This window comes from Spinacia oleracea, chromosome 2 (assembly GCF_020520425.1).
Source record: "Spinacia oleracea cultivar Varoflay chromosome 2, BTI_SOV_V1, whole genome shotgun sequence".
Classification (NCBI taxonomy): domain Eukaryota; kingdom Viridiplantae; phylum Streptophyta; class Magnoliopsida; order Caryophyllales; family Amaranthaceae; genus Spinacia; species Spinacia oleracea.
The window spans coordinates 54,512,680-54,584,768 of NC_079488.1; the positions used below are offsets into that span (position 1 = coordinate 54,512,680).

Genomic DNA, 72,089 nt, shown 5'->3' on the forward strand with positions numbered 1-72,089 from the left:
AATCACGCCTAATAAGATAATCTCTGGACAAATCTAATTATTTCTAAGTACCTTAAATCAATCTAAATCACTATTTTGACATTGTTTAGTTAATTATCTGTGCATTAAAACCAACTCAGATTAGTAATGTAGCATAACGCAAGTCCCTAACGTCGTCACATTGAACTAGTAAGGATCGTCGCGTGGGTTAATATTGGGCACTCCCCGTATTAGTAAACGTCCCCCAAACTCTCAATCTCTACTCCGCTGGATGTACGTTGAGTGATCTCCACAACAGGGATCACAAGGGAACCTATGGTCAAATATGTTTGCACTCCAGGCATATCACGATAACCGGATTTTGTCAGTTTTCTTCAATGTTGTTGTAAAACTGAATGGCGACTCTTAAAGACTAGTAAAAAGAGGATAATGCACGCAGTTAGTCCCTGTTTTACTTAATATGATTTCCACGTCCTGAGGGGAAAGTCGTTCGAGCCACTTTCTTCGGAACGGTACGTTCGTCCTATTTTTCGACCCTCTTACACTGTCGAGTTGTTTTGCAAAGATAGTGTTTACCAGACGCTGAAATATGGCCGACGCATTTTTGAATCCAAATGGCATGACCTTGTAACAGTACAACCCTTGCTCTGTGAAAAAGGAAGTTCTTTCTTGGTCTTTGGCCAAAGCGAGATTTGATGGAAACTAGAGTAGGCGTCCATAACTCATCATGGCGTGGCTGGCAGTAGAATCCACCAGCCGATCTATCTTGGGAAGGAGAAAGCTATCTTTGGGGCAGGCTTTGTTCAGATCGGTATAGTCAACACACATTCTCTAGTTCCCATTTGGCTTGGGGATGAGAACCACGTTTGCCACCCAATCAGGGTATTGGATCGGCCGAATGAAGTCGGTGTCCATAAGCTTTTGTACTTTGGCCGCTGCGTCTTGGTTTCTGGCTTCACCATGATTTCTTTTCTTCTGACAAACTGGTCTCATCTTCTCGTCCACTTTTAGTTTGTGTACTGCCACGGTTTTAGCAGACGGACTAATTTTGTGGCCATGGGATCGTCTGGAAGGATTCCTATCGGGACAGTTTGAGCCAGCTTGGTAATATCGAGGACCATGTCGTAATGTGCACCCACAGGCTCAAGACGCCTATCTGTGTTGTGCGCCGTAGGCATCTCCAAGGGTATCTTCTCTCTTTTGCTTTTTTGTTGTGGTTTACGGTCGTGCTAGTTGTCATTCGTCCCCGGGGCCGCGGGGTCGAGAGTAGTGAGATAAAAGTCTCTGGCCAATTGTTGATTTCCATAAATAGTACCAATGCCTCCATTGTTTCTCACAAACTTCATGATTAACAGGCGAGGGGCGATTATTGCTTTAATAAAATTCAAGGTCTGTCGGCCCAATATAATGTTGAATGCTGTAAGGTCTTGTATAATTACAAAGCAAACTGGAATCTGCCTCACTAATGGAGGTTCTACAATCTGAACAAGGAGGGTAATGGCCCCTACAGGACGAATGATACTCCCTCCGAAACTCACCAATGTCCCATGGACATTCGCTAAGGAATTTGGATCGTGTTGCAACTTCTTTAGGCATTAAAGACATATTATGTCAGACGATCTCATCGTATCAATGAGAACTCTTTTAACCTTCAGGTTAGCTACACTAATCTCCACTACTAGTGGGTCATCATCATATGGGGTTGCTGTTTCTCAGTGACCGTCCTTTGGAAATTCTATGTGAGGGAGGCTTTCCAAATGATTTTTACTTTTCTGCCTAAGGCTCTGCTCATAGTCTTAACGCCTTGGATTCATGGGGGCTCCGGACGCTAATCCACCCGAAATAAAGGCTACAGATTCCTCGTCGGAAGGAATATCCTCGTCCTCGGATAAAAGTAATGATGATTCTTTGCGACTTCTTGCACTGTTGTAGACTGACTTGCAAAGATATTGTTTTAGAAACCCTTTAGCTGCCAAGCCGTTCAAAGTTTTCTTTAGGCTTCGACAGTCCTTGGTGTCATGACCTATGTCTTCATGAAATTTGTAAAATACATGGGGATCTCGATTTTCTATTGGCGACTTCATCGGGAAGGGTCGTTCTATCTCTAACTTTAGACCTACATCCATTAGAATTGTGCATAGATCTGTGTTATATTCGTATGTCTTGTCAGCTATCAGACGTTCTCTTTTCAACCTGAGCGCTCCTATAGCTTGTCATTTACAGTCCAGATACTATTAGACCGAGCAGTTGGGTTGTCTCTTTTGACTATAGAGGAACTGCCGGGCTCAGCAGGTTTCAACTCTCTTGGGATGCTACATATTTCGGTGGCATGTATGAAAGCTTGTGCTTCATTCAATACATTTGCCATTGTCTTCACACTCTTTTTTACCATGTCAAATTTAAAAGACCCCTTCTTTAATCCGCGCACAAAGTTATCAAGAGCTATCCCATATGGAAAGTCCAGGATTTGGCCATCTTACACGTTGAAACACTTAACATAACTTCTCAATGACTCGTCCTGCCCCTGGTATATACGTCCCAAATGCATGCTCGTCTTCTTCTCTTCCCTGTGAGCCATAAATCGAGAGGAGAAGAGAGCCACTAACTCTCTGAAGGACGTTATAGATCCGACTGGCAATCTTTCAAACCACTTGGACGCCACTCCTTTTAAGGTAGCTGGGAAGTATTTGCACCAGGTGGCTTCATTGGTCCCCTGTACGTACATGTGGTGTCGGCATGCCACCAAATGCATGTCAGGGTCTGAGGTACCATCGTAGGCGTCCATGGTTGGAGATTTTACTTTGGGATCTTTAGGTGCAGACATAATGTTGAGGCAGGGGGACGGGTACGTACCCTAGCATCGTGGGTACGACCTCTTGTTGGATATGGTGTACTTAGCTCATCTTCCGCCTCGGGCATTCTTCTCTCACATGGTAACTGACAGTTACAGGTGGGTGAACCACTGTAATACCTCGTACTTTTCTGTAATTATAAATATATTTTATTATATTTATAAAGCATTTCGTTGTATTTATAAAGTATTTTTATAAATTAATTTCATTTAATTAGAATTAAATGCGCTTTTATTTTTAATTAATTTAATTATTAATTAATTACGAAAACCGAATTTTTATTAAATAAATTCAACGAATTTATTTAATCGGGATTTATTGGGTCGTATTTCGAAAACGAATTTGATTTAACTAAAGCCCAGTCGTTTTGTCTTGATCAAACCCTACAAATCTTGCAAGGAGTAAACTTAAATGAGCCCGGTAATAATCCCAACTTAAAATTTCCCTAACCTATCCCACATGGGAGAGAAAACCTATAAATAGACCTCATATCAAACCCTCACAAGGAAAAATTCAGAACTCTCTCTCTCTCCTCTTTTTCCTCTCCTTGCGGCACGCCCCACGCCCCTTCTTCGTTCGTCTTTGCTTGTGGCGCAGGGCAGCCGTGCGCGCCAGTCCTCTCGCCCGTCCCGCAGCCGCAGTGTAGCACTCTGTGCCTGCGTGTTGTGTGGTCGTGCTCGCCCAGGGCTGCCCTCTCCTTGCATTGCCCTCGTCGCTCGCACCACAGCAGCAGTGTTGTGCGCGTGTGTCCCTCGCCTGTGCCCAGTGCCCAGCCTCGTCGCCTTGCCCCTTCGTGCGCGCGCGCGCCCTTGGTTGCGGTGCGTTGTGCTGCTGCTGCTGTTGTTGTTGCTTGTCGTGTGCGTTGGTCGGCACACACACACACACGATCAATTAATCGTTGTGTGTGTGTGTGTTGATCAATTGCTTCAATCAAAATTTATTTCCAAAATATTAATTTTCAGTTTTAAATTGATTTAATTGTTGTGATTATTTTAAATATTTGGGTTGTTTAAATTGATTAGAACAGTTATGAACACCGTATTGGGTTAGTGTTGTATTTTAATTGAAGAGATTGGTTTTGATGATTGAAATTATTATTTTCAGATTTAATTAGTTTATAAAGTGTTGATTTTTGAAGTCAAAACATGTTTTTTGGATAAACTATTGTTAGGGTTTTGATTTCAATTAATTAAGCGATTGATTCACATAATTTAACGACAATTTAAATTATGGGAATCAACTTAAATTTTCAGATTGTTTATAAGCTTTAAAAAGTTGGTTTTTAATGATTTTAAAGCTAAAAAGTCAATGTTTTTATGTTAGGACTTGAGTTGACTATTTGAGACTATTAAATTAATGATTAATGATTGATTTCTAATTAAAACAAAGGTTTTAGAATCTTAAATAGTTGCTGGAAATTTAGTAAACATGGATAATAATTAAGTTTCTCCATTTTGTTTATAGGAGTTGATTTCTAGTGAGTCGTGATTCGCACAGTGGCCCCCGTACTTAGGTATTCCAGGTACGTACAAGACTAGGGTGACCACCCATCCCTTGAGGACTTTGTGAAGTGTATTGAATGCGAATCATGTGAACTTATATGTTGTTATAAATTCATGTTTAATGATTGGGACTGAATATGTTATTATGAATTCATGTTTGATATTGAGAACGAGCATGTTATTATTATTATTAAATCTATGTGAACGGGCATGTTATGAATTGAATTATGCTTTATAGATTCTATTGAACTATCATGTTATGACTTTTATAATCGTTGAATTATGTCAAGCATGTTGTTCAAGTTGGTTTGCATGTATGAGTAGTGCGCATGCAAGTTGTTATTATTATTATGCTATAGTACAGGATATCTAGCATAATTATTGAGCCAGTCGAATATTGCCAGTGAGCAATATATATTCTACCAAAGGGGTAGAATATGTTAGAGAGTCTATGTGAATTGAATTAAGGACAATTCGTGCTAAGGGCACACCCCGCTTGTTAATAGGCAATGTCGGGTTATCTCAAACAGTGTTTTTGAGAAGGAACAATTTGAGTAATTTCACTTGAGTCTATGTTTGATCACAAGTCCTAAAGAAGTAAAATATTGAAGAGTCGTTGTTGAATTGATTAATTGTTCGATTGTTTGTATGTTGTGTCTTGAGTAGAGTCTTGAGTCGCCTTGAACATAATATACTAATTAACGTGAAGTGTAACCCAAAGAGCTTCAAAACTCTTGGAACGTATATACCTTGAGTATGAACAATGGGGGGAGTCTTGGCGGAAAACTTGTACTCCTAGAATGATACAAGATTTTGTTTCATTCTTCTTTTATGCCGTTGTGCATTGGAATTCCTATCGGTATGGCCCGACTATCGGTAGTAGCCCGACTTATTTTGGTGTATGGTTGGCTCCCATCACCCTTTTCTTTCCTTTTGAGGATACTTTACTTTACCCGTTCGAAGCTACTTTTTATTAATCTGTGAGTCAAGAGTCGTTTTAAGTGTCGAGTCTTGTCTCCATGTTTATTTGTTTATCATATGGCTTTTGCATGTGGATTATTTAATCTGTCGAGTGAAGCATGTTAGGATAGAATGTTATTCTAGCTTGTTCGTACTCAGCTTTTGCTGACTTCATGCTTTATGTCTTCTAGTCATGGCCTTTGCCTTAATGACCCTATGATGATCCATCAATTGCATTTGCGTTGTTGGGGAGTAGAATTTTAATAAAGCATGTTTGTAGAGATAACTTGCGGGAGAAGTTATCATGGGATTCGAGTTGAGAGTTTAATTCTTCCGTATTTATAAACTCTATTTTTATTTATAGTCATTACTAATACTATCTACAGTTAATGGATTTTCAAATGGTTTAATACTTTGGATTTGGGCCTCAACGGTTCCAACTTGTTTTAATGACCATTAACTATTTATTTAATATGTTTTGAAAGTTAGTTAATCCCGCTGCGTAATTCTGGTAAATAGCCTTAGTCGTTATCACGGTGGCGGTAATATCTTGGTAATTCCTTTGTTTTAAGTTGGAAAATGTTTTATAAAAAGCAAGGAATTATTAGGGTGTTACAACCACCCTAGGTGCAGAGCAGGTATCTGATACTTTTCCGTGCACCGAATTTCTCCTGTTAGGACTGAGGGGTAGCTCGTCTTCATCGTCCCCGGCGTTTAGTGAGTTCGACTTGGCTTGTCCCGGCTTTGGGTCGGCTTCATCAAAAGACTTTACGACCTCTTCTCGGAGAGCTTATTGCAACTGCCTCTGCCATTTTGCAGTGATGTCTTGACGAAGGTCGTGTTGCAAGGATCTTGCTGAAGAGGGTCGTCTTACCAATGCCTCGATTGGCGCCTCAGTTACCCGATCCTTGGTCTGCGCTGTGCATTCTATTATGCACCGAAAATTATTGTGAGGACTATTCTGCGAGGGGCTCCTTTCAAGTGGTCGCATTTCTTGGCAGTCACCCCTACTCTCGTAAGAGTCAGGTTGCAAGTCTTCCATGATATTGTACCTCCCCAAAGACGGCGCCAAATGTTATAGGAACTGTTGTTGGTGCTGACGTGTCACCCTTTCCACGGAGGTATCAGGTATGCGCTAGCACTATCTTCTTACAACCTGCAAAACAAGAATATTCCAGTAGAAATATTCCCTCCGATGCCTAAGTAAGTATTTGGTAGAGAGAGAAAGCAGTTTAGAGAGAAGTTGGAGCAGAAATGTTTATGGTAGGTGGGAATGAATTTATTGCCCTTTACCTTAGGATTTGGACTATTTATAGGGTTGGGGTTTAGGGATTTGTTCCTAAACCCTACATATCTGGTTGATTGATGTCTTTAGATGTGGACATGTGTCTTCAATAGGAGTTGGATGGAGGGCTTAGTATGTGCCTCTTATAGGACTTTGCCTTGTTGGGCCTATCAAAGCTATGTAGAAGCTCAACTGCCAGGTTGGTTTGCATGGCCTGGTCTGGAGGAGGTCTTGACACCTAAGCAGTGTTACTACCACGTGCCCTTCTGTGATACGTTAGGATTAGATGAGTATTTTATGCCACATCAACAGTATAGAAAAAAAATTAAGAAAACAGATTCAGACTGTTGTAAAAAGGGTTTACAAGGCAAAATACTAGAACAAGAATAAGAACGAGTTTAGGAAAATCATTGCGTCGTGGTAATCAAACCACTGCCTTGAAAACGAGATTCAGCGCAACCGGGGTGCACAATTGTATTTGCGGATTCGTTACCTAAGCTATACACAAAATGACACTCTTGGGTGTGAGATAGAGTCACTAGAACTTATGCTCAAAAAGAGAGTGAATGAAAAGGGAGAGAAAAATATAATCAAGAAGTACATATATCTAATATTGGTTTTCCAAATGGAGGAATATATATATATATATATATATATATATATATATATATATATATATATATATATATATATATATATATATATATATATATATATATATATATATATATATATACTTGTACTCAAATGAGAAGTAGAGTTAAAATAGGAAGAATGAGAAGGAATCTGAACACCGAATCAATGGTCCAGATTAAATTCGATTTTCTTTTTTCCTTTTAGTTTGTTATTCATCTTCGATCTCCTTCCTCTGTACTTAGCTTCCATAGCTAAACTTCAATTTTCTCTCTCCTTCGTTTTCAAGCATTTAACCATGAAGACCAACACCCTCAACCTCCTTGTTTTTCTCTCTCCTCTCCTCCGCCCAACCAGCCACCACTTCACCACCGTGAACAAAAAATTCAAAAAATCGAATACAAAATTGCAAAAATACAGCTAATTAATCAGAAATACTATTAATTGAATCAAGTTATACAATCATGTCCCATTATGACCAAACCATGTCTGACAACTCAAACCTCCCAAATTCTCACCATCTTCCTCTTATAAAATAAGAATCTGAAATCAAACCCCAAAATCAAAGAAATTATCTTGACAGAAAACAAATTTAATTACACATCAAGTAATCAAAACGAAATATTAAAAAAAGACAATTTAACTGATGGATCTTGCACCATCATAAATCAACGAGAAGCAAAATAATCACATAAAATTTTGAAATAAAATAGCACGTCATTAATGGAGAAGGCGGAAGAATTTGGGCGAATTTGCTCATTTAGTACAAATGAACAAAAAATAATTTGCTCATTGAAATAAAAAGTACTCATTTGTGCAAATGAGCAAAAAAAATTACTCATTTGTGCAAATGAGCAAAAAAAAATTACTCATTTGTGCAAATGAGCAAAAAAATTACTCATTTGTACAAATGAGCAAAAAAAAATTACTCATTTGAGCAAATGAGCAAAATCAAATTTACTTATTTCCACAAAACTTCCGTATCATCCCTTTCAATACCATGTTATTCTGTTGAAATGGTTGGGCTTTGTCACCGCGAATTCGATCTCAATAATTTTGATCTAATTGAGAAACCAAAATCCATAATTAAGCTCATGTATTTCAATTGTGTTTTACGAAAATCTAAAAGTTGAACCTTGAGAGTAGTGAAGAAAGCAAGAATTCACTTGATCAATCACCATGAACCAATCAGGTAGATGAAACAATAATTCCAAAGAGGGTACGGCAATGAGAAGCTCGATCTCATTTTGTTAATTGGCAGACAGACAAATATCAGACTGATACACATTTAAAGAAGATGATTCTCAGATTTAAAAGAGATACATCCATTAAATAGGAGAGATAATTATAAAAATAAATAAATCATAGTAGTAGTTGGAGATTTTATGTTGTTGCTTAATTGATTGATTAGAAATGGAGGGTAAAAATGGAGGAGAGAGAAAGAAAAGGCAATAGTTATTTTAATGGAGTAAAGAGAAATAAGGGGTTTGATAAATGAAAGATGGAGAAGACTGAAATATGGAGGAGAGAGAAAATTGGTGGTGGGGTTTTATTTTACTGGGGATTTAAAGGTTCAATATTTTGGGGAATTCGATCTTTTGGAGCATGCCTGCGTCATTGAATGAAACAATCTTGGTTGATTTTGTTTGTTGTTACACACGCGAAAGAATGGCCGTCGGATTGGTTTAATTGTGTGGCCAAGATCACTTCTCATCCTTCTCATTATAAGGATCTTCTCATTGGTGGGTGACCCTATATATATATATATATATATATATATATATATATATATATATATATATATATATATATATATATATATATATATATATATATATATATATATATATATATATATATATATATATATATATATTATTTCAATCAAGAAAGGAAGGAAGCTATAAGGGTTTTGGGGAATACCAACCAACAAATGAAGTCCAAAGATCAATGACTAATCAAGAGATTTAGTTCATGAAATGAAGAGTTATGTTATATCCTTAAACAAGGATAGTAACCATCCATCTATACAAATGTATTAAAAGGCGTTGCGAATAAAGTTTATGTGTCACATAGAACTCTCCTGGTTACGCCACGTCATCCATTCAACAAGGTTATGTGATGTTATTGACAACCAAAAGCCAATACAATAAGATTCGAACACAAGACCTCAAGTTTGGAAAATAACTCTCATAACCATCTTAACCAACCACTAATTCTTATTTATCCATCCACATTTATTATAAATACATGTTAACATGAAATTTAAAATAACTGAATCTTTATGTTACCTTTTATTTCTTATTGACTATATTAGAATAAAAATAACAATTAAAGCATTAGGAAAACCATGAACTAAACATGATATCATAAGTCGCATAAACATAATTTATTAATTTGCATCATTTAGTTCCATTAGAAGAAAAAAAAATCAAACGAATGTAAGATGATCTAATTTAAAAAATTACTGGCATGATAAATGTCGTAGTGTACATGTGTAGTTGATGAACTTAATTAATCTTTTAACTTTTATGGATGTATTTTGGTCAAACATATATTGAGCTGAGGATGAATATCGGATTTTAATTATTCAAAGTAGCAATTAACCGGGGCATAGCCTGAGCCACACACTAGTTAACTCATCAAAATTAGAAAAGAAGAAGAAGGGAAATCGTCAAATTGTAACAACCAAAGATGACCAAATGCCATAAGAAAACAATGTCATCAAAAGAGTGTAATGAGATATTTAACTCAAGACAATGAAAAGCATGTAACCCCTAACCATAGAAAAGGGAAATCACCTTTGATTACATGCATGAATTAATAAACATAAATTAATCTCATTAATAAGCCAATAAATTTTTTTGTTACATGAAACATCTCAATGGAAGAAAGAATCACAAGGATACTTCACGTAGCACTCGCCCGATCAAATCGGCCAAGCCTGCCCGGTCGAGTGTGCATGCAACACCAGAACAATTAACAAGAATATGGCACTTTTTGGGAGAAATATTTTATTTTATTTTTAATTTTTATTTTTGTTATATTTTTTTAACACTGGAAAATTACAACATATATTAATCAGGAAATAAATTACACATTAAAACACGACGGTGGGGCCATATAAAGACTTATGAGTAGGGGTACCAAGTATCTCCCGCAAGGCAAGACGAGCTTCTTTTGGAGCAAACACTCATGCTGCAAAACCAAGAGTCAGTAAAATTCGAAGGACTTCTACTTTTAAGAGTCCATCATTCCTTCTAAACATGGAGTGACGAGAAGAGACGATCTTCCTCATTTCTTTGGAGGAATAAGCGACAGAACGAACAATAGCAACGGGGATAGGAATGAAGCACTTGGAAGGATTTTCGGCATCGCTTCATATGATGGTGCTAGAGTTGCCATAATTGTGGCTTTGTTTTCTTGCACCATATGTAGAGTTGTTTCACACATATCTTGCCCTTCAACAGGGGGGTGACTAATTTCTATCAGTGTATTAACTTCACGAGTTTTACTACAATCCATCATCCTTGAAGGATCCTGAACTCATATTCTAATCATACTCTTTTGGGAAGAACCATAGTAATGTAAAGTTCTTCCACTGGAAATCACATCATACATTGATGAAGTGAGATCCAAAAAGGTCTCATGCCATTTTCGATTTGAAAATCGAAAACGAGACCCTTTAAGATTTTGCTTTTTTGTTTCTAAAGTTGACTTCAGAACATAATTGTTTTGAGTAACGTTGGGTCCTTTGTCCACAATGTTCTTTTCCGTTTTGGTGCTATCTTCCACACCAAGACACCTACGAACACGCCGATCTCCCTCCTTTCCTTCTCCGTCCTTTCCTTTCTTTCTTTGTTCTAATTCCTTCTTCCCATCGTGGACATAATTTTTGAATATGTCATCCTTTCACACTACTTCAAGTGCTTCTTCAACAAAATTAGGAGACCGTCCTAACAAAGATATCACCTCCTTAAGTTTTTGTAGAAATTTTCCATTTTTTGGATCAATATTCAGTGCTTATGCAAGATGCAAAACGTTTTCTAAGCTCTACAACTGCCACTGCCCTTCTATAGTAAGCTTTCACATTAGAAGTATCATAACACAACACCATCAAACATAATTGACCCACTCTTTCAAAGCCTTTCTCCTTGATGAAACATGCACCCAATTTCAGATTAAGAGACACCAAAAGGCCCAAAAAAAACTGACTTATCCTCATCATTATAAACCGAAAAAAATGATAAGATCTTGAGTGCAAATGAGTACTTTGTGATAGCCAACTTAGTACTCTGTTGGTAGAGCTTATTTCCCTCATCTTTCAACCTTCTAACCAGATTTAGAACATCAATAGGATTTTCTAACTAACTAACTGTTTGAGTCAGATTGCCAGAAGAAACATTATCCTCTTTAAAATGAGATAAATACAAATCCCCCTAATTTCTATGAAACTATTCATGATAACTTGTAGATACTCAAAAACAAACTGACAATACCACCCCAAATTAGAAACTACTACTCCCTCTGTATTTATTTAAGGGATACACTTATCTTTTCCGGCCGTATTTATTTAAGAGATACACTTGCCATTTTTAGTAACTTATCAACCCCACCATCTAATTAAATAATATATCTACACCCCACCCCCACCCCTCACTCCCTAAAATGACATGGTCCCCACTTGTTTTTCTTATTAAAATATCTACTCAACCCCACTTGTTTTATTACTTTATTTCATTCAATTCTTTTTCTTAATACCCGTGCCCGGCCAAGTGTATCTCTTAAATAAATACGGAGGGAGTATGAAACAAGTAAATACCCTAACTACAACTAACAAACTTAAACTGTACAAAAAACTAACCTTCACCCCTTTTATTGATCATCCAAACAAATCCAATATAAACATTCCCTAAAATAACAGAGTATTAATTGAATAAAATCAAGAGAAACAATAACCTTGAAACCCAAGATCCTCTATCGGAAATGGAAGGGACGTAGGACAAGCTAAACCCGAACCCGAAAACTACGATCGTCAGTGAAGAGTCATATGGAATTGATCTGTGGGATTGGGAAGGTTGATGCCGAAGGGTACGATCTTGGCGAAAGCGGATTCGCCGACAACCGAAGGGCAAAGATCGGTTGTTGGCAAATTTTGATTGTTGATTCTTGAGTGATGGCAAAGGGGAAGGTGAAAGAGAGAAATTTCTCTCTCTAGGATTTTTGACCTGAGGGAGAAACATTTTAGGGGTCCACAAATGTATAACTTTTTTCTTGAATTATTGTATTTTACTTATTGTTACTGCTATTAGTTACATCTATCATAGTCAACTTATTGTGTTGTATAAGAAAATCCAATAAAATCTTATACACAAATTGTAAATCTTAGAGTGGTAAGAAAATCCAAGAAAAACTTTGTCATAACATTCAAAAAACTTATCAACAAATCAAAAAATCTTAAAAAATATATGAAAAATACAATAAAATCTTATAACAAAACTCTGGTTATCTTATCAATAAATTGAAAATATTTGAAAATGTAAGAAAATCCAAGACAAGCTTATCACAAAATCAAAATAATCTTATTAACAAATATATAATCATAGAAAATCTTAACACAAAATCTAGATAATCTTATGTACAAATAAAAAACAGAAACTTTCCTGTCAGACGGTCTGACCTCACGCGCGCGTCAGACCGGGTGTCTTACCCACGCGCGAGTGGTTTCACGCGCCTATAAAACTCCTTTCCTTCCTCGTTTCCTCCGCGTAGCCCATTCTCTCTTATTCTTCTTTCTCTCTCTTCTCTCTCCTAATTTTTCCATCTCTCTCTTTCATCTCTCCTCCATCCTTCTTCAATTATTCTTAGGATTTTCAGCTTTTTGTTAAACTTTTTTTTGAGTTTTCAAAATCTGTTTCACTTGTTGTTCTGATTGGTTTGATCTACTTTTAGTTTCAATTTAAAGTTCCATCTAAACCCTAATTGATTCACCGGTATCTAATTAAGAAGTTCACCGGGGAGGACCAGCGGCGGGATGAATGAAGGCGGCGCAGCATAGGGGAAGGGATAACAGATCGAAGGTGCAGGGAAGTTATCGGCGTTGTCGCTGCTTTCTTTGATAAACAGATCGAAGCCGATTATTCTGTCGATGATGGAGGAAGCTGCGGTGGAGGTTGTCCATTGAGAAGGCGGCAACGAGGCTGGTGGTTGTAGAGATGGCGGCCGAGTGGTTGTCTCATTTAAAGGGTGGAATTATAATGCAGATTAACGCATTCGGATCTGGATGTATGCGTGCTTGCGTGATATGCTTGAGGATGTTTGTGGGTGGTGTATTGGAGCAACTGTTTACCAATGGGCAATTCGCCAATTCAAGTGAAAAAATAAAAGCATTGTTTATAATTAAGAGCGATTTCCTTCAATATTGTTTAAAAAACGTCAAATTCCCAAAATGCGCCACTTTTTAACTTAATTCCCACCATACCGTCCACGTCAGCATTAAAACCGGTCTTTTTTTTTTAACGAAGCGACACAAAACCGCTATCTCAGGTAGCGGTTGACTTAAGTAAACCGCTATCTGAGATAGCGGTTTATAATCACGTAGGTAGTACTATTTATAAATGGTTAAAAAAAAAACTGCATCAGCTAGGGGTCGAACCCACAACCTTTTGGTTAGGAAATAAACACTCTATCCGCTGAGCTACAGACACTAATGTTGATAAGTTAAATTTAGAAATGTTTATAATTAATATTAATAAATGGTTAAAAAGAAATAAACACATCAGGTAGGATTCGAACCCACGACCTCCTGCGTAGAAACAACACACTCTATCCACTGAGCTACAGACACAATTGATGTCATAAGAGGTTACTTCTAAATTATATTTCTATTTAAACTGTAATTCATGTTAAAAATAATTTACAATTAAGTAAACCGCCATCTGAGATAGCGGTTTTGTTTTAATACAAACCGCTATCTCAGATAGCGGTTTATAACATTGAACCGCCATCTGAGATGGCGGTTTGCTTTAAAACGAAACCGCTATCTCATATAGCGGTTCAATGCTGAACCGGAAAAAAAAATTTACTTCTCTTTCTCCCTTGCTTACGTGGACGGTATGGTGGGAAATAACTTAAAAAGTAACGTATTTAGGGAATTGTTGGATCTTTATGCAATATTGAAGGAAATCGCTCTATAATTAAGAGAAAAAATAATTTATTTATTTAACTAAATGTTTTTTTTATGTAACTAAATGGTTTATTTATGTAACTAAACGATTCGAACATAAGTTACAGAGTATAGTTTTAAGTCGGATAGTTAAGGTTTTATATGAATCAGTTAAAGTACAAATAGCTTCATTTATGAGCCGATCGAATAGTTAAGTTTTTATGTAAATTAGTTAAAGTGTTATACAAGCGGTTGCACTTATTATCTAAATAGTTAGGTAATTATATAAATTAGTTACAGAGTATAATACAAAATTTACACTTATGAGCATAATGAAGTAGTTAAGTTTTTATACAAATTAGTTAAAGTATCATACAAGTAGTTGTCTTTATGAGCTGAATAGTTACTCCGCATGATTTTAATTTGAAAGTAAGTACTCCGTATATAAGTAATTCGATATAGAAGTATAACTAATTCAACATTATTCTTGACCGGAAGAAAATGAATCATAACTAAAATGAAAATAGTTATTTTGTTTTTGGAGTTGAGAAGGACCATTGCACACTCAAGATTGTCCAAAGTAAAGTACCGTTCAAGATTGTCCGAAGTAAAAGATTACATGAACTAGTTAGTTACAATTACAAGGGAAAAGTTGATGCACGATCAAAATTATAACTTTAGTAGCTATTTTCTCCCTTTCTACTACAAGTAGTTTGCTTAGCTTTTATTTAGATTAAGGGTCTTATCTCATAAAATTGATAAAACGTATTAACCAAAACTCATAAAATTGAAACTAATTAGTTTCGATGCTTAACTAATTAGTTCCAATGTTTAACTAATTAGTTCCAATGCTTATTTAATTGGTTATATTGCTCAACTAATTAATTAGTCCCAATGCTTAACTAATTGGTTTAATTGCTTAACTAATTGGTTTAATTGCTTAACTAATTGGTTCGATTGCTTAACTAATTAGTTTAAGTGCTTAACTAATTGGTTCAATTGCTTAACTAAATGAATTTCTTGCTTAACTAATTGGTTCGACGGCTTAACTAATTGGTTCGACGGCTTAACACTTTAACAAATACGAACATGAGTCAAAACCCTTTTTAAAAGAAATAATTGGTCAAAGCCCAAAAAATTATACCTAGCCCAATATAATGTCACTTTAGGTTCACTAATAAAGATTTTTCCTTAATCGATTTAATCTTAACTAAAACACGATTATTCTTAACTAAACCTTATAAAATCTTAACTAAACTTAGAAACACTTAACTAAAACTTCTAAAATCATAACTAATTGGTTTCATTGCTTAACTAATTGATTTCATTTCTTAACTAAATGGTTTCATTGCTTAAGTAATTGGTTTTGTTGCATAACTAATTGGTTTCGTTGCTTAACTAATTGAATTTCAGACTTAACTAATTGGTTATAGTGCTTAACTAATTAATTCCAGTGCTTCACTAATTGGATCTGTTGCTTGACTAATTGGGTTCAATGCTTATCTTATTAGTTTCATTTCTTAACTAATTGGTTCAAATTCTTAACTAATTGTTCTATTGGATAACTAATTGGTTATATATATTAACTAATTGTTTCCACTTCTTAACTAATGGTTTCATTGCTTAATTAATTTGTTCTATTGCTTAACTAATTGGTTCCATTGGTTAACTAATTGGTTCCATTGGTTAACTAATTAATTGGTTCCATTGCTTAACTATTCAATTTCTGTCGTAACAAATACTTTCTTTATATCTGTAAACTTATTAGTTTCATTGCTTAACTAATTGGTTCAAATTCTTAACTAATTGGTGTCATTTCTTAACTAATTGGTTCCATTACTCAACTAATTAGTTATAGTCTTAACTAATTGAATTTCAGGCTTTCCATTGCTTAACTAATTTGTTCTATTTCTTAACTAATTGGTTTCATTGCTTAACTAATTGGTTTTATTGCTTAACTAATTGGTTCCATTGCTTAACTAATTGGTTCCATTGCTTAACTAATTCAATTTCAGGCGTAACAAATACTTTCTTTATATCCGTAAACTTATTAGTTTCATTGCTTAACTAATTGGTGTCACTGCTTAACTAATTGGTTCCATTACTTAACTAATTAGTTATAGTCTTAACTTAAAGTCATGAAATTTGTTGTCTAAAACTTAGAAATATGTAACTAAAACACAAAAACTCTTAACTAAAACAAAGAGAATCGTAACTAAACTACAAAATCTTAACTAAAACTCAGACAACCTAGAAAACAGTTCTTAACTAATTGGTTTCGTTGCTTCATCAATTGGTTCCATTGCTTTAACTAATTTGTTTCATTTCTTAACTAATTGGTTCAATTACAACTAATTCATTCATTTGCTTAACTAATTGGTTTTGTTTCTTAACTAATTGAATTTATGGTTTAACTAATTGGTTATATTACTTTAACTAATCCATTCATTTGCTTAACTAATTGGTTTCGTTGCTTAACTAATTGAATTTCTGGTTTAACTAATTGGTTCTATTACTTTAACTAATTGGTTTCGTTGCTTCATCAATTGGTTCCATTGCTTTTAACTAATTCGGTTCATTTCTTAACTGATTGGTTTAATTGCGTAACTAATTGGTTTCATTGCTTAACTAATTGGTTCAAATGCTTAACTAATTGGTTCAAACGCTTAACTAATTAGTTTGATTGATTAACTAATTAGTTCGATTTCTTAACTAATTAATTCAAGTGCTTAACTAATTGGTTTAATTGCTTAACTAATTGGTTCAAATGCTTAACTAATTAGTTCGATTGATTAACTAATTGGTTTCATTGCTTAACTAATTGGTTCAAATGCTTAACTAATTAGTTCGATTGATTAACTAATTAATTCCAGTGCTTAACTAATTGGTTTCATTGCTTAACTAATTGGTTCAAATGCTTAACTAATTAGTTCGATTGCTTAACTAATTGGTTCAAATGCTTAACTAATTGAATTTCAACGTTTCACTAATTAGTTACAGTTCTTAACTAATTGATTTCATTGCTTAACTAATTGGTTCCAAAACTTAACTAATTGAATTTTAGGCTTAACTAATTGAATTTTAGGCTTAAATAATTGAATATTAGGCTTACTAATTAGTTACATTGCTTTAACTAATTCATTCCATTGCTTAATTAATTGATTCCACTGCTTAACTAATTAGTTCAAATGCGTAACTAATTAGTTTGATTGATTAACTAATTAATTCCATTGCTTAACTAATTGGTTTCATTGCTTAACTAATTGGTTCAAATGCTTAACTAATTAGTTCGATTGATTAACTAATTAATTCCATTGCTTAACTAATTGGTTCAAATGCTTAACTAATTAGTTCGATCTCTTAACTAATTGGTTCAAATGCTTAACTAATTGAATTTCAACGTTTCACTAATTAGTTACAATGCTTAACTAATTGATTTCATTGCTTAACTAATTGGTTCCAAAACTTAACTAATTGAATTTTGAACTTAACTAATTGAATTTTAGGCTTAACTAATTGAATTTTAGGCTTAAATAATTGAATATTAGGCTTAACTAATTAGTTACATTGCCTTAACTAATTCATTCCATTGCTTAATTAATTGATTCCACTGCTTAACTAATTAGTTCAAATGCTTAAATAATTAGTTTCAATGCTTAACTAATTAATTTCAATGTTTAACCATTTGGATCCAGTGCTTAACTAATATGTTCTAATGTTTAACTAATTATTTCCATTGCTTAACTAATTAGTTGCATACTTAACTAATTGATTCTATTGCTTAACTAATTGGCATCATTGCTTAACTAATTGGATTTAATTGCTTAACTAATTGGATTTCATTGATCAACTAATTAGTTTAAATGCTACTAATTAGTTTCAATTCTTAACTAATTGGTTTCATTACTTAACTATTTGGATTCAGTGCTTACCTAATTGATTCCATTGATTAACTAAACGGTTTCATTGATTAACTAATTGGTTCTATTGCTTAACTAATTGGTTCTATTGAGTAACTAATTAATTAGTGCAGTATTGGTACTATTTAGTTGGGCAACGAAACCAATTAGATAATCAACGAAATTAATTAGTTAAATATTGAAACCAATTAGTTTAGCACCAGAACCAATTAGTTAAGCAATGAAAATTATAAGTTAACCGATATAAAGAGAGTATTTTTTGTTATAAATGGAATTCAATTAGTTAAGCCAGCTAAAACATCATTATTCTCAACTAAAACAAAATAACCTTAACTAAAACAAAAATAGTCGTAACTAAAACAGAATAATTTTTAACTAAAACGTCATTATTCTCAACTAAAACAACTTTACCTTAAATAAAAGGTATTTCTTCTTAACTAAAAGTAAATTATTCTTAACTAAAATAGAGTTATTCTTAACTAAAATGGAATTATTCTTAACTAAACAAAATATTTACTTCAATGCAAAAAAAATGCAACAAAAACACAAAATTTATAACTAAAACAAGATTATTCTGAACTAAAATGAAGTAATTTTTAACTAAAATGAAATTATCAAAACTAAAACAAACATATCCTCAACTGTAAAAAAATCAATAACGTAACTAAAACAAAATAGTTCTGAACTAAAACTAATTAAAATAACAACAACAACAATGTTTGTCCGCGGCCACCAGCGGGGACTAGCGCAGCCACCGCGAGACTGTTCATTCGCGATTGAAGTCACCCTATCATTCCGTTGAAACTTCGCCTTCCCTAGCCGCACCTCCACAATCGCCCTATCATTTCACCACTGCGAGATTGAGCCTCATTGACGGTAATTTGACTACCGTGGAAATCACCTAGACCACATCAAAAATAAATCAAATCAAAATCACAAAAAATGAAAAAACAAGAACCTAATCTTATTCATTCTAATCGTATAAAAAACTAAATAAAACCAAAAACAAAAATTAAAATTAAAATTAAAATTAAATTAAAAAACTCAAAATAGAAAACCTAAAACTATTCACCATCAAGAATAACAACATCAACAAAATCAGTCAAACGCTTTAGGAGTACGATTTACATCAACTGGATACTACTAATTGCACCAAACCCTAACCCTAGGTTTTGCGATTCATCTTTGAAATCATGATAACAAAACCAAAGATGAATGGAGGATAGATTATGCAGCAGTAGAGTAGAGGAACAACAACAACGACCAAACAACCAATAAATCTCAAGAAGAATTGAAGAATAGAATATTTACCTCATTTATTGACACAACACGAGGAAGTGGACAACGGGAAAGAAGAGGAACTGGACAGCGGCGGCGACGAGGAAGAGGACATTGGCGGCGACGAGGAAGAGGACATCGGCGGCGATGAGGTCTGGACGGGCGGCGACGATGAGAGGAGGGGAGAGACAGAGAGTTTGAGGAGAGAGAGGGGCAGAGGGTTGCGAATAGAGAGGAAATGAATTAGCAAATTGAAAATGGAAAAAATGACTTGCAAAAACAGAATTTATACGCGACCCGGTAAAACTACCCACGACCCGCGAATTGACCCGCGACACACCCATGGGTGGGTGGTCTGACCGGTCAGACGGTCGTTTTAAAAAATGTGTAAATAAAAAATCTTAGAAAATTTTAGAGAATCCGACAAAATCATATTACAAAATTCAAGAAAGTGATAGGAAGAGAATGGTGAACCTTTTTATTAGTTCATTGTTGAGAATGCTCTAAAATACCCTAATGAAACAAATAGGTGGGACAAAAGATTTAAACTCAATACATTTTGAAACAAAAATGATTTAATATACTTCAAGTATGTTTAACCTCTTTTCTTCAGTTTTTCCTGCACGAGTTTCAAGCTAGAATTTGTGCATTTAAAAGAAAGGCTTCTTTTTTTCTTTCTTTACACTGAAAATACATATTGCATAAAAGCATAACTTGTTCTCATGAGTAAAATTCAGATGAAAGCAGATCCTGGCTTTTCCCACCAAGAGCAACAACAAGATGATGACAGTACAGAAAAAAAAAAATTAAGAAAATGGATATAGACAATATGTAATGTGCAAATACAACCTCAGCAGTAGCCCGGATATTGTAGGAGTAAAATCAGATCATTTCAAGGATACATAAAAGTAAGCAGATGACGTTGATGTCAAATTTTCAACTGTAGTCATATGCGCAAGATTGAAACTAAATTAGCTCATTTTCAACTGTAGTCATATGCGCAAGATTGAAACAAAATTAGCTCTGCGGCCAAAAAAGGGGGCACACAAAGAAATCTTGGCAATAGATGTTCTAAACTATCAAGTTTGGTAAAACTTCTTGATTGTCAATGCTGCTAACTCTATACCATGAGGCAGCAAGCCAATAGCACCAGGATCTGGAACACAAGGTAGAATATCACAGGACGTATGCGCTGTAGGACCAAATAAAGGGAGACACGGAAAAACCTTCACAACAGATGAAGTATACTATGAAGTCTGGTGAAACTTTTTGACAGCTAAAGCTGATGCTCTATACCACGAAGCAGCAGCCATAGCACCAGGATCTGGAACAGAGGCTAGAATATCACTGGAAATATATGTTGAGCGCCCAGCCTGCAGTAAGTTTACAGAATTGTTGGACATATTTTAAACAAAAACAAGAAAATAATACGAATATTTACTTTATAAATAAATCTATTGCCTTTTCATGGCCGCACACAATTTGTTAGGTCTAGTATAATGCCCCGCCATATAAATTAAAGTAAAAATCTTCCCCATAGTGATATTAAACTGTACTAGATTCAAGATTTTGGCGCACAAAAAAGCCGTGTTAGCAGGACTAGTGAAACCAGCATGTTCAACCTCCACCAGAAGACAGTCATACAGTCATCTACTAACATAGTTCATTCACAAAAAACATACTTCTAGATTAGTGAGACCATTTTCCTTCTTCTTGTATTGGGACAGCATTTTCCTTCAGCTAATTTGCTGTCTTCCTTGCTACCTCAACAAATTCCTCCATGACATAGTTGCACAATATTATTTTTTTGTGTGTGGCTCTTGTGGTGGCTTATGCCATTAAGATACCTTGTAAAGCCTCGCTTTCTTCTCATATACTTGTATTAGTTACGTAGCTGCACCTTCACCCCAATCTCAGTCCAGTAAATGATGATATTTCAGTACCAAGCAGAATAGTTTCTGGTAGTATGATAGCTTATCTCACCTGAGATACCGTTGTCACTTTGTAAAAAATCATCAGTTCATCTCAGGCTCATCAAATTTGAAGGGCTTATATTGCATAATGAGATAGTACCAAACTAGAAAATGGATCTCTCTAGTGCCAAAACTAGTTCCATGTCATATGGAGCATCTATAACGAACTAAAAAACATATTCATGAACCAGCAGCTAAAAATTGATGAACCCTATCCTTAGCCTAACGTTTTTTAGACCACTTTTCATGTGAAAAGAGAAAAAAGGAACCAAAAAAACAAGGGGAAAAAGTTAAACGGGTTGGTTTTTCTTTTTCTGTAACAAGGAAATTGCTACAGATAAGCTTTTATCCATCAAACTTTTACTTTTAGTGGTCCTTGTGTTTTAGAAAAGGCAAGCTTCACTAGTCCCAACTCTCGCAAAGGATACAATACCTAGAATACCAATAACCCAAGCTCAAACCTGCCTCTGTATTATATCTTCCTTTTTCCTTTTCTCTTCTCTCTTTTCCCCATCTATGTCAAGCAAGATCCTCGCCGCCGCTATCCTATTGGCAAAGTGATGATGACAAGAACTCATATTCTCCTATTAAAGAGATTTATGACTTAACATCTCATCTCTTCCCGAAGTATGCACTTCAGTCTCCCCTTTTATTACAGCTTCTTAGAACTGGCCATCAGTGAGCAACAACAAAGCCCCTTCAAGTATTAAAAGGCACCAACAATTTCCTCCTCATCTAAATATTTCAATTGGTGGTTTTATCCTTTTCATACAAGTATAAACCCAAGATATGATTCGTATGTAGGCAATTGGTGATGGTTTATGGACAGAGGAGGATGACCATATAACATATGGCTCTCAAAAGTGTCTGAATTGTACTTGGCTATTATCCCAAGTCGGGTCAGATCAACAAACGATATACCCAGTTTTAATGTGTATGCGTAGTAGAATTTATAGTCACTAACCTTTAAAATCTCCAGAACGTAAACATGTGCCCCTCAATCATCCAAGCAAAAAGGCAAAGAGTACTGCAACTATGCCCAGGAAGCCGTCTCAAAAAAGTTCCACTAAGCATCATGTGCAGTATATTCAGGTACATGAAAAAACTATGGGAACAAAAACATTCTCTTCGTTGTATGAAGTTCAAAGGAGTTCTACTGAATCATATACCACTTTGCACATTCAAAAATATTGTTTGCAGGTACGCAGGTTGAATGGACTAGGTAGTAATAGTTCAACACATGGATATTTTAGACAAATCATGCCTACAGACGTAGTGCTTTATTTTTCGTAAAAGGAAGAATTTTGGTCACCGAGGGTGCTGAATCTCATGCTACATGCTGAAGGTTAGAGCAACAAATCACCATCGCCAGCCATTCTGGGAAGCAGTCTTAAGAGTTGCCGTCCAACTTAGCGCAACGTTGAAAAGGGCCAAAACAACTAGCATTCCTTGTTTGGCCAATTCTGTCTTTTATGGGTCAATCACTCAACTGGCTGACGCGAAAAGGAAGCTAACAAATTCTATTCCAAGTTTCCAACTGGTTGAATCACTGTTACTTGGTTCGCTAGTATGAGATTGGGTACGGGTTCGCAATTCGCTACCTAATTTGCTAAATTAGACCAAAATTATACATTTTGATGTTATAATTCGCTTTTTTGGTTCGCGGTCCGTGGGCTGATTGGAGGATTAGGTAACGCTGGGTTGAATCACCCAAAAATGCCCATTTTCTACAACACTGGGAAAAATAAGAGAACTTGTGGATTCTGACACAAGAAACCAAACAAGGTCTGATGATGGGTGGCTCTTAGCATGTGTGGTCTATGTGATTGCAGAAGGCTCTGGAATTTTGGGCCTCATTATGTTACAGGGTAAATTTTTATAAAAACTAAATCTTTTCAAAATATTATACTATATGAGTAATTATAAACAATGTTACAGTGGACACTTTGGTTTGCAAAAGAGAGTATTTTCAAATTTAACCTCCTAATAAGTCTATGACAAGGGTAAATTGGTACCAAGTCTCAGATACCATTCATCATGAGTAATTTGAAGCCGGTATCTTGAAACACACCAGCCCCACCATAAAAAAAAAACTTTTGGAGACTATAATTTCTATGAAATTGTTAAGGTCTTTTACATTCTAAAAAAGTCGAGACCAAAGCCGTCCTTTATTTATTTTCCAATAAGTTCGCAATTTAAAATTTTGATAATTGTCTATTTCCTTATTATGTATGTGCCCATGCATGAGAGATCAAACCATAAGAGAAAACCACCTGAGCATGCATGTGCTTAGTAGATTCAGCACCGCTAAGAGCTGCTTCAGATGAGATAACAAAAGCATCCACAGGATCATCCCCAGTGTTTAGTCTCTGCATGTAACTATAGATCATTAGTTCAGGAAGGAATGATCTAACTTTTGAGGTTCAAAGAGGCCACGTTAGATAGACAATCAACCTCTTGTAGAACTTCTAAAGCTGGAATAAGTGCATCTAATAGTGTCCGGTAGCCAGCAATCGCCCCTCCATACTTACTCACGGCAGCAATGGCGGCCTGAAGTGCCGATGCCCCTATTACAATTGTTGACAGTTAATAAACTCATATCTAAGGTTGACATACTTAAATTAGATTTTTATCTTACATTCTTTAGATGTAACTGTGCTCTGGTTGGTAGACTTTAATTCAGCATATGATGCCTTGAAGAGGATGTCATATCTGTTTCAAGAATAAAGCTCAAATCTCAGTGCTCGGAGGGACACCATGAAAACAAGAAACACACATGAGCTTGTCACATGTAATTATGGGGAAGCTAAAGTGGTAGAAGGAAAACTTGTCATACATTATACCACTCGTCCCTCCCATAACCCTTCTGATAGACGATCCAATCTCTTTTATAGTCTCTGTTACGTCATTCAAAGGATAACTAGGGAAAACAATAATTAAATCATAATAATAAGTTAGATTTTGCCAAAAGTTCTAGCACAATTTGTAGAAGAAAATTCATTAACAAAAGTTTACGTTTAAAAGAAGGAAGATCAAAGGTCCACCAAACTTAGTACACGACTGTGCCGAAAGTGCTAATGAAGAGTCGATACAAGGCCAATATCAACCGTTACAGAACTCATACCACATCAATAACGACCCTTTACGCAACAATACAATAGAGCAAGGTTACATGATTGTACAATCATTACCCTACTGCTAGCACACCCTACTCCGACCATATATATTATTTGGACTAAGAAACGAATGTTTGACTCAGGAATGGAGCAAGAGTATGTAATTATAATAGTGAGGATAAGGAGGACAACTTTAGGATCCAGACACAAGGACATTATCAGAGTATATCATTTTGATAATTTTTAGGTTCAAATATAAAAGTTAATCTACTATTCTAGATGAGGGATCCAGGGTACTCCTCCTATGATGTACATCCTTTTATTGTTGAGTGTAGTGTTAAAACTTAAAACACTAACGTCAAAGTGGTTCCGAGCTTTGGTCACCAATCATAACAATAAAATTTACGCAAAGGTATCTAAACGACTGGACATATAAACCTATCAACATCAATACCGTCTGAGTATCTGCAACAAAGCAACTAAGCCACCGTAACGGATAATCAATGTAAATCCTTTCAACCACTTGGCACCAATTTTTTGAGGTAGCATGGAACGCTGTAAGAACTAATTCATTCTTGTTGCTTCAAAATCTTACATCTGATATTAAAATCTCTCACAGGGAAAGGCGTCCAGAGAAGAACTTATTTTATAAAGGCCAACAAGCTAGAACACAATACAAAAAGCGGCAGCAGAAAAAACAAATATGGAATGCTAATAGTTTCTTAAAGACACAAGTAAATCTATGTCATGGAAAACAATAGGAACTTACTATTTCTTCATGTCTTCTAAGATTGCAGAAGCGCCGCGAAACATCTAAAACACTCTAGCAATTAGAATTATGTGGTGTATGCCATATAGCTGTAAGCATTCGAGATATAAAGGAATTAAGAGAGAAGTACATACTGTAGATCCACAATCACCATCACCAACTTTACTATCCCAATCATTAAGAGCATCCCTCATATTAATCAATTCACTAGCTGCTGCTTCAATAGCCACCTCAAGTATATGACCTTGTTCACTTAATTCTTGTGGCCGAGTTGAAAGCTGGTGAATCAAAACCAAAGTTAAGTCCATAAATAAATGAATAAACTAAAACGGTATCATGATAGACAGGTCCTAAAATACTAAAATGAATAAACTAATGGACTTAATGGTAACTGCAGTTTGTTTATAACATATATCAATGGTGGTCAAGAATAGAACCACCTGAGGAATGAGGATCGAAAGAAATTGCTTTTGCGAAGTTAAGCGCCAATATAAAAACAAGATACGGCTTGTATTCAGAGAAAAGAACACTATCCATTTTCAAAGTTGCACAATTCACTATCGGTAAGTTTTCAACTTTAATTACAGTAGATTAACCAAGATCAGAGAACTTTTCTCTTCCAGGTCAGTCAGTTGTGAATCATGATCAACGGAATAGCCAATGGATAAAGCTGCATATATATGAACCCAGGCCACCAAGGGCAGCAGCCTATTTCATATATATGAACCTGGGCCACCAAGGGCAGCAGCCTATTTCTAAGGATTTTGGGAAAATGATATAACATGAAAGGATGCCAGACAGGAAAATGTAGACGCTGACTTGCTGAGCATAATATAATTCTGATGAAAGCTAAACTTGAAAATAATCATTCAAAAGTGACTGTTCAAACATCTCTCGCCAGAAATTGAATAAAGCATGAAGGAATTCAAGATCTGGTTTCGAAAAATCAGATGTACTTTAAGCTGTTGCAAAAAATTCTTTCTTGAACATGTCAATTGTCACTGTTTCATTTACCAGGGAATTAAATACATTAAATATCCAACAATGAAAAATGGTCAAGGAGGGACCACTATTCCCAGGCCTTACTCCACTCATCAGTTTCCTTAAGAAACATGCAATGACATACCTCATTGCACTGTAAATTTGGAGATTGCGGGACAGGCACAGGAATCTTTGCAGGAGGGCGTTTACCTGAAAAATTACCACATGTAATAAGCGTCACCAAAGGGAGGTGAGTTATCCTAATGCAGTGTACCTACAAGGGAGTTTTTGCAATGATTTTATATAACGAACACTATCTCTGTTTCACAATGTTTTAACATTGTGATTTTTGGCATCAGTCATGTGGGGTCTAGTTAGATTCGTCTCAATATGTATTTTTGAAATATCAACGTTATATAATCATTACAAAATACAAATACACAATTACAGATATATGTGCTCAAATTTTTACGTTGCATTTGGCAAGCGTGAAATACTGAAATGTTAAGAACATTATGGAACGGTGGTAGTATATGTTTCCGCCTCTTTCTTGAAGGGCAGAATGAGACTAAGATAAGACAATCCAAAACATCACTACATACCATCAACACCAACAGGCCAGGCTGGAGCCTTTGTTGGAGCATCTAATCGTTGCAGAATTCCTTCATCAACTTTCATGACAGTAATTGACAATCCTGACATGGAGATAATTGAAAAAATCACCCCAAAAAAAAAAGAACTATCCAAATAAAAAAAAACCTTTTTTGTTAAATTTGATACTACCTGCCATGTCGAGGGAAGTCATAAAATTGCCTGTATACACCCGATCAACAGCAAGCCCATGCTCCAACTGCAATCTAGGAATGGCTTTTCCTGCAGCAATCATTAGTTCCATCACAGGAGTGGCACCCAACCTGTGACATAAATAACAGATTTACACAATGTACTCCCAACATATATTAACAAGAAAGGTCATCAAAGTTTTCACACCATTGAATAGTTCCAGTCTCCATGAAGTAGACAAAATCTTGAGAGGAATATGCAAGGGATTAACATGGATGGGACACTTGGACATTTCATTTTGGGACAAAATCACGGAAGCTTTTCACAAAATAGCAGTCGAATACTAAGACATGTAGCTGTATCGGACACGAGTACCCAAGTTCGAGTAACATAGAATCAAAGAAGATATTTGTCCTTAACAATGAGATGTAAAGGCTACATTACGTTGTTATTTAATTGTTGCTATCATAAAATCACAGTTTAATTATTGCTATCATAAAATCAAAATTTCTCTTGATTATTGGAAACGATTTTGATGATAGAGTAATTGAGATTGAGACCATAAAATCGCTTGTAAATTGTTAAATGTTATATAAACAGGAGACAGTTAGAAACAGGATTCCACTGCCGCAATTGTACAAGCTGCCACTAACCAGAAGGTTAAAGAAGAACAGTCTGAAATTCATCCAGAGGCCAGACTCCATCACTTAAAACTCAACAGGTTCAGGTTCTTCAAAATATGATCTTAAAGAGAGGGAGGAAGGATAGCATTCAATGGAGGATCAAGATACCCCTAAAAAGAAAGCAAGTTGTTATTTTTTGATGATTTCTTGATTCGTGCAAAAGAGGCTATCGCCTGGGGTAAAGATTCCTTCTTCCAAAATTAACCTTATTCAGAACAGTGGCCTTTCTTTTAAAATGCTCCTCCAGAAACTCAATAGGAAGCATTACGGTTCCTTGCAAACAATATGTTTGAGGAAGACATCAGATACGTATAACTCAAAGTGAAGTCTGGGAGGTATGCATATGACATTGAACTTTTCTGGTATATTTGTAGCTCATGTGCATGAAAACTTTACTGCTTTATCAGTTCACAGAAAAAGTTTATGCTCCTCAACCTGGGGCAGTGTATCACAGGAGAAGAAAATTCACACTGAGTTAGAAGTGTAAGAGCACAAGAAAATTGTGAAATACACTAAGCTCAGCTCCATAAGGCCTTATACTCACTGATGAAGCTTGCCTAAACAAAATCTATAAGATTGTGAGGCAATAGGTAGAAAAAATATTGCACGAAACTAAGGATAAGGCTCAGGGAAGGTTGGAGTACTTTCTGGAAAAGATGCACGAGGCTTATAAAGTCAGTCAGACCGATGTAATATATTAGTTGACGCTAAACTTCATTGACATTTTTCATCTCCTGAAGTGCCAAAGAATGAAGATGTAATTCTTTTTAGAGCCATTATCAATATTTCAAATGCTGCTCTCCATTTGGCTCATCCAAACTTAATCCTGCACAAAATATCTTGGTCAATATCTCCACCCATCTGGATGATAGATCCAAGCACCCAATCATCCGGCATACACAATTTACCACGCCAAGCAAACATTCCTCCCATTTTACTTGGACTCAACCTCAAGCCTCTAGCTCCCAAGTCTTGTCTTCGTAATTTAATCTTCTTATCTCCTGCTCTAGATTCATCCACTAAACTAATTTCATGTGCACAACATAAACCATGTCACCTCTTCTAGTATGGACTTTGTCAGCTCATACATATCCTTCTCAAAAGAGAAAAAGACTTAGTGAAGATACACATTGTAACTCAATTGGAAAGAAAATATGAATACTCCATTTGTTGTAAACCATCATTATTGATTCTTTGTAATGTCAGTATATTTTTGGTACATATCCTTCTTTGTCGAGCCTTGCCGCAGTGGTCAAGTGTTTACTTGCTACCCAACAGGTCACGGATTTATCCTAAACAACCTCTTTTCTTGAAATAAGGATAAGGTTGCGTACATTTGGACCTTCCCAAGGTAGATATTTATAATGTTTAAACATAAGTTGCTTCTGTTACTTTCCGAACAAATATATAGATGATTTGGAAAAGGTGTCTAAATAAGAACCCCTCACAAAAGGTGTCTAAGTAGGAGATGTGTTGTATTTGAGTTGACTATGATACAAGCTCCTCTAATTTGTGATTTATAAAGATATTCATAATGAAGGAATGTGGTCATGCTGGTAGTACCCTGCGCTTTAGCGCAAGTCTTCTGCAATGGGTACAACCGTACAACCTTTTGTTTTATCCTTCTTTGTGAATGGCACCGAAGCACATTGTTGTAAACCATCGTCATTGATTCTTTGTAATGTCAGTATATTTTTGGTACATGTCCTTCCTTGTCGTGCCTTGGCACGATGGTCAAGTGTTTACTTGCTATATCCGCTAGGTCACGAATTAGATCCTGCTATGAACTTATATATGGGTGGGGGCACTTCGAGAAATAGCTAATAAGTTAGTACAAGTAGCTTGGGGAATAAGTTATGGGGTTAGTTGGGGAGTAGTATTTTAGATGTAGAGCTTATTTGAGAAGGAATGAGGGATGTTGAATATTACTTAGTGAATTGGTTAAGCTTTTAAGAGTTCATTGGGAGACAATCAAGCCTCTCAAATGCTTGAATATCTTTCAGTTTATTAATCAAATCTTCATTAATCTAATGTTTTTTACTTGTTATCTATGCTACTCCCTCCGTATTTTTCTAGGGGTTACATGTAATGCTTGCGTCCGTATTTATTTAGGGGTTACATTTCTATTTTTGGTAAGTTTTCTACCCGCTCCTAAATCTATTACTTTATACTAAAACTGACACCTGGAATGACATGTCACTTCCTGGTTCAAAATATTCCCTCCAAAAAAAAATTCCTAAAAAATATCTTTACTTTATTTATATTTTAAATTTTCTATCATTTTTATTAACTATTTATGTATAGAAGAAGGAATAAATGTTTATGGAAATAATAGATGTCACATAAATATTGGTTTTTTTTTTTGGCAATATTTTAGTCAAATCATTATGTTGATGATGGAAAATATATTTACTTAATATTTTGGTCAAATTAGCATATTAATATATCGAATATTTGTGTCTAATTAGCATATTAAGCATATAAAATATGCAATATGTAATCGGAAAATTGCAAGATGGTTAAATGAGTAATGTTCAAGATTTATGAATTATGCGGTAACTTATGGGAGAGAAATATTTCAGTCAAATATATTATAAAGAAATGGCTAAATAATTTTAGAAAATCCGTGCGTACACGGGACCTAATCTAGTTATTTAATGGCTAAATAATTTTAGAAAATCCGTGCGTACACGGGACCTAATCTAGTTATTTAATATATCTTACTTTCCTATGGGACCACTACTACAATAAACTCCTTCTCTACTTTGATTAAAAAACTTTTCGCACCATCTTTTTTCTATTTGTTTATTACTCCCACTTGCTTTATTATATATAATACATTCAGCTCTTCTTTCTTAATACTTGAGCAAGTCAACATGAAATACGGAGGGAGTAATTCATAGAAAATGATATCACATCCATACGATTCTGGGAGATTAAGGGGTCGTTAAGGAACGTTGTTGTTTTGGTTTTTCCGTATTTTTACTTAAAAAGCAAAACGAACTTGTTGAACTTGTTCGGGTAAAATGATTTTATAAACAAATTATTCTCAGTTTTTGTGTAAAAAAAGGAAAAGTCACAACTAGTAAAACTAGTTTCATAGTTTGGTTTTGTTTTGGGAAAAGCACTAAGTCACTCTTTCCTGTCTCCTTTCTTTTTACATTCCTCCATAAAAAATAATTTCTCTATCCTCTTGGTTTCTCATCAGTAGACATCAAACATTTTCCATTAATTTCTACCTTTCCCCTTAATATTTACATCCCAGATTTTCTTTCATTTTATTTTTCACACAAAGAAGATTGAAAATTCTCGAGGTTATTGTTGGTTTTACTTAGTGTTTGTTTAGTGACTAATGATATAGTTTTAAATCGAAGAAAATTTTGAGAGAAACCGTTGGTGTTCATGTTTTGAATGTTGAGAAATAAATTGTGAGATTGCGGCGTTGTAGACGAAGAACCAATTCGGGTAGAGCACTTCTAGGTATTATTTTTAATAAAGAGGTTGTGCAAATACAATCAAGCTCCAATATATTGTGGAAAATGAAAGATATTGGGGTAAAGTACAGTAATATTGAAGAATTTGGTTGTAAAACATAAAACATTGATGCTAAATTGAGACAATGAAAATGGTATATTTGGCTTTCTCGGAGGTATGGAAGCACGAAGGATTAAAAGATGAGAAAAGGTTAAAGAAATATGAAGGGAAAATTATTCGGGCATAAACATTGAAGGTAGATGAAGAAACCAGAGAAACGTTTGTGAGAAGAGAATGGAAGTTCAAAAAGGTGAAAAAAGGAAGATTCCCATATAGTGGAACCAATGTCACGTGGATTTGATATTTTGCCAAGAAAAGTTACAAGTTTCAATAAAAAAAATTAAAAAATAAAAGCTAGAAATATTTTGGTTTTCTATTAGTTTTAAAATTTCCTCAAAACAAAACTAAAATTTGTTTCATGTTTTTAAAACAGCATGTTTCTGACAGTATCCACATCTTCAAAGATTGTCAATGACAGAATGCAGGCACAAGCGGTTAAACATATCAGGACATAAAAGACCCACAAACCTACCCATTAACCATGAGGACTACGTTATTCCCGCGTTCAATAGGCACATAATTAATTTCCTGCAATGAAAAGTCAATGTTAAGGAGACATGTAATTTGCAGGAGAAACTTCCACAATTCGGTTCATCACATGTTTGAACACAAATACCATATGATGATAATCCTTCCATCAAACCTTCAACAGGGTTTTCCCAAAATCATAGGTAAAATGAAATCATGTGATTAATACTGAATTCAAAACCTAATGAACATGTTCTACACAAATTCATCAAACAATATCTTTAGATTAATAACAAAAATGAAAGCATTATATTTGCCAGAAAGACACAACTTCAGAAGACGTCGTGTTACCAGGAAAAGGGATCAAAAAATACTGTAATAGACTACATGTTGACCATTCTTTGAAGCAGCATAAAGGAGAACCACTTAAAGCCCGACTTGAAAACATAAGGATTTCAAGGAAACGGCTCTAGGTCAAACATCAGCAGGCAGACACTAATATAATAGAACGCTGACACTCCTATCATCAAACGGGTCGCCAAGACAGTCAAACATCACACCCTAAAAGATACCGCCCACTCTTCAAATTTCCCGCAGCCCACATGATGAACTTGCACATAATCAGCACTATACTTGTATTCCATTAATGAAGATTAAGATTATAAAATATCAAAAGTATGTTGTACCCAGTAAAGAAAATAAAAGTAACAAAGACCCAGTTTTCTGATCTTTTATTTCAAGTAACTCATAAAACCAATAGGTATACCAGAAAAATCTTATTCCAACGAGAAATACCATACTTGGCGATTTATTTCTCTTCCCTCTAATTAATCAAAACCAAACTCGGATATCAACAAACTAAGGGGACACACCCGGTTATTCCAAATTTCCCAGATTAGTAATTGTTTAAAGTCCTCAACAACCTTAGCCCAGAAAGACACGAAATAAGTAATTCAGTCTCCCTCTACCACCTTTTTCCTATAAACCACCAAGGTGCACGTTTCAATACTAAACTCGTTGGCCCTCCCAAAGCTTACAAGATGAGCCTGCAGCAGCTCCAGAACCATCAACCCAAACAAGGCTCACTCCAACACCTAGTATAACATCCAGGAATTTATAAGTAATCAGTATTTCACAAATCTTACATATTTCTATTAATTCGTATGCTACTAGTTTATCTTATCCATATGTTTCATTGTGCATCATTTATCAGATATATATCTTTGCATCCTTTTATTTTGGGCCATCTATTAACAATCTCTTCGGCCCTAAGCATCCTCTTTGGTTTTGCTAACGCATGTTTAAGAGTATTTTGTTGTTGGGGGGGAGGGGGGGTAGGTTTTATTGGTAGAAGAATAAAAGAATGGGGAAGGGAGTTAATAAGGCCCCCCTACAAATATGGGATATGACTATGTAAAGAAAAAGTGTCACATGAATTGAGTAGATTGGGTGGCGTAAACTTTCGATTTAGGATAACAGCCACATGGCAGTTGTTTATAGAAGAAGAGATTCCCAGATAATTATGTATGCTTTGGAGCCAATCGATGAGTTGGGGTAGCATACACTAGAAAGACACCAACAATGTATTGTCCGTCTACGAAAGGAAGGGTTAAGCTAAATACCGTAATGTATAATTATATCCAATAAATCACAAAATGGAGAGTCCAACTCAAATTGCAGCCACGAGAAAGTATAGGTTACAGATCAAGCAAAATAGCCTTAGAAAAGTTAAAAGACAGGAAATATATTTTGTTCATGCTGAAAATGGAATTAAAGCTTAAACCATTGCATCCACTGAAAGTCTGAAACATACCGCTGATAATATTTGCATAAGAACATGAGCAACAACAACATCGACAGGTTGCAAATCAGCCACAGCAGCACCAGGTTCTCCATGCTGAAAAATATATATATAGCGGAGTGAGTAGTTGCAATAAATAACTTCTCGTATTATCTTGATTCTAACTAATTTGTATATTTGTATGAGAAAGAAAGAAAGATAAACTAGCATATTGAGAATGTCAGCAGAAAACTTTATCAACCAAATAGGCCCACCAACACATAATAACAATAAATATTGACACCTAAGCTTAGTACTGTATAGTTCTTTTAGCCTGGTTAGCATTCTCCAAACAAGAAAATTACAGGAGAAGGATGCACAATGAGAAAAACAAATAAGAGAAACATACTACAGACACATAGGCCCCATACTTAACAATAGCAGGATACAATTCCTAGTATTTGCTTACGATTCCAAGACCAAGTTCCATCTTTCCAGGGCCCAAACGATCTGATGTGACTTGACCAGGAAGGGTGCACACAGATAATGCAACACCCATAGTTCCAACCATTTCAGATGCTCTTCTAGCTTCATCTGTAACTTCAACGAGTGAACAACCAGCAGCAGCTGCCGCTCCAGCAATCTACCCCAGTCAGGTATCAAAAAGAAAAAAAGTTAATGAAAACTAAATTACAACATTCCTTTTTCACAAGGAGGAAAAAAGGAAAGAGCTCCAACCATGCATTACATTAAAACAAGCAATACCAGGGAAGAGCCTATGAGTATGAGCCCAAAGAGAAGTTAAATAAACCACCTAATCACAAAAGGACATCAAACACATCCTATCTCAAAACATCTTAACATTCCTCTCAAATACTGGCAACTATATGATAGCAAACATGCAGTTCGCCACATAGTTTGAGTACCTCAGTGCTCACCTCTCCCAACCCCCAATACTTCTCCTGAAGCTGACGAAAAACAGAAAAAGGGTCAATCCAGCTAATTCCACCATACTAAAAAGCCTCAGCCAAAGCCACCACATCAATGACAGAACAAGTTATTTCATGATTCTCAATCAGCTAAACACAACTTACAAACATGAAAAGATAACGCAATATTTGGCCAACAAACTGCAAATCCTTAAAAGGACTGAATTTCTCCATGCTATTAACCTAACAAACACTCTAACCACCTCCTTCTAAATCCTAGCCTTCTAAATAAAGGTGGAGAGAGGTCGCTACAGAAAATTAGAACTTGAGGTGGTTACAGAAAGAACAGCAAGAAAAGTATCCGAGCCGACCTCTCATGGTCCTGTGACGTTCGAGCCTTGCCATTTTCATGTGTCCCGACTAAAACATTTCCTATCCTATTACTTCCAAATCTTTGCGGCATCATAACTGTATGCTCAAAGATATTCTACAAATCTAAGCACATATTTCCCATTCCCTTGCCACACTTGGTATTGCATTCATGTTTTACAAAGGTTAATCTTGATGGAAATTTTTTATTATCTGAAGAAATAATTAATTAAAGTTTCAAAAAAGGTAATACACGAGGACAAGGTGTCCTCAGAAAGAAATTTCAAATGAATTACAGGTTATCCCAATTCCTCTGTACCATCCCTATAGAATAATTTATGAATGAACCAGCCGGCTTAGCCCACAAAGAAGTTGAAAAAATCATTTTATCCCAATAGCAAATCATGCAGGACAGCGACATCAATAGAATTCGGTCATTCCTTTCCAGCCAAAGTGCCAACCCCACAAATCCAATCCGTAATCACTCCTGAATATCCGAAGAGCACACTCAAATTTCCTCTTTGTACACCAGAAAAGGTCTTCTCCAAAGATAGCTAGCGAGTTCACATTTCACAATGAATGAAAATGGCAAGACTCATTATTTGCTCGACAAGGCAAGAAAAAATATCTGGTGAGACTTCCAACTTAGACCTAAACTTCTGGAGAATTTCATTCTTCTTGATATTTGACAATGCTAGCATTAACATAAAAGCTCACCCTTAAGAGGACCTTTGCTTTCCAAAAGAAATTTTCCAATGGAAACAGCATAGATGGACTTAGAAGAAAAGACCCCAGATAAATCTCTCAACCACACTTTAGAATCCTCCACGTCCATTAAATGAATAGAAATCTACCATAGGCAAGAGGTCCCCAGATGATTGTGCGTCCACTAACTCATCTTGATGGTAATCTGCATGCTGTTTGTTAATTCAAAATTTGTCCCAAAGAAATAGAGGTACAGGACAATTTCACATAGCATTAACCAGAAGGGATAATATCATGACCAGTTATCTTATGTCAACCTATTACCAAGTGACAGTCTATCAACTTTTCCTTAGGAATGGAATAGCTGTTGCGAGCCTTATGAAAGGGGCAAACACAATTTTTTGACCAACACAGAGATGACTTCTGGAAATTGCAAAAGAAACCTTATGAGTGTGACTCCCAGCAAGTACACAATCAGGAGAGAGGAACTAAGAAGCAACCTTGTGAACAAGAATGGTTCCTGCCAAGCCTCGACGCCCAGCTATCCCTCTAGGTCGTAAAGCACAATCATCTCCAACTATGACCATCTACATAGCAAAAGCATAACCCATCAGATAATTCTTGTTAGAAAGGAACAAGCACAATGAAAAGCAGTCATATACCTCGACTTTGTATCCTTCAGATTTCGCTTGTTCAGCTGCCAAACCAAAATTGAGCCGATCCCCAGTGTAATTCTGTTAAAAGTAGTGTTAGGCATCGCTTTGTCAGACACTGAGACTCACATCATTCTGATAATGAAGTGTCCATACTACAGACCATAATACAAACGAGTAAATGCGGAAACATTTAACATGTTGTTCACATTACTCAGCAGCTAACAAAAGGCACTATGCTAATAGTGCAACCCACATTATGTCCATTTTACAGCCAAAAAAAAAACACAATCCCACTCACTATTCAGGTCTTTAGTCAATTCTGGCAGACCTGGAAAACTTCTCAACAACTACCAAGTAGAGAAAAAATAATGTAGACATCTTTCGTAGTTAATTATAATACAAAGCTAAAAATTGATGCAAGCAACTCTTTCAACTTCTAGAGAAAACCCGTAGTACTTGGAAGATACAAAGAAAGAGGATCACCGATTCAGCGGTCCAGTAGTCCTACCAAAATAGATAACAATTAAGAACAGCATTCAATCAAATCTCTATGTGCACTATCAAAAGTATTTCAGGAAGATCCCCATCACTATTTTGAAGTTACCAGATACAAAAAGTCTTCCACAGTGAACTATTTGATGGAAACCTTATTGCAGAAGATTCTATGACATCAAAGAGAAATGATCCCATAATACTCTTAGCCCTTTAGAACCCACAAAGGTTAAACTAACGTTGTAGGAGATTCAAGGAGGACACGGAATATGTCAAACATACCAAACACACTTTTTAGCTGGTCATACAAAAAAGAAGCCAGCTTAAGACACAAAAACAAGAGGGAAGCAGTGCTAGCAAAAGACAAACAGGAGGTGACTACTAGAGCTGGCAAAAATGGACAGCACACAACAGCCTAACAAAAATTGGGTAGATCTGGGTCAGGGGAATCCAACCCGTTTGACTACTTTTATTTACACAACTGAGCCGTTCAATTAGGTTCAGATTGAGATATTTCAACCTAAATCGCCACGCACAGCCTGTTTCATCAAATTGATAAGACTTATCAATCCACTCTCTTGCTAACCCAGTCTAACCCTAGAGTGAAATACTCTAATGTCATTGAAGTAAATAAAATTACAGGCTAACAAATTTCCATTACCGTAAACCAAAAATGGCGGAAGTATAAGAAAGATTGGCAGATAACTTACCAAGTAAACTACATGAGCATTGTACTAGCAGCAGTAAGGCTCTTTTCACTTCACCTTATTTTCTCTGGACTTTAATTATTTTTACTGACTTTTACATAATAAAACTTACTTTACATGATAAAGCTGATTTTATAGAATAAAATTTATTTTTACTGATTCCCTTTGTTTTTGTTCTTTATAAGGTAAGGAAACTAGGTAATGCCTACTTAAGAATCACTAACCTAAATCATCCCAACGGATGAGATACAAGCTTTGGGACTTGGGAGAACAAAAAATAAAGAAGAGAGAGAACTATGATACACCTAGTCTTCCATGCGCAGCGACAACAAATGCCTCTCCCCGACCCGACGGAAGAAATCCTCACGTAATCCTTCGCAGGGAGCAAGACAAACTAAGCTATAAAAAGATACTCCGAGATTTACCCAAGAAAGAAGTTTAAGTACCTTAACAATTAAGAGGCACCCCTTGGGCCCTGTTACAGCTCGGATTCCCTACAGAAAATTAACATTTTCAACATGATGGATATTGAAAATAAAGTTCTATAAATCTGAATCATTTCTTCTGTGATTGCAGAAGAGAGTAATGTTTTTTCTGATGAACTAAAAAACATAAGAAAGCAAAGGTTATACAGCTAGAATTGAATCAACTGGTGGAGAGGCAAAAATGTCCCCACAAATAGCTGCAGTAAGCATTCCTTCACCCACAAATCCAGCATGAGCAGGCTCATGACCACTGCCACCTCCTGAAAGAAACATATATTTACATTAAAATCACACATATTTTAATAACAAGGAAACTCTAAACAAATAACAAAGCTGTAAACAACCAAAGTTCCAAAAAGACTACAAGAGATTAAGTTGCATCTAAGGTTATCTTTTGTTTGGAATTAGAGACTTGCATTTTTATCTATATCAAAAAAATTAAAGACTATTGCATTAATAGCACAGCATAAGAAAAAATAGAGCAGAGAAAAACATTTACACCATTTAACAGAAATAATTAAAACGCACGTAATGTCCTAAATCTAATTTTATAAGCCAAACCAATGCTCTGATACTATGGCGAAAAAAATGTCAAAGGCACTACCTGCTCCAGATCAAATACTTGACCATTGAGTTCTGTAAGTCCTATCTTTTCTTTCAAACCTCAAAACAAGAGAAATGCAAGGAGAGCACATCTCCATAATGTATGCTTGCCAATATTTTCGAAAATCCATAAGTTCTAGAGCATTTCCCTAACCATCTAACCTTTTATACATTCTCAGCTACAAAGTCACGAAGAAGAATATCCCTAGGGAAACCCATGAAGAGGAACTAAGAGGAAGCCTAGTACTATGTAAAACACCGGCAACATAGCCAAAGCCATGAAAAGTGGGGGCGTCGGCAAAGATCCATCCAATATTAGATTGCACAAAACCCTTTTTCTCCCATTTTTACTTTGTTGAAGGAAGAATAAATTTCATGGAGCAGATGAATAACAAAGAGAAGGACTAGCTGACAGGGAAAAACACAAGTACAATAATGTCCCAAAACCTTTTGATAGGAGAAAACCAAGCAGTTAAATAGACATTCTTAATTCAAACCAGTGCTACTTCAATAAGTGAATTCTATAAGAACTTTCCCAATATCAAAATTTAAAATCTCAGATTATCCATTGAAGAATTTATATCAAAATTGGATGACAAACGCAATATTAACCATCGAATTAAATAAGGAAAAATTGGTAATATTAATCCAACCTTTGGCCGATTTTCTTTTATTAAGCCCGCCTATGACATTTTTTTTAAATAATCCATTACGACCTAACTAGTTGTGGGCCTAAGTGACTGGTTACCGCAAAGAAGTCAACGTTTCTAATGTTGACAACCAAAACTTGGCTTCTCTCCTAAATTGTTTGCCATGTCATTCATTAATTGCCAACTACCCAAGATTTCCTATTTTATAAAAAAAAAACCCTAAAACTTTTGAACCTCTCATCTATCCTGTTTGCTCTCACTCTCCCGCACTTCCTCTCTCCTCCATTACTGAAGCTTCAACTGAATTGAAGGTCAGACCTTTGAAATTATCGCCGAAGTTCTCTCAAAATTGCCCAATTTTATGTGTCTACAAAGCCTGGAATTCGTTAATCAAAACCCCCAATTATATCAAACTTCACCTCAATCAAACCCTAATTTCCAACCCCGATCGTCATATCTTCCTCTATTACCCCTTTCTTTACTCTGCTGAACTCGACATCCACCATGACCGCATCTCTTTCTCGAAGCTCCACCACCCTCTATCACCTCTGCAAGTTCGCTTGTTTGGTTCCTGCAATGGCATCATTTGCATCGCCGACCCCTCCAAAACCGACATCTTCTTGTTTAACCCGCTAATCAAAACACATCGTAAGCTCCCCATCAATCAAATTCTTAACTCTGATATTGGTTATGTGTTGTTTTGGGTTTGGGTACGACAGCAAGAACGATGATTACAAGGTTTGAGGCTAATTCAGGGGTTTACAAATGACAAGATTTTCTACAGTGAAGCCAAATTGTATTCTCTGAACAACAATTAGAGGAAATCCATTGAAGGTATCTCATTATATCTCATTTATGTTGTTTGTCATGGTGTTCTTGTTAATGAGGCCTTGCATTACATAGTGAATTCCGGAGAATTGGGTTCATCGGGTAAGTTCATTGCTAGTTTTGATCTTCAGAATGAGAATTTCTCGCTTATGGACTGCTCAAAATTTTTGGGTAAGGGTGAGAGGTGTGAGGGAGCAACAATGGTGGAGAAGAAGTTGAAGAAAATGGTGGAAGGGAGAAGAGTGCTGAGGAGAAGAAAGAAATCGCGAAAAATTAAGGAAAGAGAAAGAAAGGACGAAGTATAAAGAAAAAAATTAATATTACAATGGTAAAATGCCACGTAGGACATATCACCGCCTACAACAAGTTTGTGACCTGTTAGGCCCAATAAAAGCAGTTAGGTTGTAATTGTGGGATTAATAATAAAAAAAATGTCATACGTGGGCTTAATAAAAGAAAATCGGCAAAGGTTGGATTAATATTACCAAATTTTCCATTAAATAAAGGCCATATGTTATGTAATGGCCATTCTAGAACACATTTTCAACTTGCCAATCTATGAAATGTTGTTTGTAATGTGTGTTTTAAAAACAGGCTGCATCATCCATCATAAACCATTTATTTTACCACATCTACCATTGTAATCTGTTATTAAAGAGTTTAAACATACTGATAGGATTCAACAATATAGAAGAGAATTTTACATGCATAGACTAATCAAAATAAATATTTGAAACTTCTGGTTTTTGCATAAAATAATTTAATAATGCTCTACAGAAAAATTTCTATGATCCAGAAAAGATGTTCTTGATTTACAATGCTGACAGTGGACATCTATAATTGTCACTTCACGCTCCAACAGCCGCAAAGCGCAACATAACACCTATGAGGCTATTTCTCTTTAAGATGGAATTGGACCATTGATAAGAATAAATTAAACAGACGAATAAACCTACATAAGTTTTCCATTACTAAGCATTGTGTTGCCAAGGCCATAAAAACTGCAAAGATCAGCATCTAATTCATCCCTGAAATTAAAAAGCTTCATATGAACTATATGGCCAAGACACAAACCAGCCACTTGTTTCAGCAACCAAATATTTCAAACAATCTCCTAACTACCTTCCAACTCCTAAATATCTCGCCTCATCACCCCCATCCCCCTCCCCTGAATAAATAAATAAAAAGAAACAAAATTCGGAACCACAAAATAATAAAAGAAAACTTGATGATATTGTAGAGAAAAATAGGAAGGGATGTAATTGCAAATAACCAATCTCAAGTCTCCAACCCTAGCTTTAGAGTTCTATTAAACATGGTTTAGTAAAGAAGACAGGAACAATTACCACCCAAAAGGCACACCCTATTAGCTATGAAAGTAGCTTCGAGCTATATAACTATATAAGTTAAAGGCTCAATGGTCGATGCCACTAGAAAATAGAAACTACATAAAATCTAGCAAAACCACTAGCAATATTTTCCAACTTGTGAAACGAAATTGAGGAAATTCCTTAGCTATCCTCGACAGAATCCCCATTTACACTTCCTATTCTTTTTTTCTCTTAAAAGTCACAAAGATCTTCCCTCATCTTTCCTCATTGAACCTACATATTCTTATTCTTTAAGGAAACTAATCAGTGAACCTACTCACAGTCACCATCCAATTGAACACACACTGAAAAGTTTTATGTGAGATTACTCAACTTCAGTATAAATATAAGTGAAGTCCAACTCTAAGTCTTTTTGCTCTCATCATCTCCAAATTTAAAATAAATAGAAAGGTTATAATTGGCTTTTTATCCCCGAAAAATTGGGATCACAGCCTAAAATTTAGCAATGAAACAAGATTCACAACCTGATATAACAGAAACGTAATCATAAGTTGAGCTTAACACATCAGCACGCAAAACAACCTTGACCTATACAAATATAAAAACAAACAATGTTAAGATAGTAAGTCAAAAACCAGAAAAAAGTAGTTCTATAAAGTGTTAAATCTTGAATAATCACCTCTGGGAAACCATCTAAATACTGCAATCCCGGATAAGTCTCCACCAAACCCTCAATGAATTCAGTCACCACAGCTATGAGAAAAAAAAATGTCAATACCTTCATTTCATTAAGAATATACTCAACTATAAGATTGTCGAAACCACATCATAAAAGTAACACGCTAACAATTTTGATGAATCTTTAGTTAAGATAAGTGCCGTTGAGACAATATGACAATTAATAGTGGATAGAGGACATTGATTTCAGTTCTTAAATATTCCATGGGACTCCTTACTTCCTTAGCAGCTGCTTGTTTTAAGCCAATAATTGACACATGATATCCCAAAAAAATGCATGTAACATCAACCCCATACAAGAGGACTTGCAGATTTAGACATGCTAAACACCTTAAATCCTTGTAACATATATTGTGCGAAAACATATGATAATCTCGATATTATACATGTCAAAATACGCCCAAATACTTCGAAAACGGAAGGTCCGTCGACAAAACATAGCCCCGAGTATCGATTAGGAATATGTTATAGTGCAAGCATAACACTGTTTCAAACAAGCTATAAAAATTACAACAAAAAATTTTACAATTTTCTATTGTCTTCTGCACCTGTTAAACATATTAGCAACCTGATTGTAACCCAGACTAACATGCAATGAACCAAAAAAACTAATTCATCTGTAAATAGCAATTGCATTTTTCAAAATGATGAATTATTGAAGTTTAATTTTAAGAAAAGGAACAGAATTAAACTGTTAAACAACTTAACATTAGGGAAAATGCAAGAAAATTGGATGATGGAGCAAGATTAAACTAACCATTGGAATCGTTGATGAGTTTCTTGCCTTGAAACGACATGTTAATTGCAACTGAAGTTGATGATTTCTATGAACGAGAGGAGGAAGAATGTATGAGGAAATTTTGGCAAAAATTGTTGAAAGATATTAATGTAATTATTGGGTAACCTAGTTTTATTTGTTTTAACTCCTAAAGCTTTGTTCGGTAGAAATGAATTGGAAGGAATTGAACTAAAATAAAAATAAAAATATGGTTTTAGAAAGGATAAATTGGTTTGTTCCACCTAAAAATTCGAAAAATTATTTTTTATAATGTAATTAACTAAATTTGTATTTTATCACCTAAAATAGTTTTAAAATTTGTTTTTACCACCTGGAAAATGAAAAATAAATGAAAACATAATGGGATCATGGGGGAACCCAATAACTGTAATATTTCTGATATATTCTTTCTTCCACGATTTCATGTATTTAACTCTCTTCTCTTCTCATGCTTCATTATCTTCCATGAATTCACATAATTTTTCACCATCATTAGTTCACAAATTTGACAAAGTATAATGGAAGAAAAGAGAGAAGGGTCAAAGATTTAAAAAAAAATCACACATAGAGTGTAAAAAGTTGGTGGGAAGTTTGAATTAGGTAGTCACACATAAAGGTAGTCTAGCAAAATATAACTAATTCTGATTAATGGTGTATATTTACACTAGAGGAAAAAATCCTTATAGGTGGCTCATCAAAGGTTGCTCTTATATTACAAGTGCCACATTTGATGGTTTAAAAAAAAAGTAAAACAAAATACTCTTCCCTCCATTTTGGAAAAGCGCATCCTAAACAAAGTTTCACCACAAATTCTTATTTATAAGGGTTGTACAATAAATATTGTACACCATAGTAAAAGTTAACTCAAAATGTTTAAAAGTTAAGCTTATATATGTAAAAGTTTTCCATTTTTTAGTGATAAATTTTTTCATTTTAATAAAACTTATTTCTTCAAAATCACTAATAATGTATAAAATTAATCATTTAACTCTTTAAAATGTTTATCTATCAACGTTTTTTTTACTAATATAAAAGTTAACCAAAACTAAGTTAAAGTTACAAAAAAATGGGTAAAAGTTATCTTGGTGTACAATAAATTTATTGTGCACCTAGTGCGCGCAAGACCTTTTGAAGTTTCACACCCAGCTGCTCCCTCCCTACTTCATCACTGAATTTCACTCACTCATCTCCCTCTTGTCTCCCTCACTTCACTCGATCTTTTCTCCTCTCACTAGTAGAATAACCTTAAATTGCCGCACTACATTTACATCAATTATTAGCATTTGCGGCAAATTACTGCAGTTTAAGAAACCAATAAACACATTTGCAGGGATTTTAACCCAAAATGCGGCAAAAAAATAATGTTGGTTTCATTTCCTGTCTTGAAAGGCCTTATCAATTTCTTAGACTTCTGTAAAAATTTCCCTCTCCTCTTACAAACAATATCCTCATGTTGGCTGCTCCAACTATCGCCGCCTCCCTCTGGCTCAAATCTGAGCTCCGTCGTCGGTTCAGGAACCTATTTACACCAGCAGACCAGCTCGCCTTTCCGATCTTGATCCTCTGCATCCCTCACCGGTGACCTTATCTACTATGAGATCTCTTCCAATTTCTTTCTCGCTCACCAGGTCCATTTCTCCCCCCACTTTCATTTTCGTAATTTTATGCGATTTTTCATTATAATTTATTATCACTGCTAACGGACTCGAGTTTGAATCGATTCATTGATGTTACAAGTTGGGGATAATTAAACCTAGAAATCACCATTTAATTTTTAATTTTTTCGTGCAATTTTTAATTTTGAATCTGCCTTCTCACATAATTCAAGATATATTGATATTATGAATCCTAACTTTGCAAGATGTTGGACATTGAGATAGCTACTCTTCATTAGTTTGTTCATCAAGGTTTGTACCCCCGTAAATTTATAAATTTTATTAATATATTTCAACGTATATTATTTATATTTAAATATAATTTATGAATTTTAGTAATAAATATATAATTAACGTATATTTATTTTAATTTAAGTACGTTCTATATATTTAACGATTTTTGAAATTCATTATATTTATATATTTAATACATATTTAATTTTATTTAAATATATTCTAAATATTTTAACGTTTGTGCAATCAAGAATAATTTTAGAATTTTATGTTGAAAAGAATTTGAATTAGGAAAACTCGTTGAATTCGGAAAAACAATCCTATTCGGTTTGACTCAAACACTAAAACCCAAATCCTAATTCTAGGCCCAATTGGGTAAAGCCCAAATCAATAAACCCAAAATAATCCTCCTTCCTCTTTTCTTTTTCACGTGAAACCAACAAACCTCCTTCTTGCTTTAGACTTCACGTGAAAAACAAACTTCCAAACCCTGCTTCAGCACTTCGTGTTCTCCTCCTCACTTCAGTCGCCTGTCGCACCACCGTAGTGACCACCGCCGTCGAGCCATCACCTCCGCCGTCCGGTAACTCCCTCTTCTCTCTCCTTGTATTTCTTCCTTCTCTCTTTGTTTCGCTTCTTGCTCTCCCCTTAACCTCCGTTTCTGTTTTGCGCTAGCGACCACCACCATCAACCAGACACCACCACCAGCAGCCGCGCAACCACCGCGTCGCCCTGCTGCTGCCGTACCCTCCACGCACAGCAGCACTCCTCTTTCTTCTCCACGCGTTCGTCTTCCCTTCTTCACGTCGTGCAACGACCTCCCTGCCACCTGAACCGCCGTCGCGCCACCAACCTTCGCGACCATTTGTTCCTGCTGCCGCCGCCCCTTGTCGTCGGCCAGCCTCTTCTTCTCCCCTTCTTGTTTTGGTTATTTCTTAAACCCTAAGTTATTTAAATATTTTGATTTAAGGTTATTGATTTTAATTTATGTTTCTTGAATTAAATTATTAATCTTTATAGTTAAATTATAATTTTCAGATTTGATATTGAGATTGTAAATTAATTAAATTCAGTTTTGGTTGATTAATATGTAAGTTAGGGTTTTAAATTAGTTTAGTGATTTAATTCGTGTTTATTGAATATAAATTACAAGTTATTATGATTAAAGTATATTTTCAGAATTTATATTATGTTTAAGTAACAAATTTAATTTCCAGATTTATTAATTTGGTTAAATAAGTATTTTAAACTATTAAAGCATGAATTTTTAAGGTTTTAATATTCTAAAATCAAAATAGAATGATTATATATTATTGAAGCTATTATTTTTATGATTTTAAGAACGTTGATTATGTTTTGTGGACGTTTGAAATTATTTTATATTGCTGGAAATTTTAAAATGGATGTTTTATTGGAGTTTAGAACGTTTTGGGATCATTAGTTTAATAGTTATTATGCTTGGAGGTTATTTAGTTAAGTTTCGATATTTGGGATGGTTCAAAATATGTTTAGGGTGTATTTAGAGTACTTTAGTATTGCTGTAAATGGTTGGATATTGATTGGGGAATTTTATTGGTTGTTTTTAGGCGAAGAATTCTTTGTAGGCGACTTTTGAATTCGTTAAAGTGGCCTATCAGTTTGTTTACACAAGGTACGTACATACCTGTGTGCTTGGATGTGTGTTGTATTGAGAATATGATGAATATATTTATGAACTTGTTTATGTTGGAATTTCATGTTCAATGTCGTTGAATTAATGCGCTGAGCATAGAACTTTATTTATAAGAATTGAATCATGTTAGCATGGAATATTGATGCAAGCATGTTGTTTTGAGGAACTTTATAGTATTTAATATTGGTTTAGATCTTTATTGATCGTTGTTCCTCTTTAGATTTTCACTACTTTATAAGGGCCGAGGACCTTGTTTGGTAGTTGAACCTTATACCTAATAAAGGTTTTTAAATATGGATAAAGGAAGGATTAAAATAGTTGGAATTGGCTCTTGGTTGAACGTTGTGATCACTTGTTTAATTCAAAGATAAAAGAAGTTGTGTTTACTTGTTGAATATAATATTTATGTTTGATGAGTCATAACCAAGTATTAAAAGTTAAGTCATGTAAAGTGAAAATGAGTAGCAATAGCTTTAGACTGTGCACGTCTAAAGTGACGGACAATCAGGAGTTGGGGTCATGGGTAGCCTATGATTTTTTCTGGGGCCGGATTGATCACCGGTTCTATTTTTATTTAAAAGTCCCTCGATATCGCAGGTCATTGGGGTTTACGGAGTCGCGCCCGTACCTCGTCTTCCTTAGTGAAGAAGAAGAAGTTTCTAGTAGCAACTCGGTCCATTGACTATTTCAATTAAAATAATGTTATTGTTGTAAAAGTCTAGTCCAGTGTAGCCTAGCCTAGTAAAGTGTTGTCGTCAAATTAACATGTTTTGTCTGCCCTTACTCGTGTTTTATTAGTACCATGTTAGGTTTGTTCGTTCAATAGTATCATGTTAGGATTATTATTGTTTTAGTATGTAGTACTCAGCTTTGCTGATTACGTGCTTTTGCTTGTGCATGTTGATCATGGCTATGCCTTATTGATCCTGTGATGACCCAATCTTTGGTGAGCAGTCTCTAAGGATCAATAAGCATTGTCCATCTGCAGGTTTGAAGATGTTGCATCATTGGGATCGGGAATAGAGAGCTTGTATTTAGTTTTGATTTGCTAAGTTAACTTGGGTTTGTTAATTGGGACTTTAAACTTGTCGTACTATTTATATTTCCTTATTTTCGTTGGATGATTTTGGGATTAAACCTGTAATCGATTATTTATAAACCTAGAGTTAGTCTTATGTTTTCCGCTGCAAAATTCTGAATAAGCCGTTACGTTTTCACACGGGCGATAATGCCTTGATAATTCTCTACGTTTTATATTAAAATGTTGTTTTAGAAAAGAGAGAATTGTCGGGGTGTTACAAGGTTTTTATTCAAATTGGTGTCGATTTATGCTCTCCCTTGAAACAGGAACAAAACGTAATTAGCTATAGGTTAAAGCATCGAATTAAGATTTACCTTGATCCCTCAATATCAACCATGATCCCTCAACATCAACCAATAGGTATTCACCCACTGATAACGTATACTTATATGGTAAGAATACATGTGTTAAAATATTCTATCAGGAAATCACACCAATTTTACTGATTGAGAATGTGTAATATGATCCATGGGGATTTTTTGAATCGTGAGCGTGTCGTAGGATTTACTAGCATTCTTTCCGTAAGATATGATCAAAGTGAAGGAAATAATGCTCTTGGTCCAAGTATGCATTCAATGTTAAGTCTAATAAATGCGGATCAGTATTAATTAACAAGTTAATAATTCAGTGAGATCAAGTGAGCTGAATGCCTAGCTAGAGGCCGCTTCAGTTCAAGTGGAATTAATGATATTAATCCACAGCTTACTCTTGACTGAACCCGTAGGGTCACACAAATAGTACGTAAACGGATCAAGTATTTAATGGCATTAAATACTCCATCTATGGATATTCGGAATCGACGGATCTTGGTTTCAGTGGGAGCTGAGATCGTCACAGGCAAGAAATGAATACTCCGGAAACGATGATATTGCCGGAATCGGAAATATGGATCGTATCGGAAATATAAATATTATCCAAGTCGTAGATGTTGCCGGAAACGGAAACATGGTACGTATCGGAAAATATTATCGGAAATGGAAATATTGCCGGAATCGGAAATATTGCCGGAAACGGAAATATTGTCAGAATCGGAAATATTATCGGAATCGGAAAATAATTCCGGAAACGGAAATATTAAATATTTGTTCGAAACGGAAATTGATTCCGGAATCGGAAATGTTAAATATTGTTCGTATCGGAAATGAATTCCGGAACCGGGAATTTAATCGGAAGCGTATCGTACGAATAAGCATCGGACGAGGCCTGCCGGACGAGGGCCCAGCACGAAGCCAGGCCATCGCCCAGCAAGCCACACGCATCCAACAACACGCCAATGCCTCGACCAGGCCCAACGCAAGGCCAGTCCCAGCCAAGGCTGGCGCGCGCGCACAAATGGGCTGCGGGCAGTGGGCCTGTGCGCCGTGCGCACAGCGTGGGCCGCAAGGCTTGCGCATGGGCGTGCGATGCTCGTGCGGTGCGTGTGTAGGTGCTATACGAATCCTAAAGCTATCGGAATTCGTGCATAGATTAAATCCTAATCCTAAAAGATTAAATTAATTATTTAGAGTTCTAATAGGATTCTAATTAATTAATTAGTATTCTAACAGGATTCGAAATCCTTTCCAAGGTTCTATAAATATATGCCTAGGGTCATAAATTTATACACAAGTTTTCAAGTATTCAAAGCTAGAATTTTTAAGCAGAAAAATCAGCCATAACTCTTGCCCATTTAGCCGAAAATAAGTAGTACCTTAAGGGCGATTCTAGTTGGTCAATCTTAAGGCGGATCCGGACGTGCTGTGGACTATCTACGGAGGGACGACACTTGGAGTCCTAAAGACTTGTTCTTGTTCGGTTCGGGCGCAGCTAGGGAGGGCACACAACAAAGAGTATGCATCTAAACTATGCTAAATGATTATGTGTAAATAATATGTTTTCCTGGCTTTATGGTTTTTCCGCATGATTTATGAATTATCATATGTATCATAACCTAACAGTGGTATCACGAGCCTCTTATTATTTTCATAATCTAAATTGCATAAACATGGTTAAATATTACAAATTTGCAAGAATTAAAAAGGGGTGATTAATTTTCGTAATTGTTAATTAATTGCAAATTGCGTTTATTTAATTATACGTACGCAGTTTTTCGGCAGTTTCTTCGTTACTCATCCAAATCGAGTGATTTTTGTGTCAATTCCGCATGTAAAAGGCATTCTAAAATTTTGACAAAAATAGTGTTTTTCGGCCGAACCCAGAATTCTCAAATTCGAAGCCTAACTATGACTTTTCGGAGGTTTTAGTTTTTCGAATGCAAAATTTCGTAAATTTAAGATGTTAAATTAAATATTTGCGATTCTTGTTGATAAATCTTGAATTTTTGATTGACCTACTGTATATGTTTAACAAGTTTGAATGCCTAGCCTTGTTAATTATGCAATCTAATTTGTAATTATGATTAATTTGTTGAAAATTGGAATAATTTAGAATTAATTTGATTTTCATAATTAGTTATAATTTAATTAGATACCTATGATTAAAAACCACCATAAAAATTGTAAATTTATGTTAAATTTTAAATTTTTTATGACCTAGACTTGAATCCATGTTAATCGGAAATCAATTGAATAATAAATTTTCGATTTTTCGCCCTAAAATTATGAAATTAATATTATTTATTAATTTGTCATTAATTTTTAATATAAATTTTAAATTTTTATGCGATTCGCTCATATAACTTGCACGCACAAAGCAATGGACACTACGTGTTACCCTTAAGGGGTGTTGTATAATGCGGGCATGTGACGACGAGCAAGGGAGCTCGTCGCCCATGCGGTACGAAAGCAATGAGCAAGGCCATGGTGCACGAGCACAAGGCAGCAGCCCTGCCTTGTGTCGTGGGCTGTGTGCAATGGGCGAATGGGCGAGGGCGAGAGCAAGGCAAGAGCAGTCGCGTGTGGGCAGCAAGCGAGCTGCGCCACAGCGCGCACTGCCTCGCGCAAGCTTGCGGAGCCTCGCGCGTAGCGAGCGCAAGCTCGCGTGCCACGAGTGCTGCGCCAAGCATCGATCGCTCGCGCGCAGCGAGCGCTGTTGTGCGTGCAACGAGCGCTGCGCCCAGCGATGGCGTGCGAGCGCTTGTTGTGCATGCGACGAGCGCTGCGCCCAGCGATGGCGTGCGAGCGCTTGTTGTGCGTGCGACGAGCGCTGCGCCCAGCGATGGCAAGCAGCTTGCTATTGCGACGTGCGACGAGTGCTGCGCCCAGCGATGGGCTGCGGCAGCATGCTCGTGCGTCTAGCGCTGGCGCGCGCAGCGAGCACCATGCGTGATGCCTTGCGATGTTGAGCAGCAGCAATGCGACACAGCGCATGGGCTGCGCGCACATGGCCAGCGATGGCTGTGTGCGTGTAGCCCATGGGCGTGCGATGCGTGAGGTTGTTGCGTTGCGATTAGATCGTTTTGAAATTTTAATTTGAAATTTTCAGTTTACGTAATTTTAATTAATTTTAAAATTAATAATTTAAATTATTTTCTTGGATTTTAATTTTGAATATTGTAATTATAATAAATTTTATTTATTCTAATTATTTTACTAAAATTAAAATCATGAATTAATTTAAATACGACTGAAATTAAATTAAACTTTTTGGATTCAATTATAAATTTATATGAGCTTTAAATTTTAATTAAATTTGTATGTTTCCGGTTAGACTAAAAATACATTTTTATGTTTAAAATTAGTAAAGCATATGAATTTATTGATTTAAGTGGGAGCCCTTTTTAGTCATAAACTCTTGATTAGGTCTACAAATCCTTAAGGTTAAAACAACTTGATTAGAATTAATAAGGACTGAATAATTTGTAGATTATTGGTGCCCTTGATTAATTGCTGCAAATGTTTACGTGATGCATGATGTGTTTTACTAACCAGCTATGTGGGCCATTCATGATAATGAATGGATGAATGGTATGTATTGTGTATGTACTGTTTTGCAGGTTATGAAGTGACTAGTATGGCCCAAATAGGATAGAAAATATGGTCTGCGTACCATTAATTTGAATGTAATTGGTCTAAAGTACCAAAGTTGTTTTTCAATTCAAATATGGTCTGCGTACCATCAAATAGTTGTAATTAGTTTTAATTATAGCTTATCCTATTTGAAGAAAATGGTGCCTCCCACGGAGATTTTCAAGACGGACTTTGAAGTTAAAGCTTCAAGATGAAGTCGGGCCATACTAGATCACATTTATCTTATGCATGTTTTAAGTTATTTATTGCTTTTAAATATGTCTTAAAATGCATGAGATCAAAGCTTGATTATGTTGCATGATTAAGGATTTTAGTTCACTTAAAATCTAACCAACATAGTAAGAGCCTTAAGTTCCAAACTTAAAAATTGAGTTAAAAGGTGCCATGCCAAAATATACACTTGCTTGGATATCCTTTACATCAATTTAGTAATAGTTTTCGCTCAGCGAGGTGTTACTTATTGGTCCTAAAGGGGCAAGGTACACAAATAATTGTGAGTACATGTTAGTTTTGGTGAAACTCAACGATATAAGTAAGGAGTCCTTTTATGTCGTGGCAAAATCGATAGGTTTACCTAATAAGTTCTTAGACGTACCTATCAACCAAGAATAGTTTCTAGACTATTAGCAAAAGGGTTTTGCTTACCTAAGATGTTTTAGGATTAAGTCGACAAACTGTGCTTAGTTCTTCAATGATTTTAGGATCTTGGAATCATTTTATTCACACCTGCCGGAACACATAATTCAAATAAAATGCTAATGACTTGTTTAAATTGCATGATTGCTTTCATTTTCAAGTTATTATTCATGATAAATGTCTAGACTTTGCATGTTTCAATGTATGTTTTAATTATTGTTTATAATTAAATATCTTGCACTGCAATAAATCCTTTTAGAAAGGTAACAGTAAATTTCCTCGATTGGTAGTGAATCCAAGAGCGATTCACGGAAATGAGAGAAAATGAGCAATTTAAAATGTACGTTTCTTTTAGCGACTTTTATGGTTGTTTTCGAATATCAAAATCGAATGGCAAACCAATTGGTGCTTGTGAATTCAAAATACAATGTAGTTTTGAGATCATAAAGCATTGAGTTTAAACGCTCAGCTTTACCAATGGTTAACAACCTAAAATATTTTTTCCATTTAATTCTCGAATGAGTCTAGTCCCTAGACATTCGAATAGATCGATGCTTAGAGAACTTTAGAAGCTTCTAGTAAGATCATCTAGTTGAAACAAAATATTCAACATAAATTAAAATGGTAAAGAACCTTGTTGGTGACATAGGACATGTCTAACAAAGTATAAAAGTCAACACTAAAGAATTCAATTCTTAAGACTATAAGAAAGGGTACAAGAAATAGGAAAACAAAGGAACAGATGACAGGAATTTACAATTCCGTTTCTACCTGTAAGTTTATGTTTAAAGAGAAGTGACCTAGCAATCAAACTTCCTTAGTATCATATACCGCTTGAGGTTCTTACTTCGGTAATAACTCAAACAATGGAAGCTAGGCTACACTAATGGCCTACAAGTGGGAAATGAAGCATGGTAATGCTACATTAGTTGTAGGGTCATCTAGTTTGTTTTAAGTCCTTTCAAAGGCTGGAACTTAATGGCTATTTTGTTCCATAATCAACATACCTAAATTTCTATTTTCAAACACAGAAAGACTCACATTCAAGAAAAACAAAAACAATGTTTGTTTGTTTATTTGAATGAAATGGTCAATTACAGGTTGAGTCAATATGCTTGATTAAAACAAACAACTCTTTAAAGAACTTTACTAGGTTCAAATCAACCCCTTGATTTGAGTTCCACTAATCTTTGGCATTGTTGCTTAGACCATATCAACAAGTTAACATTCAAAAGCTCTATTTTGATGGACTTTTGAAAGTTGATTGATTTCTAGATCATTTTAAGACAACTAGTCTTACTTGTTGAAAGTAACAAAAGATATGAACTATTGTTAGAACGCCTAGACAATAGAGTTCAAAGCTAAAGAAAGATTTTATAACTTTATTATTTCACATGGATTTGAGTGAATATAGGTTTATTTACTCAAATGTGATATAAGTTGAATCTGTTTGGCTAGTTCAGAGATTCAGAAGTATAAAATCCACTTGGTAAGAAATCATAAAGATCTAGGTTAGATCATGTTGATGATTACTTGAGACCAAATATGATCATCAATGATTGTGTGTTGTAATTTCACAATCTAGGTCCATAAGATATGGCATATCTTAGTTGGAATAATCGAAGTCAATTAGTACTTGATTCGATTAATGAAGAATCATAAAGACTTTTTCCTATAATTTCTAAAACAAAATGCTCAACTACCACCAAACTAAACCAAATTCGTCAAAGCTATTGAAAAGTAATTTCAGAATAACTTTTCATAAAATATATCTAGAGAGTTGCAAAACTCAGTGGGAGCTTAGTGTTTGTTATTCAACAAACTAAGGCCCAAGTATAGATATATGTTTCATTGTGATTTATTCAAATGAGACACAAGGGTATTGTTTCTACCACGAATTTTTGAGAACATAATGTTTGTTTGCTCGAAATAATGTCCTTTTGGAGATTCGTTTCCAAAATGACAAGTGGGAGAAAATAGACCTCGAAAGTTTTCGAGGCGAACAACAAACATAAACGGACATTCCGGAGGCTTTTCGAAGTGCTTCAGAAAATCCGAACTTATTCTTTAAAGACTTTAGAAGTGGCTTTAAAGAATAGACATCTCTTAGAAGACTTTACAAGTGCTTCAAGGAGAACAGAATATTCAAAGGACTTTCAAGTGGCTATTGATATTCTATTGTTTGATGTTCTATACCAAAGTAGGCATGGAGTTCAGGTCACTGAAGCTATGCGATTCTTCTATTAGATAGTGAAGAAACCTACAACTTGCAGTCAAACTATTATCATGTAGATTAATGAGTTTGTGACCTGTAAGAAAGCTATGACGAAACCCAGATTCTCTAAAATGGTTAGAGGCCATATATAGACTCAAATGTTTTAAATGGTTAGAGGCCATAAAACATACTCAATGTTTTGATGACAAAATTGAAATTTTGTTGATTTGCAAGAATAGTTTCACACCTATTGGTTGCAAGTTTGTTTTAAAGGATAAAAACCATCAAACATTGAATTGTGTTCACACACAAAGCTAGATTAGTTGCTAAAAGTTACAAGCAAATTCACGGTGTGGATTGTGTTGAAACCTCATGCATAATCGTAATGCTCAAGTCTATATTCAAGCAATGATTGCATATTGGTACATATAGCAATTGGATGACAAAACGTATTCCTCAATCAAATGTTGGAATAAACTATGTACATGGTATGCCATAGGATTTGTGGATCCAAATAAATGCTTGAAAAAGAAAGCTAGCTTATGAAATCTAAGTACAGATTTAAGCAAGCAATTGGGAATTAGAAATGTATTTTAGTGAAGCTAATAAGTATTTTAGTTTCATAAAATGTACATGATTCTTATAGATATATAAGAAGTTTAGTGGGAGTACATAAAAACTTAACTGGTCCTGTGTGTATCACACACATATCTCTCTATTGTAAAATAACATTCAAATGCTAATGACTTAGATTTGAAATTATTCATCAATGATGGACCAAGGCGAAACTTAGTACATACTGGGTATTAAGATCTATTTACAAAGATCTTATATTAATGTTTTGGATTAAGTAATGGCATTTACTAAATCAAACACGAAAGACTCCATTGGAGATATTCGACCCATGTGAATAAATCTAAGTAAAGAATGTTTGAACTATGTATAAGCATTTACTAAGTTAAACATCAAAGAATCTAATGAGATTCTTCACCTATATTATATGTCAAATAATTTAGCTGGATTTAGTATCTACTGAAACTATATGAGCTAAAGCTACATGAATAGAATTCAATTGAGAATTATTCTGCAAAAGAATTTATCATGTATGATATAATATGAGGATCGCCAAAAACGTATCGTATGACTTTAGGCATGACGAACATATACCAATCTCTATTGATCTAAGTGAAGATCAACTAGATTGAGATCAAGAACACTTATGGTACTTGAAAAGGTACATAGGAATAGTTCTTGATTCAAGGAAATAAAGATATGCTAAATATTGATGCTACACGCATAAACACTGGCAAAGGATCAAGCAAGACCCTTTGGAGTTAACCATTGACAAGGACGAGCTAAAGAGCATCGTGTTTTGAAATGGCAACATGGATTGAAGACCATGAGTTGTTGCGTGGAAAATTAAAATAATAATTTCTATGTTCTAAGATATAGTTGGAGAGTCTTCCACATATCTGTGAACTTCTTGGATAAGTAGATCCAAACAAAGCATCACTAACAACCTATACAGTTGAAGTAAAAGTAATTATTGCCTAAGAAGCAATAAAATAGAGTTGTTTATATGAGTTCTTCATTGAACTTGGGAAGATCACATGTCTGTTGACTTAATGGTTCTTCATTGCAAAATGCGTAGAACCACTAATGTAGCAAGAAAGACTAGATCACAAAATAAACATACTCAAAAGTTCTTATCATCATATCTCGAAGAACATTCAATGAAAAGGATATTAAGATTGGCAAAGCATGATAACTAAACCTATGCAACAAGTGAGAAACAACACTCACACTGTAGCACTGGAAATCAAGCATAGCTTTGAATTCCATAAACTGTTTTAGAAGATGGGTTTGAGGCCCATGGTTGTAAAACATTGGGGTTGAACATTTATCATATATGAAATGTATTTTCATATTCCATTTAATCTTGGTTTAAGTATTAAATGATGAGTCCCTTCAAATTTGACGATATATTCAAGATAGACTGTCAGGACCAGTCCTGTGACTAAGAAATGTCTATCAAGTGAACTTGAATGTCAAAGGTTGAAAATGGTCCCTAGTCGGAGTTTTCTATAAAATTGGACGCATAGAAAACGTTAGACGATTAGAATGCAAGATGACTAGTAGTTCTGTTTCTTGAACTATGTGGACATGGCAATGTCATAATCATTTGCATAGATACTTACTTTGGGAAGACTAGTATCGGACAAGACCTATGAAACTTTACTGTAAGAGATGAAAATCTGTCATAAGTAAATTTCATTAAAATTATTAGACACTAAATCCTCAATACCTGAGTGATTTGAGATTACTTGTTTGAGAACTGGTTACTTTGACGTTGACCAACCGTCGCACCGTAAAAGGAGGCTATAAAGGCAACGCTCAGGTAATCACCAATCAAACGAAGTCTAATCTCAAGATCGCAAGATTGGGATTGTCCTCCCATAAATCGGGATGAGATGCTTAAAAGTTGTACAAGGCCACTCGGAGAGCTAGAAACTGTGAAATGTATGGCCGTGCTCGGATGAATCATAGGCTATGATTATCTGTTTATTTGATCAGTTGAACTCTGAAACCGAGGAACACCTCTGGACATAATAAGGATGACAACTCTTTCCTTATGTTCAAGAGCAAGCATCGAGCGACAAAGGAATTAGGAAATGCACACTTGTCCCTAAGGACAAGTGGGAGACTGAAGGAAATAATGCCCTTGGTCCAAGTATGCATTCAATGTTAAGTCTAATAAATGCGGTTCAGTATTAATTAACAAGTTAATAATTCAGTGAGATCAAGTGAGCTGAATGCCTAGCTAGAGGCCGCTTCAGTTCAAGTGGAATTAATGATATTAATCCACAGCTTACTCTTGACTGAACCCGTAGGGTCACACAAATAGTACGTAAACGGATCAAGTATTTAATGGCATTAAATACTCCATCTATGGATATTCGGAATCGACGGATCTTGGTTTCAGTGGGAGCTGAGATCGTCACAGGCAAGAAATGAATACTCCGGAAACGATGATATTGCCGGAATTGGAAATATGGATCGTATCGGAAATATAAATATTATCCAAGTCGTAGATGTTGCCGGAAACGGAAACATGGTACGTATCGGAAAATATTATCGGAAATGGAAATATTGCCGGAATCGGAAATATTGCCGGAAACGGAAATATTGTCAGAATCGGAAATATTATCGAAATCGGAAAATAATTCCGGAAACGGAAATATTAAATATTTGTTCGAAACGGAAATTGATTCCGGAATCGGAAATGTTAAATATTGTTGGTATCGGAAATGAATTCCGGAACCGGGAATTTAATCGGAAGCGTATCGTACGAATAAGCATCGGACGAGGCCTGCCGGACGAGGGCCCAGCACGAAGCCAGGCCATCGACCAGCAAGCCACACGCATCCAACAACACGCCAATGCCTCGACCAGGCCCAGCGCAAGGCCAGTCCCAGCCAAGGCTGGCGCGCGCGCACAAATGGGCTGCGGGCAGTGGGCCTGTGCGCCGTGCGCACAGCGTGGGCCGCAAGGCTTGCGCATGGGCGTGCGATGCTCGTGCGGTGCGTGTGTAGGTGCTATACGAATCCTAAAGCTATCGGAATTCGTGCATAGATTAAATCCTAATCCTAAAAGATTAAATTAATTATTTAGAGTTCTAATAGGATTCTAATTAATTAATTAGTATTCTAACAGGATTCGAAATCCTTTCCAAGGTTCTATAAATATATGCCTAGGGTCATAAATTTATACACAAGTTTTCAAGTATTCAAAGCTAGGATTTTTAAGCAGAAAAATCAGCCATAACTCTTGCCCATTTAGCCGAAAATAAGTAGTACCTTAAGGGCGATTCTAGTTGGTCAATCTTAAGGCGGATCCGGACAAGCTGTGGACTATCTACGGAGGGACGACACTTGGAGTCCTAAAGACTTGTTCTTTTTCGGTTCGGGCGCAGCTAGGGAGGGCACGCAACAAAGAGTATGCATCTAAACTATGCTAAATGATTATGTGTAAATAATATGTTTTCCTGGTTTTATGGTTTTTCCGCATGATTTATGAATTGTCATATGTATCATAACCTAACACAAAGCTGCCCTTAAGGTCGGCCAACAACTTTGCCTTGAGTATTTGATACATTTTAAGCTCCTCTTTTGATTTCACGTGGTGCTTCCTCAAATCATGTATCGTAACATTTGATTCAATTATAACTTTGTGAAGTTCTTTTTATGCGCCTTATGTTATTATATGAATGATTTTGTATTGACAAGAAGATTTCAGGGCTTTGTGTTATACTGCATACCCTGATCAGCCGCTCCATGGTTTAATTTGAAGATGGAATAGCAGCTTCCGGTGAGTTATTGTCCTAGCCAAAGTTAACTCATTGTCATTGGTGCAGGCCAAAGGTACATTTTTTTTGTTCTTTTAATAAGCTGGCAGACTGTTTTGCTTCTCTCTCTTCTGCTACTGGTTTTGATTGATGGTAGGGGGTGAATTTTATAGGTGGGTTGTAATCCCCCGTAAATTTAGAAACATTATTTATATATTTTAACGTATAGTTAATTATATTTAAATAAGAATTTACGAATTTTAGTAATAAATATATAATTAACGTATATTTATTTTATTCTAATTACGTTATAAATATTTAACGATTTATGAAATCAAAATAGTTTTGAATTTTACTTTGAAAAGAATTCGAATTCAGAAAACAATCCAAATCGGTTTTTGATTCATACACTCAAACCCAAATCCTAATCCTAGCCCAATTTTGCAAAGCCCAAACCATTAGCCCAAAAAAAACTCAAACCCTCCCTTATTCTATTTCACGTAAAACTCAAAACCCTCCTTGTTCCCCTTGCAACTCACGTGGACTCTCAACCCTCAAAAAAAATTCTGCTTCCATTCACGTCGTCCTTGCTGCTACTGTTCACACCGCCGTCGACCACCCGACCACGACGTTCTCCTCTCCACCGTCCGGTATCCCTCCTCCTCCTTCTCTTTTTCCTTATTTCGTTCTTTCTCTCGTTCGATTTTCTCTCCTCCTCACTTCTTGGGTCTGTTTACTTGAACCAGCCACAACAACCACCGTGCTGCCCCTTGCTGCGCCGCCGCGTCCTTCACACCAGCCCCCGACCTTCCTCTCCCCCTTCTCCTTCGCGAAGCACCAACAATCCTCCTTTTCGTTCGCCTCTTCGTGCGTTTCCCCTGCTCGCACCACTAGCCGCCTCGGTCACCCTACTGCGCCACCACCCAGCGCCGCCCTACCGTCGTGGCTTTGCCGCGCCGCTGCACCAATCGCCGGCAGCCCTTCCTCTCTTCGTCCTTGGTTATTTCTTAAACCCTAAACAAATTAATGAATTTAATTAAGTTTTAATAATTTAAATTATGCTCTTGAATTTAAATTATGTTCTTGAATTTAAATTATATGTTTTTATGATTTAACTAGAATTTTCAGATTTACATATTATGTTTAAATGATGAATTTAATAACGTTTTAATAATTTAAATTACGTTTCTTGAATTTCAATTATAAGCTTTATGATTTAATTGTGGATTTCAGAATTATAGGTTTGCATAATTAAATTATTAATTTTCAGATTATGTAATTGAAATGAAATAATGATTTTAATTATTAAAGTGTGAATTTTTAAGGTTTTAATGACTTTAAATTAGCAGCTCAAATCAATTAGCAGGCAACTCAAATCAATTCTCTCAATTTTGAGAGTCCGTCCCTACTTCGTATAGGGTTCTAAGATCTCAATTTTTTTCTTTTTTCAATCAAGTGGTTTTCTACTAAATTCCCAACACCTGTCAATTCAATTTCTAGCATCTGTTTCTTTTATCACCGTAATCTTTTTGCTTTAGGATGTTCTCGATTAATTAGGGTTCTTCGGCTTCTGTAATTGGGGACACTTGTCGCCTAATTCCTCCTTTTCCTTGCTATTCTCTAGCTTAGTGTCTTTAATTTTTACTGTTTCATGCAATTAATCTTCTAGGTGTTAATTTCTCTTTAATCTGTTTTAGGGTTTAGACACCTGGAATCTTTCATGCAATCTTTTTGGATTACTTAAATGTTCTTTGGCCTTTAAATAGGAGCTTGAGGGTAATTGTTTATTACCTCCTAATTCATGTATGGTGTTTTAATCCCAAAACCCTTGTCCTGTACTCTTCTCTGTCTTTGTTAATTTACAAGTTCTCCCTGTTTAAAACTCTTTATTTTTAAAATCTTTCCATCCCGTTTAACTAGCTATGTCCAATAACCGCAATTCAAACTGCTTTCGTATGGGAGTTTTGGTTGACTTTCTGGATGAACACTTGTTAGGTCCAAGGTTGAATTGGGATAGTTCTGTAGTTGGAGTTTTCTTTGGTCCAAATCCTCCTCTTGTTTCAGTGGTTCAGTACATTGTGGATTCTCAATGGGTAAAGAGGGATAGAATTGTGGTTTGAAGGTTTGGCAAGTACTTTTGTTTTTTCTGTGATCACCCCCGTGATGTGGAAGCTATACTGGAGCAACATACAACTATCATTGATGGTCGTATAATCACATTCAGGCGAGGCAGTAGGTCGATGGTGGCAACTAATGAAAACTTTGATAATGCTACTCTGTGGATTAGGGTGTGTGGTCTTCCAATGGATTATCTTGATCAGGACTGGGCATTGGAGGCTCTCAGACATGTTGGTTATGTGGAGCAACTCGACCATGATGATCAGATATACAGGGAGGAACCTGAATTTCGAGCTAAGGTACGTCTTGATCTTTCTCAACCCTTAGTTCCAGGGTGTTATATACCTCTTGGGGGATCTCAGGCGGCTTGGGTTTACTTCCGGTACGAGGGGGTATTTAAATTTTGTAAGAATTGTGATATTGTAGGGCATTATACCTCTAATTGTCTTATTTCGGAGTATAGAGCTAATAGATGTTTGCGTAGTAGACTGGAAGGTCTTGAGGCAAGTGGTTTTAGAGTTTTATATGGGCCTCCTGACCTTCCTTTTTATTCGAATATGATTGAGGGGTCTAGAGATACCTTTCGTAATAGAAACTCTCGAGTAAACTTATTGTTGTTAGGTTTACATGTTGATTTTGATCCAAACCCCCATCCTTATTTTCATGGTAATGGCAATGGTGGGAAAGATAATAATGATTCTCATGGTCGAGGTGGTAATGGCATTTTGGGTGGTCATGGGCGTGGTGGGTTTATTGCCACATCTTCTGAATCAGAGCCAGATTATTTTCCGGCGACAGAGTCTCTTCCTTCAGATGATGGCAGCTCGGGTGATTACTATCCAGGATCTCAGGATTGCAATGCTTTCCAATCTTATGTTGTGGAACAAATACAGGGTTATCACCAGGGGTTCACTTTGGTTTGCTTAATGACCCTTATGCTCATTATTACACTAGTGATGGGAAGCAAGGATCGAAGGGTAAAGCTCCTGCCTTTGAAGTGGGGGAGTCCTCTCGGGCCAATTATCGTCACTTTACTTCAGGAATCTCGTCTGAAGATGAATCTGATCAGCAACCCATAGGAGTTTTAACAGCTGAATTGAATGGTTTGGCAAATGCTAGTCACTCACAAGCTCAAAATGTAGCATTAACAGACGCCATTCCTAATCCTTATTTGGGAGTTCTTACTAGTGGAGGTCAGCCTTTTGTTGAAGGTCGTCCTCAAGTTCTTAGAGATGGTGTGTTCTCGCCTATTCCGCATCATGGGTATGTGCTTTGTGGTGGTGTCTTTCGAACTCCTTCTCGCAATTCATCTTTGAACCCTCAGGGTAGCATGTCTCCTATTTCTTCTTTTGCTGAGTTATCTCTGGGTACATTTCACATGGCTGCTCCTGATATGGATCAATCTGACTCTTCAAGCTCTTCTGATGCTACTTCGTTTACTCTGAAGTTGAGTAACTCAAGTAATGAACAGGGGGGGGAGAGGTTCTTCATGGCTGGGTAAAAGGTTTCGAGGTTGGTAGTCTAATAGAGCCCACTCGGAAAACTCGGTATGCTCTTCCTTAGATTATGTACCTACAGACTGGTTTCTTAAGAGAAGAAGGCTTCGAATTAAAAGGTGGGAACGCAATGGGGGACTTGGTAGATGGAAGAAAAGAGGTGACCGTAAAGTGTTCGTATCTAAATGTTTAACTGATCTTTCTTTGGCTCGTGATTTTGGAGTAGCTGATAGTGCAGGAATTAATTCAATGAAGCAACAACTTGAGAAAGGAGTCAAAAGAAGAGCTGATCATCAAGGTAATTCTGTGATAAAAAAACCAAAAAGGTTGAGCACCGGTTACTCTTCTGTCAGGAGTAAAAAGGATCAGCTCTCAAGCTCATCTAGTTCAGGTTCTAAAAAGGAAGCTGGTGTTTTGGGTTCGGCGACTGGCCTTTCTCAGTCCCCAGGTGATCCATGAAGTTCGTTTCATGGAACACAAAAGGCACTAATGACTTAAACTCTCCTAAAGTACCATACATAGGTTGGTTAGTGAAGTCCTTTTTGCCAATGTTTTTGTTTCTTTCAGAGACTAAAACTGATTTTAATGTATTGTCTACTAAACTTAGTATGTATAACCCTTCCTTTGTTTTTGGGGTAGATTCTGTAGGAACCAGGGGAGGGTTACTAGTTTTAGTTTGGACTTCTTGGGATGTATTTTGTGTTTTTAAATCTCAAAATGTAATTTTGTGTAATATTGTAGAACCTAATGGTAATGAATGGAATGTGATGTTTGTTTATGGAGCTCCTAGGGTAGAGGATAGAGTTGGAGTTTAGAGTTTAATGCTCTCCTTGTTGGCCTCCTATCCAAACTGTATTCTCTTAGGAGATTTTAATCAAGTGGAATTTCACTCAGATAAGTTAGGTGCCTCGAGTTTTATTAGGGGTTGGGAGGAATTTCTAGATTGGCGTATTAGTGCAAATGTGTTTGACGTTCCTTTCTCAGGGCCTAAATTCACATGGTCTAATATTAGAGAACCTCCTAATCTTATTTTAGAAAGATTAGATAGAGCTTACATGACTCCAAGCTGGTTTAGCATTTTTCCGAATACAAAAACTATCAATCAACCCCTTCTTCTTTCAGATCACGCAGCCATTATAGTTGATACTTCATCTCAGGATTTTACTAAATTCAGACCCTACCAAGTTGAAAATTGGTGTCTTTATTTTCCAGAGGTGTGTCAACACATTAACCAAGTATGGGATTTTAATATTCAAGGTTCTCCTATGTTCATTATTTCTCGGAAGCTTCATGTAGTTAAAGGTAGATTAAAAAGTTGGTGTTTAGCGAACAAGAAGCTTTGGGGAATTAATTGGAAGGAATTAACTCAATCTCTTGAGGATAAAGGAGGTCAGGTGCATAACCTTGTAGATGGGAAGGAGTATATTTCTAATGTTAATTCTGTTGCAGCTAAAATTTCTCTTTCACTCCATTATTGGAAACAAAGGTCAAAGGAAAAATGGTTGTTGAATGGAGATGTTCCTTCTAAGCTTATGTTCTCAAGAATGAAACAAAGACAAGTTCATAAGGAGATAGTAAGGATTAAAGATGAAAATGGTGTCTTTAGAATAGGACAAGAGGAAGTCCACAAGCTTGTTCAAAACTCTCTTAAGGAAGTTTATAGATCAAATGAAGTGGTTTCTAATGATAATGATGCAGATCAAGTTTTGAGAGAGTTAGATTTACCTCATATTTCAATGTTTCATTCTTCTTTTCTGGAAGAACCAATTACCTTTGAGGAAGTTGAAAAATCTATTTTTGATATGAATGGTTCTTCATCCCCGGGTCCTGATGGCTTTACCTCGGAATTCTTCAAGGTTCATTGGCTTAAAGTGGGAAATGCAGTTTTTCAAGGTGTGAAAAGTTTTTTCGAAACTGGTTATCTTCTTAAAGAATGGAACCAATCTCTTCTGGTCATGATTCCAAAGATTGCTAATCCTGAGGAAGTGGACCATTTACGGCCGATTAGCTTATGCAACATACTGTATAAATGTGTTTCGAAGTGTTTGGTTAACAGGATGAAAGTAATTTACCTTCGGTCATCTCGGATACTCAACATGCTTTTCTTCAAGGAAGACACTTGAGTGATAATGTTATTTTGAGTCATGAGCTTCTGGATACAATCAACAAGCGCAAAGTTGGTGGTTTGAATTTAGCTGCAATTAAGATGGATATGAGCAAGGCTTATGACAGAGTTCATTGGGATTTTTTACTCAAAGTTCTTAGGGCTACTGGTTTCCCTGGCCATTTCATTATGTTGATTCATCAATGTGTTTCAACAGTTTCCTTTAAGACGTTGGTCAACGGCAAAATTTCAGAATCTTTTTCACCCAATTGTGGTCTCAGACAAGGTGATCCGCTTTCTCCATTTTTATTCCTTTTCTGCATGGAAGTGTTGAGTCGAATGTTGCAGTTGAGTGAAGATATGAGGAATTTTCAAGGAATAAAGTTGTCGAGACATTCACCTTCGATCTCTCATTTATTCTTCGCTGATGATGCCTTTCTTTTCTTCAAAGCAACCTCAAAGTCGTATGTGACTTTAAGGGACATTTGAATCGTTTTTGTAAGATTTCGGGGCAACAATTAAATCTGAACAAATCTTTCATCAAATTTAGTCCTAACACCTCTCCAGAGGATCAGGTTGGTTTTAAAGAAATTTTTACGATGCCCCAGGTATCTGTGTTCAATCACCATTTGGGAACGCCAATTGATATGGAGGGAAAGAAAAGCAATCATTTTAATTTTCTGGTGGATAAGGTTATGGCCAAAATCTCTTTGTGGAATGGGGTGATGTTATCTTCAATGCAAAAACTAATTTTGATAAATTCAATTTTAGTTTCTATGGTCTCCCACGTGTTCTCTAGCTTGGAGGTGCCTTTGTCAGTTTGTTCGAAGATTGATCGGTTATTGGTTAAGTTTTTCTGGGCAAAGCAGGAGCAGAAGGGTATTCATTGGGTTAATAAGGATATCTTGCATCTTCCCCGTGGAATGGGAGGTTTAGGGATTAGATGTTTATCTGATTTTAATTCTGCAGCTTTAATGAAGCAAATGTGGAGAATGAAACATAATCCTCAGTTACTGGTTTCAAAGGTTTATTCTGCAAAATATCCTTTTATCATAGATAATGGTAGGAAAATGTCGTTACATGGTAAAATGTTTTCTTGGGGTTTGAGAGGGCTTAGAAAGGCAGAAAATAGAATTATTGATGGTTGTGCTTGGAAGATAGGGAATGGTCAAAAGGTTTCTGCTGGTGGAGATAACTGGGTGGCAGGGAAAAGGCCAGAGTTTTTTTTCAACAGTTTCTTTAGCTCAAGCTCAGAGGTGGAAGGTTCGTGATTTCATCAACACGGACACAGGAGGTTGGAATGAGCCTCTTATCCGTCAATCTTTTGTGTTCAAAGATGCTGTTGCAATTTCAGCAACGGAAGCTCCTAATATTTTGGAGAAGGATTTCTTGTATTGGGATGCACACCCGTCAGGAAATCTTTCTATTAAATCAGCATATGTCTACCTCCAAAAGTTGAAGAAATTGAGAACTGCGAATAATGTACCTCAAGATCATGGAGTATTCTACAAGCTTTTGTGGCGTCTTCACACGTTACCGAAGTGGAAATATTTTATATGGAGACTATCTTATGAGGGGTTAGCAGTTAAGGAACAGATTTTTCATAGAGGTATGGACGTGGATAAGATTTGTGATGAGTGTGGTGAGCCTTTTATTATCGAAACTAGTGTGGCAGCAGGGGTTATTGGGTATAGACTCAGACAACAACAGAGATGTTCCAATTACAGATTGGGTCTCTAACTATATCCAGCTCTTTTATAGCATGGACGGAATTAAGAGTGATAGGTTATTTTACTTTGTAATAACTCTTTGGGAACTTTGGATGGCCCGCAATAACAGGATTCACAGAGAGCAGGGTGTTGATCATCATCAAATCCTATTACAGGTCTCTAATTCAATGGAAGTACACAGGAAGTTTCTGAACGACAACAACAATATCGTAGCTTTTTTGCATCCTCCAGAGCTTAGTCATCAATCTCTACCAGGATTTCATTTTGTCTCTATCGGTTCTGAGCTCTCTGAAAAAACCAGAGCACACTTTGTTTTCTGATGCAGCCTGGCAAGGTGGCTCAAAACGAGCTGGAATGGGTTGGTACTTGGCTAAAAGTCCATCGGATCTTTATATTGGAAAAGGCGGTTGTGACTTTGGTTCGGCAGTTTCGGCTACTCATGCCGAAGCTTTGGCATGCCTGAAGTGTCTTTCATGGGCAGCAGCAAGAGGTTTTACTAACATTGTTGTTTTTACAGATTCTTATAACTTGGTTTCTCTGTTAAAAGGAGACTCAATTCAAGATATAACCATAAAATGGACTCTCCAACAACTCCTGCATCAAGGGTCAACATTCAAATCTTGCTTGGTAAACAAGGCGGACAGATAGGTCGTTGAAGCTGCGCATTATAAAGCACAACTTGGTATCCGACTGGCGGAGTCCTGTAACACCCCGACCTCTAATTCAATTTTTAATGCATAATTAGCAGCGGAATTAACCTAATTTGGTCGGGACATTACCTGCCGTAATTCTCTCTTGGAAATTACAAGGCAACATCATACATAAGCCATAAAAACCTCTAATTTAATATAATAATCCTTTATATTCCCAAAATACAAATACATAAATTACTAAAAGTCTTTAATTAAACTATTAAAACAGTAAGCATAAACTAGGTGAATAATAAAAAGTGAAATTCCTCGCCACTACGCGTTTCCATCGATTCCCGCAGTACCTAAAACGGATAACAAAATGGTGAGCCGAAGACTCAGTAACGACTACCCTAGCAACGTAAATTCATTTCAACTCATTTTATTTAATAACACAGGGAGAACAGAATAAGTAAAACATTTAATAAAACATCATATTAAATTCATTCATAAACTTTTAATGAAAACGTCATTCATAAACTTTTAATTAACATGCTAGTTGTCGGCAAGTACGAACCGTGAAGGAATTCTCCACTGGGCCTGGGCCCATAAGAGCCTGGGCTCATCATCGTAACATGGGCCTGGGCCCTGAGCCTGGGCTCATAAACCATGGGAGCCTGGGCTCGTAATCCATGGGTGGACAGGTGTCCGTGGTGCATGCATGACCGGTATATAGGAATATGGTAGTTTATATACCGCCAGACAAACCAGGTCTTTCACTTTCATTTATCATGTTGTATGTAATTTTTACCAAGCCTTGGCTTGTATTTCAGTTCGAAAAAAAACATAACTCTTTTTAGATCATAAAACATCATTTAGATTCTGGGATCCATAAAACATCAATTCTTTCATAGCATTGCATAAACATCATTTTATGAGAAAACTCAATGAAATCATATTATAGGAAACAATTTAATCAAATCATATTATAAGAAACCATTCAAACAAATCATAATTCATTCCCACAATCCATAAAACATGTCAAAACATTTAATTCATAAATTCAATCATAACGTCATATTTTCATAAATCATATTTATAAGGGGATTGCGGGTACTAGCAATAGCCGTTACCTCAACCGTTGTTCTATACTTCCTGTTTGATGGATCGTTCTTCCTGAGCTCCAAGTCCAGTTTCTTTAAGAATATTAAATTATTGAATTAGTACTAAAATGATAAATAGTCTAAAATCGATATTTTGTAAATAATAAATTTTATAAGTAATGAATTTATAATTAACGAATTTTTAATAAAAAGTATAATTTCGAGATTTAATGAAAATTTTATTATTAAACGAAATTTTAATCGAAATATATTTATATATTTCATAAATCAATTTACATGAAAATATTATATAAATTCGATTTTTGCTAAATAAAGCTAGTAATTTGTTTTATTAAAATCGATAATTAAGCCTGAAAATATTAAACAATTTATTAGTAAATAATTATATCATAAAGATTTATTAAAACATGAAAATTAATAATTTTAGAGAATCTGAAATAACAATTTAGGTTCTAACTTACCAAAGCCCAAATGAAAGTGTCCCAACTTAATTATGGGTTTTAAGGAGAATAAAACCAAAACCAGAATTTGGTTTTGGTTTCTGGAAGCAGGGCACGAAACAGGGCAAGAGCACAAAGAGGAGGAGAGAAGAGGAGGGAGGAAGGGAGGTGGCTGGGTGGTTTGGCGCAGCGCCGGAGGTGAGGTGGCGATGGTGTTGATTACTTGGTGGCGGCAGAACGGAGAGAGAGAGGAAGAGAGGGGCACGAGCAGGGGGTTAAGGGGTGGTGTCGTGGTGATTCTGGGCGGAGGGGAGGACGGCTCGCCGGGAAAAATGGGCGGCGGAGGTTGGTGAATAATGTGGTGAGGGTGGACGGTGATGGTGGTGTGTGTGTGGCGTGTGTGGAGCAGTCCCGCAAAGAGGAAGGAAAGACAGGGGAAAGGGGCAGGGGATGCGTGCGGTGAAAGGGAGAGGGTGGGGGAGGTGCGGTGGTGGTCGAAGGTGGCTGGGGCGGCGGTCGAGCAGTGGTGGTCGAGGTGGTAATCGATGGTGGCTGTGGTTGCGTGATGTGGTGCAACAAAAGGGGAAGGAAAAAGGAAAGCAGAGGAGGGACAGGGGAGGTACGCAGGAGGGGAGGAATAGGGCGAGGGTAATGGTGGTGCGATGGTGGTGCTGGGGGAAAACGGCGGTCAGGGTGGTTGAGGTGGTTGTTGGATGGTGGTGCTCAGTGGTGGATGCAGTGGTGGCCTACGGTGGTTGCTGGTGGTTCGAACAAAGGAGCAAGGGAGTGAGAGTTTCAGTTTTTGGTAATTGATTTTTGATGTTGAATGTCTGAAATTGGAAGGGAATTTGTATACAGGAAGATTGAAGAACAAGATGAGGTGCTTGGGGTCCAAGTATCTGAATTTGGACTGATTTGAGGGAAGGAAGGAAGGAAATTTCCTTCCTGGTTTATACGTGGAGAGAAGGGAAGAGGGGAAAGTGAATTTTTGGTTCCTTGAGGGCATTTTAGTAATTTCACATGGTTGGACTAAAATTCAGAAATTTTGTTGCTATTTTAGGAAACTACTAAAAATAGAAATGTTTAGCTAAATTAATTCTTTATAAAAATAAAAATAATAATAATAAATATCGTTAACGAAAAATAATTTTAGTTTCCGAATAAAAATAAGAACGTTAAATAATTAATTTAGTTTCCGAATAAAATAAATTTAGAAATCCGAAAATAATTAAAATTTAAAAAGGTCGTTAAGCTCGTAAATATGAAATTAAATTATAAACTGAAAAATAAATCGTGTAGCAATATTAAAAAAAAAAATCAAGCGAAATAAGACTTCGTTAATTAAAATAAAGTTCAAATTTAGGATTTAAAACGATTTTAAGCTAAATAAAGATAATTAAGCATAATTAACCGAGTTTTAAAAATTCGGGGTATTACATTCTTATCCCTTTAGAAAAAGTTTCGTCCTCGAAACTTGAAAATTAGATTTATAAAATGATTGTTGAAAATTGAAAACGCTTGAATAAAAGTATGATATTTTTAAAACCAAGACCTCACGGTTTTAATTATGAGAATGTCTAGCATTCATTCCGCCATCATCTTTTAGGACTCCGCTTCAACTCGAGACCTAGAATGAAGAGTAAAGAATACAAAAGGGGCAAAATTATATGTTGATCCTTAATCGTCATTAAGGTCAAGTATACCATCGTCTTTCGTATCTCCACTTTACTTCATTAAATAGGATCGAGGAGCAAAGAACATAAAAGGGGAAAACTTGTTAGCATAGACTAGGTTCCCATTTTACTGTGTGAGATCTTGTTTGAAAGAAATTTTTTACCAAAACTAGTAACATTTAGTGCAAAAATTATAATTCTGAAAATATATGTATATATAATGAAAATAAATATTTATCTATCAATTGCAATACTCAAATAATTGTAAAAGTTATTTATTAACACAATCTCGTACTCTGAGCTCAGGAGAACTTCCATCGGGGACGGCATCCGCGTATAACCATTAGATTACCAGTACAATCATGTCAGCATAAACATAATCCATATCATAGAGACATAATTCATAAATTGAAAATTTCATATTCAACATAAGCATAACATTCATAATCATTTGATCTAACACACGAGCATGGTTGACCATAATCATTCATAGAAAACATAGTCATTCATACATCATATCGTTCATGGGCGAATAATTAGAGACATTTCACTTTCATTTGCTATTGGCTCCTTTGCTGCAGAAATCTTTGTCGTTGACTTTCATTATTCGATTCTTTTTTATTTCGATCTCCGGTCTTTCGTCTATGTTGAGTGACTTCGTTAACTGCGTTCGTTGCAGGGGTTCGAATTCAATCACGTGACTAGAAATATATCGTTAGACATACGACTTGGTTACTTATCCTTAGGTCGAAAAATCTCGTATTTTGCGGAGAGTGCTAAGCCATCAAGCATGCCTTTATCATAAATAATCTAGCTTCTAGAAAACTTAGTTCATACTACCTGGTTTTACAGATATGTCATTTTGTCAATTTCTATTCTCAACTCCATTTCATTCCTCAATCATTCATAACTCTCTTCGAATTTCATAACATTCATTAATATCATCAACCTGATAGACAAAATTCTCGATAACTTATTTCAATGCTTTATATGCAAACTCAATTTCATGTCCTCACTATAAATCATACTTTTCCTCACAACATTTTTGCAAAACCTTACATTCTCTAGTTCAGCTTTTCTTTTATAGAGATAATCAAGCGTCCTTTCAGATAACTACACAAAAACAATCCTTATAAATGATGCGGAAAGGTAAACCAAGAATACCATCAACCTTACTGAAAGACTAATTCTTGATAACTTCTTTTTATAATTCTCAGAACTTCATGTGTAACCTTAATCATGTGTGGTTTCGCATAATATTCTTACATAACTTTAAAATTCTAGCTTAGCTTCCTTAACATATCTGAAAATACACTTAGGTACTTCAAACCATAGAACAATCATTATAAAGGGTGCGGAATAGTAACTCAAAAAAATCAATTATACTCGCACGCTTTAAACCTTGAATAACCTTGATTTAATTGGTGCTTCACCACTTATAAGATACAAACTCATGCTTCTCTCTATACTCTGCCTTTTAACCTTACTGGTACATTAATTCTTCTTTTGGTAAAATTCTCAAGATCTTATTCATGTGTCAACTCAAATGGGTCTTTTATCATAACTCATGTTGGGTTCATAACTTTTCTGTATAACTTCTTAGCTTCCGTAATAGAAGCATAAGGCATACCAATCATCTTCTAGATAATAGACTTTTGTACTTATAAACATCAATATATATTCACCATGAATAACACGGGGAGGTAACCCTAGAATCAATATCATTCACAACTTGAACACTTTAAATCTAAAATAACCTCAACTTAATTAGTGATCCTTAGTCTCGTTTGGTACTATTCTATCCTTAAAGATTTCATAACCATACAAATTCCTCAAAACAATTCATATCCAAAAATTCTTTGAGTTCGAACCGTTCTTAACTTGACTTCTTCAAGGACATAGTGATGCTTTAAACCTTGCCTAGTCTATTTAGGGTAGGAAACTCATAACATGACATGTGACAATAAACATGAAATC

The 72,089-nt window shown here is 35.8% G+C and overlaps 1 protein-coding gene and 1 long non-coding RNA gene across 6 annotated transcripts; one reads left to right on the forward strand and one right to left on the reverse strand.

The window, feature by feature from the left end:
• Nucleotides 1-20,380: 20,380 nt before the first annotated feature.
• On the reverse strand, nt 20,381-43,172 carry LOC110789017 (putative 3,4-dihydroxy-2-butanone kinase). Of its 4 annotated transcripts, XR_008927832.1 has the most exons (21): nt 42,972-43,170; nt 42,156-42,229; nt 42,001-42,064; nt 38,212-38,324; nt 38,026-38,073; nt 36,387-36,458; nt 36,225-36,311; nt 34,191-34,364; nt 33,755-33,838; nt 31,946-32,001; nt 27,197-27,327; nt 27,016-27,108; nt 26,559-26,623; nt 25,567-25,710; nt 25,433-25,476; nt 24,384-24,467; nt 24,186-24,259; nt 24,002-24,114; nt 23,821-23,916; nt 22,512-22,613; nt 20,810-20,947 (listed from the first exon to the last, which is right to left on the reverse strand). XR_008927832.1 is itself a non-coding variant. In XM_021993662.2 (20 exons), exons 1-20 carry the CDS (start codon nt 43,009-43,011, stop codon nt 20,822-20,824), a joined length of 1,782 nt encoding a protein of 593 aa, XP_021849354.1. In that variant the 5' UTR covers nt 43,012-43,172; the 3' UTR covers nt 20,381-20,821. The 4 variants fall into 4 exon arrangements, 3 of the variants coding, with proteins under 3 accessions (XP_021849354.1, XP_056692794.1, XP_056692795.1); XM_021993662.2 differs by lacking the exon at nt 22,512-22,613 and having other exon boundaries at nt 20,381-20,947; nt 42,972-43,172; XM_056836816.1 differs by lacking the exons at nt 22,512-22,613; nt 34,191-34,364 and having other exon boundaries at nt 20,381-20,947; nt 42,972-43,168.
• Nucleotides 43,173-45,219: 2,047 nt separating this feature from the next.
• LOC130466936 (uncharacterized) lies at nt 45,220-47,728 on the forward strand. Of its 2 annotated transcripts, XR_008927099.1 has the most exons (4): nt 45,220-45,464; nt 45,557-45,808; nt 46,468-46,532; nt 47,508-47,728. It is a non-coding gene; the product is annotated as an uncharacterized lncRNA (long non-coding RNA). The 2 variants fall into 2 exon arrangements; XR_008927098.1 differs by having other exon boundaries at nt 46,468-47,728.
• The last annotated feature ends 24,361 nt before the right edge of the window (nt 47,729-72,089 follow it).

Coding starts and splice junctions, on each gene's coding strand:
- LOC110789017 (XM_021993662.2), bottom strand. CDS start 43,011: ATGTCGTTTCAAGGCAAGAAACTCATCAACGATTCCAATG. Junction 38,325..42,000: donor TTACGTTTCTGTTATATCAG/GTTGTGAATCTT, acceptor TGTTTCTTTCAG/GAGGTGGCAGTGGTCATGAG. Junction 25,711..26,558: donor CAAATTTACAGTGCAATGAG/GTATGTCATTGC, acceptor TTGATTCACCAG/CTTTCAACTCGGCCACAAGA.